General features: G+C 40.8%; 4 protein-coding genes across 4 annotated transcripts; 2 read left to right on the forward strand and 2 right to left on the reverse strand.

Moving 5' to 3' along the window:
* Nucleotides 1–185: 185 nt before the first annotated feature.
* Nucleotides 186–2,307, reverse strand: LOC131022927 (uncharacterized). Its single transcript, XM_057952468.1, has 5 exons — nucleotides 2,241–2,307; nucleotides 1,829–1,983; nucleotides 1,391–1,738; nucleotides 822–1,301; nucleotides 186–374 (listed from the first exon to the last, which is right to left on the reverse strand). Exons 1-5 carry the CDS (start codon nucleotides 2,305–2,307, stop codon nucleotides 186–188), a joined length of 1,239 nt encoding a protein of 412 aa, XP_057808451.1.
* Nucleotides 2,308–17,627: 15,320 nt separating this feature from the next.
* Nucleotides 17,628–22,576, reverse strand: LOC131022544 (glycerol-3-phosphate acyltransferase 1-like). The gene is made up of 2 exons (XM_057952051.1): nucleotides 21,606–22,576; nucleotides 17,628–18,618 (listed from the first exon to the last, which is right to left on the reverse strand). The coding sequence occupies exons 1-2, from the start codon at nucleotides 22,230–22,232 to the stop codon at nucleotides 17,737–17,739; spliced, it is 1,509 nt and encodes a 502-aa protein (XP_057808034.1). The 5' UTR covers nucleotides 22,233–22,576; the 3' UTR covers nucleotides 17,628–17,736.
* Nucleotides 22,577–28,913: 6,337 nt separating this feature from the next.
* LOC131022928 (uncharacterized) lies at nucleotides 28,914–29,507 on the forward strand. Its single transcript, XM_057952469.1, has one exon. It carries the CDS (start codon nucleotides 28,914–28,916, stop codon nucleotides 29,505–29,507), a length of 594 nt encoding a protein of 197 aa, XP_057808452.1.
* An 18,737-nt stretch (nucleotides 29,508–48,244) lies between these two features.
* On the forward strand, nucleotides 48,245–52,061 carry LOC131022930 (uncharacterized). The gene is made up of 2 exons (XM_057952470.1): nucleotides 48,245–50,395; nucleotides 50,505–52,061. The coding sequence occupies exons 1-2, from the start codon at nucleotides 48,245–48,247 to the stop codon at nucleotides 52,059–52,061; spliced, it is 3,708 nt and encodes a 1,235-aa protein (XP_057808453.1).
* The last annotated feature ends 20,028 nt before the right edge of the window (nucleotides 52,062–72,089 follow it).

The following is a 72,089-nucleotide window of genomic DNA, read 5'->3' on the forward strand; positions in this document are numbered from 1 at the left end:
CAACAAGCAACGAAAACAAATATAGGCAATAAAGATAAAAGGAGCAAGGAAGGGAAGGAAATTTCACTAAAACATGCCCGGAGGGCATAGCTATACACCAAAATTTGAAGGTAAATATTCAGCTTATACAAATCAAAGAGTTACAAAAATTTCTTTCGGTAAAGACAGGAAAGGGATAAGGAGCGTCAAGAGGGAGGAACAGAGACAGCTGGGGCAACAGCAGAGGAGACAGGGGCAGAAGCAGATGGAATTGGGGAAGGGGCACCACTTGCAGAGGCATGGCCAGAAACGGTCTTCTCTGTGAACACGGGCAACGGACCAGTCTCCACCGGTTGGGGAAGACGCACTCCCAAATCCAACAACTTGGCAGCTTCCTGCACATATAGATCCTCATCTTGATACAGGTCGAACAGCTGTTCCACCGCAGCAGAGGAAGAGACAGAGTCGGTGAAGGCAGAAGCCGCTAAGTCAGAGGGCAGAGGGGGCTCTAGGCCGAACTGAGAGAATGTTCGGGTGCTCTCGCCAGAGGGATCCCATAGCCGGTTCACAAAGTTCATCAGGGAAGCAGAGAACGCAGGCGCATATATGGGAGCAGAGGGCAGCGAGTCAGATCCAATCCCAAGAGAAAAGTAGGGAATGGCTTTCTCTAGCACTGGATACCACCACTCTGGCTTCTCTGGAGAGTGTTCAGAAATGCCCATCCGTTTGTTTATCTCCTCGTCTTGGAGGTTATCCATCAGGGCTCTGAAATTCAAAGTGGCAAGTTGTTCTGGGGTGGCCCCCGCCATCTCCAATGCCTTGGAAGCTGTTTGCTCTATCACATAAGCAAAAAGAGGTCCGAAATCTTCCAAGTATTCGGGAGTCTTTTTGAAAGACTCCAGAGTGCCTTCCAGCATCATCCCCAGGAAGTGTTGGCCTCGTGGAGACAAGAAGTACTCCAGGCGTTGATCTCGAGCCCCCAGGACGTACGCACGGTTCTGAGCTTCCACAAGTATCCTTTTCCAGCCCCGCCTGGCTTCTTCGTAGTCTCTTTCATAACCAGCTTTAAACCTGGCCAGGCATTCATGGCCCTCTTTTGTGGCCCTCGACAATTCGGAGGCCAAGGACGCCTTCTCCACCTCCATCTGAGCTAATTTAGCTTTCAACTCAATAACCTCCGCTTCAGCCTTGCTTAGGCGCTCCACAACTCCAGCAACATCATCATCGCGTTTAGCGACGTCCGCTTGCTCTTTCTCTCTCTCTTTTTCAGACACATCATAATCATGAATACACTTGACAGCTCCCCAGATCCCGGATTCCATCTGCAAGGAAAACAAAATGGGTAATGACAGAGCAATCAAAAGGTTAGTAACTTAAATTTTCTATAACAAAAATACAAGAGGCAGGATACCTGAAGAGCCAGCTGGCACAACTTAGTAGCCAAAGCCCCGCGCGTCAGCGCCTCCATCTTTTCCTGATCCTGAGAATGGACACGAGCTATCAAAGCATCAATTAATTTCTGCCCCGTCAGACTCGAAATCGGCCCAGGAACAAGATCCTCTGGTTCGTCAGCCGAGGGCACCACAGCTTTGCCCTTACCCTTTCCACCGGCAGAGGGGAGAGCCTTGGAACTACCAGCTGACTTCTTCGCTGGCCCTTTGCCCTTGTCCCCAGTAGGAGGGAGAATCTTCACACCACCAGCAGACCTCCTCGCTGGCTCTGAGAACTTGCCAACCTTTTTTAGGCCCTCCTGCCTCTCCTTCTCACCCACAGAGATCAGGGAACCTCTCTTCCTCTTCTTCGTAAGGTCGGCAAGGGTAGCATCGGGAGCCGAATCAGGCGAAGGAACCTCATCAGTAATATCCACGACTTGGATATCTTCTTCACGGGTGCCAGTGACATCACCAACGCTGGAGTGTCTACCCCTGCGAACAAGGGCCCCCGCATCAACTTCCTCCGCATCAAAGGGGCGCGAAGCTTCCACATTTCTCTCTGGGATCTCAACTACAGGGGGAATAGGGATCAGTTCGGACCCAGCAGGTTGCTCCGAGGGACTTGTTCCGGAAGCAGAACCGCCCGAGCCATGTGCTCCATGGCCAGCAAGAGAAGGGGTGTCAGGCAAATTGTCCCCACATTTTGATCTCCAAGACATATCTGCAAACCAAAATTTCACAACATTAAAAGCAGGGTAACAAAAGCTAATGTGTTTTCTAATGTATATTTTTTACCTATTGATCTCGCTGGATACAGGGGAAACAGACCATTATATGCCAGAGAGGAGTTGTTCTCGGCCAGATACCTACAGTCTAGAGGTTGGGCCTTATTCATAGCATTAAGATGAGCTATAATACTCAGGTCGCGAGTGGAGGGGACTTCGGGAGAGGCTGGCTTATAAGTAGTGCGACTTGTATGCCATTCTAGTTCCGAAACGTGATAGTCGCGCCAGGTGCCGAAAAGGGTGCGCACATAACAATAATGCTTCAGGAAACCCTTATCGAAAGAATTCAGAGAGGAAAGGAAGGTGGTAGGATATTTCGGGTGAGCAGCAAAGCTATACAGGGGATTGCCCTGCATGCGGAGGGTCTGGGTCTGACAGAACAATTTGGCGGTGTCCCCAACACCGTGAGCTCGGCACAAAACATGAAAGGCATATAATCTCCGAATGGCAGAAGGAGCGACTTGAAAAAAGGGGATGTGAAAATAGTTACAAACATCAACCAGCAGAGTAGGAGGAGGGAGTCTCAAACCAGCATCTATTTGAGCTTTCCAAACAACTATCACCTTGGGATGACGAAGGCTTTCAGGAGGCGTTGAATCCTTACAAAAGGCCTCGAATTTTAAACCATCAGGACGCCTACATTTGTTTCTCAACTTCCCCACCTCTGCGACATTAAGACGGGAATGAGGAATACGTTTGGGGGGTAGGCGGGGCTTTTTCCCTTTTCTCCTAGGTGGAGAAGGAGGGGGTGCAGTTTGAGATTCGTCAGAAGTAGAGGGGGAAGGAAGATTTTCAGGATCTGGCCGCGATGGGGAGGAAGATGAAGGGTCTTGGGCAGAAGGAGAGGGCGAGCGAGAGGGTTGAGGGGCGGAGGTGCAGGCCATGATGGGAGATACCAACCCTAGGGTTTCTAGCACGCTCAATCAGAGCACCAACAGTTATACCACTACACTACGATTAAATATAAAATTGCAGCGAAGAAGATACGCGAGTTACCTAGACCGGAAAAAGATGGACGGTAAAACCTGGAGCGGAAGGGTCGTAGGAGAATGCCGGAACAGTGAGGAAATCGCCGGAAAATGCAGAAAATTCGCTCGGTAAACTTGGAGAAGAAGAATAGCGAAAAAAGGGGAGTTCGAATCGCCTAAGTAAGATTGTACGCGGGTAACCACCAGCACGCGGGATGAACGGCACGTGGCATACGGAAGAAATCAACGGATGGGAATTTATACGGAAAGGCGAAAGGACGCAAAGGTTAAAAAGTAACCTCGGGTACGGGGAAAATACTGTAGACTGGGCAGACATTTAATGCGGATGACGTCATCCACGCGGGCGAGTCCTCTGACTAGTTGCATCTCTCCAGAGTGAACTAGCCAGACCAGGGGGTGGGAGTAACAAAAACGCCAGAGAACAATTTACAGGGCTTCTTTTTATTCTCTCATAATGTCAAAATGCTTATGTCTTTATGATTTACAGGGGCCAAGGAAAATAACAAAGCTTTGATGCTGATAACACACCACTGGTTGAACGCGAAGAATACCCGGTTCAACCAGACTAGAGGGGGGAGTGGTTGGTGAGGAGCAATACATGCAGAGTAGGGAGAGAGTACAAATCAGAGGAACCACTCTCATCAGAGGAGCCGTATGGGTCAGAAGAACCATTTATACCAGAAGGATTTCATCCATCAGAGGAATGACTCTAGCCAGATGAGTCATCCGCACCAGAGAAGTCATTCTTGACAGAGGAGCCCTCTCCTCCAGAGAAATCATCCGCGCCAGAAAAGTCAAACTCCATCAGGGAAGTCATTACCGCCAGAGGAGACGCCCTTGCCAGAGAAGACGTGTTTTCCAGGGAAGTTCTTCATGCCAGAGATGTCAATATCACCAGAGAAGACGCCTTCGCCAGAGAAGACACTTCCATCAGAGGAGCCAATAAACGCGCGGGAAGGTCTCCCGCGTATTATCGAAATTACCAACGTACCCTTCCACCACGCAGGACGCATGCACCGAAGATGTTTTTACTATTTTACCCCTCCGCTTGTAAATCTATAAATAGGGCCCGAGCTCGTGTATTATTTTTTACGCTATCTCATATTTTCAAATACAACAGTCAGTTTTTCTCTTGGGCTCCAGTTTTCCGATTGCTTTACTTCACTCTTTCCGATCATCTCTAGGTATAGCTTTTACTTTTCATATTATAGTTTAGGTGTTGGTTCCGTAAACACCAGTAATTAAATATTGGTTGATTAAATCCACTGAAATCTGGGATCACGTTGAATAAATCCAGGAATTTTCGAAACTTCCTGTTCTGGGACCTAATCCGTCAATGAACATAATATGTGAACATTATTATGTTCATTTATTTTCCTACGAAAATATCGACGAACATTAGTATGTCCATTTATTTTTTTATGAAAATATCGACGAACATTAGTATGTTCATTTATTTTTTACGAACATATCAACGAAAATTAGTATGTTCATTTATTTTTTTACGAACATATCAACGAACATTAGTATGTTCATTAGTATTTTCTACGAACATATTAATGAACATAATATGTGGATGCATTATTCACGTAACAGACTCTTCATCAAATTAATATTCCATAAATAAAAGATTTGATTGCCTATATCTATGACAATTAAAGAAAATATCAAATCTTCACCAGATGAATCATCACCCTTGGATATACCAAGATCGACGCACAGGATTTGGTCTTCGTTCTTCGATTTTTTTATGGTCTCCATAGAACTCTATCCTATATATGTGTGTGTGTGTGTGTGTGTGTGTGTGCATGAGTTATATTAATAATGCTATTTTTTGTAAGAAATAAGAATAGTGCATAAGTTAGCATATAGTGTTGCATAAGCTGCTTATATATATATATATGGGTGGGTGACGAGCCTGATTTTCGTGCTCTTTTTATGCATCGTTTAGGCCTAGATCGAGTCTTCTTTTTTGTGTGTTTTGTGACTTTTATGTTTGGGAGGACATATTTTGGGCAAAGCAGCCTGCATTCCGCAAAAGAGACAAGGTCTTGAGATCATTCATGGGCACTTTTGCCCAGACCAAGTATCGTGCGGGATCTAGTTGCGTTCCAAGGCAAAGCGGCTACCCAAACTTTGAGCAGAAACTGAGCACAGACTTGATGTAGAGCGACAAAAACTGGTGTTCAACGGCAAAGCGGCAAGTCAGAGCTCGAGCAAAAACTGAGCAGAAATATGATGTTGACTTTGGGGTAAAACTTGGCGTACAAGGGCAAAGCACGCGCCCATCAGTAGTAGGAAAGAAGGAGGCGGAGATCCACTTACCTTATATAGAGGGATCTGACCTGATTTACTTGTCAAAGTATGGGATGCATATCTAATTGAGCTAAACACATATGGAAATAAATCTAAGCAAACTTGGCTGCGCCCAGAAACCCTAGCCGTCGTACCTAGAAACCCTAGTTGCTGCGCCCAAAAACCCTAATCTTCATGGACCTGGCCCAAGGCCATCTACCATTCTCTATATAAAGATGCATACCTCTACGCCTAGAAGAAGGTGATCACTATTTTATTAGCGACAAAACTGCAACTAAAATAGTATAGTTGTAGCACATAAATAGCAAGTCGAGTATCGTATCCACGAGGACTGATAAACGAAAGTACTTTAAATAATCCTATCAAGACTCTAGCAATATACAGGCAAAACGCTATTTTGAACGAATGAATAATAAAACAGAACAAATAAGAATTTAATAAACAATCAGATAATAAAATACTGATCCTAGGAATGTAAAGTCGTCAATCAAAATCACATAATTAACCTATTAATCCAATTTACCATTTTAATCCAAAATCGCATCAATAACAGTAGATTAGTAAATTATATATATCTGTTAGGTCTCAAGAAAATCTACTAACTCCCCAATAGCACATAAGAGATAGGTCTCAAGGTTAAAATCATATCATACATTCCTGAATCCACTAAATAGTTATCTCCGTTAGGACTCAAAGCGAATAGCTACACATGCAAATTATTGGTCAGATAATCCACAAAAAATTAAGCACCGGGAATTATGAATCATAAATTGGAAGGCAAAAAGATATTAACAAGTTAATCACATAAATTTAATTGGCTATTTACAAACCCTAGAATCAGATAAAGAACTAGCTAGGCATAATTAAATAAGTCAAAGACATAATGAAGAAGAAAGCAATAAAAGAATTTAAATTGATAAAACCCGAAAATAATAATAGCTTGAATGTTGAAATCTTCAACCTTGCAGGAAAATAAACCTAGTCTATGAAAGCTATAAATTCTAAATGTAAAACTGAAAAATAAGAAAAGTGGGAGAGAAGAGATGTCTAATAGGTAAACTAAAGGACCTATATTTAGTCACAAGAGGAAAATACAGTACAGAGCTCAGAAAAACGCATAAAATAAGGGCAGTCGAACGCGCAGCGGTCCAGCGAGCAGCGGCCGGCTGCAGAACAAATTTTCTTCTCCTGGCGGCGGTCGTCGGACCGCTCGCCGCTGACACCGAGTTTCCGGCGATCCAGGCGATGGGCGTCGGATGGATCGCCGCCATCTTCGCACAAATACTCTTATGCGCGCCGATCGTCGGCGGCCTCTGCTTCGTCCCGTTTCCTCTTTTTTTGAGTTCTTGAGCTTGTTTCTTCGATTCTTGCACCCGAAACACTTGAAACTCGATTCTTGGATCTTTATTACCCATATTTAGCTTCTAAAACACTCAAATCTATAACAAAATAGTTAAAATTATACCCAAACATAATATCACAAAAGAATATACAACTCAAACCAAAATGTATCACAAATAGGTATAATCCTAACACTTTAAGTACTAGAAAACAATATAAATGAGTGTTTATCACTAATTAAAGAAGAATACAATAAAATATTAAATTGGTTATATAGTCTTCTTTGTATGCGACACGATAATGATAAACGTAAGTAAATCGAACAAGAAGACTAAAATTAGTTAATTAGTTTGTCTCATTTATAATGTCATTTTCTAAAAATAATAGTATGTGATTTCTATTCAATTTATCAAATAAATAATTTATATCCATATTTTATATTTTTAACACCTTATTCTTAATCTTCGTGTTTATTTCTATTATACCTTTATACATGGTACATAGAATGTATAAAATATCTGAATAGAAACTACAACTAACCATTTTCCTTTTAAGTTATAGATATTTAATGTTAATACGCGCTTAAGAACACCTACAGTGGATGGCTCGATCGCACCCACTTGAGTCACCCACTGATCGTGTCCTCCACTATGGCCATGAAGGACTCGAGGGAGACCCGATTTATCGGGTGAGACTCGTTCTCTTTTTTCCTCCATGCGTGTAGTACATGCACAGAAAATAAAAATCAAACTAAAAATAAAAAATCTGAACTTACCTGGTTTACGGCGCCATTGAAGGAGGAAGAAGAAATGAAGTGGAGCGCAACATTGAAGAAAGGAAGAAGAAAGTAGTTTAGGGTTTTACTATAATTGGGCTTTCAATATTTGGGCTTTTAACTTTAATTAATTTTAATTTAAAATTATAATTAGGTTAAAAATATTTGGACTTCTATTTTAAATGAGTAGTAAAGAAAAACTGAAAATGTTTGGGCTTGTATTTTTATTGTAATTTTTTTTAATTTTTAAATTTATACTATTTAAATTTTAGTAATTTAAATTAATGCAATTTTAATTTGAAGTAATTTGTGTTATGTAAATTTGTGCAATTAAAATTTAAATAAAAAAAATATAAAAATTAAAACTAAAAAAATCAAATCAGCTATCAAGTCACCCCAATGTAACTTTCTTAATCCAATATGGTTCCCATTCTATCAGATCAGTTATCAAGTTATTTCCATTGTGAATGTTCTGATGAGACAAATATTCCATGTTTAAGTTGACGCGGACAGAAAAGGACAACTTGGCCGGCTATATCGAAAAAAATTAATGGGCGTTGAATAATTTGAAACCACACTTGATTGCATAAAAGATTCAATTTACAATATTACAATTAATTTGACTTCAATCTGAATTTTGAAGGTTCGATGATTATATCCACTCGTTGAAAGCATGGGAATCTCTTTAGTGAAGTCATTTCTTGCATCACCTATTAACTAAAGTTGGATTAGAATACTAACTACATTTGATCTACATTAAATGCTAATTTGGAATTTGAATAATCAAAGCTAAAAATGAAGTTAGATATATTCTAATGAGTAACGCTAAACAGCCACATTGTGGCTACCCACAATTTACTTAAGTAGAAAATAATTTAATTTATTTAACTTAGTTTTTTAAAATAAAAATAAGATTTAGTTATTTTATCATATTCTCTACATTATAGTTATTTTTTTGCAATTTTTTGGTAACCTTTTTATTTTAATTAAAAAATAAATAAAAAATAAAAAATGCAAAATTTTTTTAGAAAAATAAGTATAATGTAAAGAATATAATAAAATAACTAAATCCTATTTTTATTTAAAAAAATAAATTAAATAAATCAAGATTATTCTTATTATATTAGTGTGTGGGTGGCCACAATATTGCTGCATAGATTTATACTATTCTAATATATATAGAAAGGTTCCACGGAAAATACTAAATATTTAGAGAATAGAGAATTCGTTAGAAAATAGTGAATAAGAATTTTTATGAACAAATCCATATACCATATGAACAAGTATTTTTGTTTGAGTTCGAATACTGAAATGAGCAAGATTTTCACCATATTTACTAGATACGTCTATTCGTAGGATTTATTGATTTATTCATTATTCTCCATTATGTCGAAAGATATAATTCTCCATGAAATCTAATCCTACATATGGGGGGGGGGGGAGGTTCATTAGAGAACGCTATATTGAGATAATGAAGAATGAATTTGTGACCTTCCGTATAAGTCAATAATTTTTCCGAATAAATTAAGGTTTCACATGAACAGACATTTCCATCTAGGTTCAAATCCTTGAGGGGACATGTTTTTAACATATTAAATAGATACGTCTGTTTATGAGTTTTATTGATTTAGTCAAAAAAATTATTGATTTATTCGCCATTCTCCATTCTCTAAATATATAGTAGCATTTTTCATAGAACAACACCATATATATATATATAAAAGAAGAAGAACAATTGACTACATTTAAAACACAATTTTCAATTAAATCAAAACAATGACTTGTACCTTAAAAAAAGGAAAAAGGCACAGTTTTGTAGGAAGTAGTAGTCGCCAGTTTGTTAAGTTGTTTTATAATTTTTTTACTCAATTTCCAATTATATCCTTGCAATTGAATTAAATTATATTTACTTTGCTTTATATATATATAAAGATAAAGATTATAGTAATAATCCTATAACTTATTTAATAAATTAGTGATCATATTACCCATTGAATTTGATCTTTTTCTCAAACGTACAACAATAAGAACATCTTCATTTAAGAGCCCCTTTAGGGGCTATATGGAAAGGGTCCTCACTTAAGAACTGTTGGGAACCTTGTGGAATATCCTAATCCTTGTTTTGATGATACCAAAATTCATAGGACTTAACTGTAATAGACTAGAATCGTTTTTGAACTCAAGTGTTAGAGTTCGTTTCTAGTTTAGCTTGTAGTGTCGAAGACTGAAGACTGAAGAACGAAGGACTGAAGACTGAAGACTGCAGATACCAACTGAAGTATCAGTTGAAGACTGATTACTTAATGCGCGCAATGGACTGATACTAAAGTCAAGTATCAGTTGAACATTCCTTCTCGGACTGATCTTCCAACGTTCAGAGTAAGCCACGTACTCACAAAGTACAACCGCATTAAATGCAGAGATCTCAGGATCTTATCTCTGCAGAGGTCATTCCTATCTGGTGGTTACTTTTCAGAGACGTCACATCTCCTATCCATCAAAGAGAGCCGTTTCCACCCAGACAAGGAACCTCGAAGATTGAAGCTTCAGCCCAAATTCGAATTGCTCTCCAACGGAAGAAATCTTGAGGACGATCTACGCCAACGGATCTATTCAAGAGTTCTCCTACAAATAGCGCTCGAGGATCACTCAACCTTCACCGATTCAACGACATAAGCTGAAGCTCTGCCGAAATTGCTACTCAGCCTAAAGCTTAATCTCCCCAAAGCTTGAATCGAAGAAGAGAATTCCAAAGCCAAAATCAGTCACTGCTGATTACACACATTCTCTTAAACCTTAGGCAAACCTCTGTTTACCCAGAAGCCAAAGGTCAAACTTGCTTCATAGAACTTGTTCTTTGTAATTATAGTTGGCACTCGTTCAAACCTCCTCCCCAAAAGAGTGTTTGAGTGATTCGGAGTTCAGGAAGGTACTCTGACTCTGAGTGAGAAGTCTTAGCACGGGTTATGTTGAGCAGAGAAATCCGACGCGAGTGAAGCGTGGGTCCTGAAGAAGGATTTTCTTCAGTGGTACGGTTGTGTGCACCCGGCAAGCACATGGTTTGGTTTGCAGTGCACCTGTTAAGCACTTGCGGAGTGGATTGTTGGTCTGATCAACCAACCGTGGATGTAGGAAAGGGTTTTTCCGAACCACGTAAAAGTCTCTGTGTTGTTTACAGTTTTCAGCTTTACGTTCTTACTTGTGTTATTTCAATTGATAAACTTAATACTGATTAACTGCAAAGAGAAACCGAATAACCAACAACGTGCTCCACCGAGACTATTGCGAAACTAAGTTTAATTTCCGTTGCGTATGATATCAGTCTGACTGATCTATCTTCTGATAGTCAGGAAGAGTGTTATCATCTCTGTTTTAGCAAACTCGACTGAAGCCCTTACTTGCATCAGTTAAGTTCCAGCAACTTAACTGATAACTCTTTACTGAAGAGCTTTTAGTATCAGTCGTCAACCCTGTTTGGTCAAAACTGATTTCAGTAAAACAAGCATCTTTGTTTGCATGTAAAGTTTCGTTTTGATCTCTGACTGAGATCCCTCTGATTGAGGATTTGCTAAATATAGCCCATAGGTGTATTCCCCCCCCCCATACACCTATTCGAGACCCTCAGGACCTAACAAGAACCTCATCCTTCACGGTGGGAGTTCTTAAATTCATTTTTATTTTTTCAAAATAAATGTATTTTAAAATTAAAACAAATATTAGATTTTGAAATTGTGATTTTATTAAATTTATATTTCAACATTACATTAATTTTAAAAAATTATAATAATTAAAAAATAAAATTGTATTTATTTAATATTTTTTACAATATGCGTGTGCACAACATACGCTTCATATAAATTGCCCCAATCCGGCTCGCGTTAAAGAACCCCTTCTTGAGCATTATAGACGCGGGAGCAATAGCAAGCTCGTTGGGGTGCAGCTCGAGCCGGCCGAACGAGCTGCATTGGAATTGTCCTAAATGCGGTCACGATATATTTATATATTATCACAATTTAAAAAGAGAAAACATTAAAAGAAGTCGAGATAGTATATATTAAAATTGTGAATAATTGATATAGGGTAATAAATGATGCAACACTTTTTTTTTCAGAAATAGTTATATGAACATGGTTTTGACGAGTGTTCGTCCATGTTTTTGTACCTAACTTGATATGTATAAGTAAATATACGTACACACAACTCCTCTCATTGACTGCCCCTTCACCTCAATGTTTTCTTGTTTTGACTTTCTCCATTTATATTTCTGCCATTAATTCGTTACTCTTCGTTTCACTTTATCATCTTGAAAATTAACACCCACATTAAATCCTGCGCCCCAGTTAAGGGTTAATTGCATATAATATCACGAACTTTGCCCGAAATTTATTTTTCCCACGATCTTTAGAAATTCTATTTTTTATCAAATACTTTGACACTTGTTTAATCTCCCCACGATTTTTTTTCCGATGACCGGAAAAATGAGATAACAGTGACGTGAATTTAATTTTACACATAACACTGACGTGGAATATATATGAATTTTAAATTACACATATAATATTAAATCATAATAGAAAGCCCTAATTTCTTTTAATTTCTCATTTTTATTGGGCAAAAGGAAATTAAATTAAGATTGCTTTTGGCGCTGGAAAAAACGATTGCTTTCCTTTCCACTACCTCTGTTGAAGGGTTACTCTCCAGACCAGTGTGGAAGTCTTCATGTCGAGGTCTTTCAAACCAGTGGCGCCGATTACTCGCTGATTGTTGGCGCCGATTGCTTCGTGTTTCCAGTCTTCCAAATCAGTGCGCCGATTGCTGAAACGAAGGTTTTAATGTTTAAACTTAAACACATCGTTTAATTTATCGGAATAGCGTGTGCCGGTGAGCCACATCAGCGTCACGACGATTCCAATTTGAGGGTAAAAAAAATCGTAGGGAAATTGAACAAATGTCAAAGTATTTGATAAAAAATGAAATTTTTAAAGATCGTGGGGAAAATGGATTTCGGGTAAAAGTTCGTGATATTATATGCAATTAACCTTAGTTTTAAATACCATTTATTAATTAGTATTTCAAATTGATCTTATTTCTTTATTCATAGCAACATAAGTATGCCTGAAAAAACTCCACGACTACTTTCCTTTTACAAGAGAAGCACGATGACTCAAAATTAAAGTGACATCATTTGGCTCACCACATCACAATTCAGTCGTCGAAAAAGAGATTAGAATATTGACACAAATGGAAAATATTGGATAGATTTAATAAATTTTAAATATTCGTATATAATTAATAAAATGTGACGTGGTGATTTCCTTTAGGTTTGACACGTTGAGGTAGTAAACAACCAACTCTGACGTTAAGGTGTTAAAGGCGATAGGGGTGTCAACGTTGGGGCATTGGTACTTAACTCGCTAATAAAATTAAAATTTGATATCAAATTTATTATTTAGAAAGTGGTCTAATTTTTTAATATAACATGTGTCTAAACATAGATATAATATCACTTGTATAAGGAGTAACTATAATTATATAAATCAGATTTATTGTATAAAATAGTTTTCTATTAATTTGGTATGGAAAATAATGAATTTAAAAAAAATGAATTTGTGAAAATTATGAGATTCGAATCCTGACTAATTATCTCAACACATATTTTTTAAATATTAATAGACATGTAAAGATATCTGAAATTAATTTAATACAAATAAAAAATAATTGTATGTAAACATAAAAATACATACATTAATTCAAAATAAAAAATTATTATATTTAGAAAGCAACAATAATTTTGAACAAATTCAGTCATATATAATTTTCTTTATCTATTATAACTTTTGATTCAATAAAAATAGATAATTTTATTTATAAATATAAATTATTTTATGTATTACAACTTTAAATTTTCATAACTTGTTTATGTTAAATTTATTTTTTATATATTATATATCAAATTAAAGTTCATTTCATAAGCTTTAATTTAATATGTACATTACATATTTTATCTAGCACATAATTACTTTGATATCTCTCTTGGGATAAGACACGATAGATAAAATGTGAGATGTGTATCGTATATAAAGTGAGACTAATAATATATCTCAATGTTTGGTAGATCAAGATTAAAATATAGATATTATGAATTAGTTGTTTGGTATCCTAGATTAAATAAGTAAATTACAATTATATCCTTTTACAAATTTAAATCTTTTATAAATTTAAATAAATAAAAATTGAAAACATTTTTAAAAAATCGGTCAACAGTCAACACCCACCACCCCTTCACCATTTTCTCTCTCCACCCCCATTTCACAATTTTTCTCACCATCCCATTGTCGCTCTTCACATTTTTCTTTCTCTGATTTCTAATTTTTTAGCTCAATACTTCTTTACACTCTCTCCCAAATCTTGATCCCACAAAAACCCAAACACCTCCCTCCAATTCTCGCCGATCCCACCAAAAACCATAATTCTTTAACGTGATTTCTGCAACCAATTTTTCTTACAAAATCCACTCATTCGTAAAAATCGGTTCTTGAGAAAAAACTGTGTCAATGTCGGCAAAATTCTTCCCGCTGAGATGGGAGAGCACCGGCGATAGGTTTGGGTGCGCATTCGAAACAGGTGTCAAATTGGGATCGAAATGAAGCAGATCTGATCTGCATTGGTTTGAGATTTTGGGGTATTATTTTTTAGTTTCAATCGCCGGGAGTTTCTTCTGCAAAAGCTTGCCAAATTGTCGGCGGGACATAGTAGAAATGGGTAGCTGAATTTCTTGGGTGAATTTTGAAGGAAAAATTAGAGGGCAATTAAGGCAGAATTTAGCTTTTGATAAATGCTAGTATTATGCTAGCAACGGTATCGGCGGGGAGGGGGGGGGGGGGGGGGGGGGGGATCGGTTGGGTAATATAGATGGAACAGCGAAAAGTCACCGGGCCAAGCCTTTCTTCCGGGCTTCGTGGGATGTGTATCCAGACACCAAACACCCGTATAAGTCCGTTTACCTTTGCTCATATGGCTTCAACCAATGCACCAAACACAATATATTGAATTTGTTTTGTAACTACTCATTTTTTTTTCAATTTCAATTATATCCTTGCAATTGAATTAAATTATATTTACTTTGCTTTATATATATATATAAAGATAAAGATTATACTAATACTCCTATAACTTATTAATAAATTAGTGATCATATTACCCATTGAATTTGATCTTTTTCTCAAACGTACAATAATAAGAGCATCTCCATTTAAGAGCCACTTTAGGGGTTCTATGGAAAGGGTCCTCACTTAAGAACCTCATCCTTCACGGTGGGAGTTCTTAAATCGGGCTCTATTAAATTTATTTTTATTTTTTCAAAATAAATGTATTTTAAAATTAAAACAAATATTAGATTTTGAAATAATGATTTTATTAAATTTATATTTCAACATTACATTAATTTAAAAAAATTATAATAATTAAAAAATAAAATTTTATTTATTTAATATTTTTTACAATATGCATGTGCACAACATACGCTTCATATAAATTACCCTAATCCGGCTCGCGTTAAAGAACCTCTTCTTGAGCATTCTAGACGCGGGAGCAATAGCAAGCTCGCTGGAGCGCAGCTCGAGCCGGCCAAACGAGCTGCATTGGAATTGTCCTAAATGTGGTCACAATATATTTATATATTATCACAATTTAAAAAGAGAAAACATTAAAAGAAGTCGAGATAGTATATATTAAAATTGTGAATAATTCATATAGGGTAATAAATGATGCAACACAATTTTTTTCAAAAATAGTTGTATGAACATGGTTTTGACGAGTGTTCGCCCATGTTTTTGTACCTAACTTGATATGTATAAGTAAATATACGTACACACAACTCCTCTCATTGGCTGCCCGTTTACCTCAATGTTTTCTTGTTTTGACTTTCTCCATTTATATTTCTGCCATTAATTCCTTACTCTTCGTTTCACTTTATCATCTTGAAAATTATGCTCACTACATCCACATTAAATCCTGCAACATTAGTATGCCTGAAAAAACTCCACGACTACTTTCCTTTTACAAGAGAGGCACGATGACTCAAAATTAAAGTGACATCATTTGGCTCACCACGTCACAATTCATTCGTCGAAAAAGAGATTAGAATATTGACACAAATGGAAAAGATTGGATAGATTTAATAAATTTTAAATATTCGTATATAATTAATAAAATGTATAAAGTTTAGGATATATATGATTTTTTTTAATGTAGCCATTTGCTAGGTCCTATTACGGGTTGGGTCATTCATGCGACCTAACCCAAACTAACATTGACCGAAATTCAACTCGAACCTGATTCAACCTACAATCTAGTGGGCTGATGACTCTAGTTCAATCTAACCTTGATCCAAATTCGTATTCGAGTCAAGTTCGAGTCGAGGTGACCCGCGGGCCGCAGACACGCAAGTGCGCCTCTACAACATATATATCCAAAAAAAAAAAAAAACTAGAAAACTTCCACCAGTCGGGCTATTCTTAATTATAACCATAATATTTTTTTTTTGAGTTTGCTCAACTTTGCTGAAAAATGTTGCCATCAAGATGCACAAACAACATCGTGTGTGTGTGTATATATATATATATATATATATATATATATATATATATATATATATATACACTAGTGTGTTACCCGTCGAAATTCGACGGGACATCACTTTAAAATATAATTTTTGAGTATTTTGTTTGTTAATTATCGTGATGATATATAGATACACTGTACGTTTTATGTGATTTCATCCGTTGTCCAACTTCTAGTGGGACATTGATTTCTTTATCATATTCTCGAACAATAACTGATACAATTGTTAGTGGTATGTAAAACATATTAGATACAACGTTAAGCAATATAATTGCATAAATTGGCTTTTAAAAAACGAAAAAAACTAAAATAAAACTGAAAAAATTTCCTTACTCGTTGACCATTAATCCGTAATTAGTTTCTGGACCATTAATCCGTAATTTACTTAGGAAAACCAAAAGCAAAAATACTCAAAAGGACTAACTACACAACAACTTGCTAACGAGGCAATTGACAACATCTTCAAAAGCAAGCAACACAACACTCCTTTCCAACTCTTCTAGAAAGCCTTGCTATAAATTCGAATAAAGCCATTTGATATACTTATAATGAGTTAAAGCCTGTTTCAGAAATGAAAGGCATGGCATAGACATCTTTTAGCAATTCAGTTTAATTAAAGCTAGAATCTACAATACCCCTCAAAAGCTCTGGCTCAAAACGGTGGGGTGGTATTAGGTATTGAAATGAAACTTCCATTTAATGATCGCATTTTTCGTTCCAAGAACTGTGGAAACCTATTCAACTTCCTTGTTCTATGAAACTTTTCATCATTCTGATGTGCAACCTTAGTTCTAACATGGTACAATTGACATGAGGCCCATAATGCTTAGTTATCCGTGAATCACCTTGGCAACTATATGCAAATCAAAGATATTTGCCTTTTTTCATGCTCCCAACGAACAGCTTTAGTGGTAGATATAAGATTATGCTGAGAAAAGGCAGAAAGAGGAGTTTGAATGTTCTTATGCTGAGATTCGTAATGATGTTTATAAGATTATCCAATACTCATGCAAGAAAGTGGCTCAACAAAAGAACATATCAATAAAGTTTTGAGATTTTGGACAACTTTTCTTGAGCCAATGCTGGGAATTCACTCCAGGCCACATTGCTCTTTGGCATGCTGCCACCAAGCATCAAATGAAATGATGAAGAATACCGTCACATGCACAATTGAAGGTGAAGATAGTCCCCATGCCGATGTTCCTATCACAAGCTTGAAGCAATGCACAAGCTGGAGAAAATCTCTGAGATTCGTGAGATCAACTGAGATTGGAATTGGAATGTAGACCGATTCGTGAATCTGTAGATGGACAGGAGAGGGAGATTGTTTCCTAATTTGAATGCTGAGATGAAGGGCGAGTAAAATTAGCAAGGAGATCTGCGGAGATTGAAGAATTTGCGGAGCGAGAGAATATAATTGCTGATAAACTACCAACAACATTAGTCTATTCCAACCAAAAAAAGAAAAAAAAATGATTAATACAATATTGCATGATCTATGAATTCTTGGTCTCCTTCTTCTTGACCACCCCATCGTTCCCAACCAGCATCAAATACTTATCCTTCCTCGTCAAATTGGTGCACTCAAACCCTAGCGATGCCCCCAACTCCCTTTGTATATAATTCGCCACCTCGTGCGCCGTCCTCCCCCCGGCGCACGTCAGCTGCCTCGGCACCTTCTCCAGGATCCGAATGCCGTACACCGGCCTCGGATTCATGAGGAAGAAGATCGGGTCCAACCACTTCATTCCGCCGGCCGTCGTGCCATAGAACATCCCCACCTCCGTGTCCACCGCCACCGGCACGATCTCGTCGGCGACATCCGTGAACAGCGAGCTGAACCGGAGCAGGTACGGCTCCCGACACGTCGTCCCCTCGGGGCACACCACCAAGTCGCCCTCCGCCAGCAGCCGCTGCATCGTCGCGCCGTCGCGCCACCGATCGCGCGTCAGCCGCACCGTACGGATTGGCGCCATGATCTCCGACATCTTGCTCAGGCTGTAGGTCACGGCGGTGAGGGGCTTGCGGAGGGCAGTGCTAAGAAAGACCGGATCGAGGAGGGTGCGGTGGCTGCACACGTAGAGGACGCCCCCGCCGTCGGCGGACGGTGGTGGCGCGGCACCGAAGACACGGAGGTCGATGCCGGTGGCGGTGCCGAGGAGGATGGAGAGGTGGTAGGGGAGGCAGATGCCAATGAAGAGGCGGAAGACGGCAAGGAGGATCCCAAACGGGAGCCACAAGAACATCGCGAGCGACGCCGCCGGCGTCGGAAGGAACGCCAGCCGGCCGTCGTGGAAGACTAGGGGTTTTGGGTATCGGCTTCTTGGCATTATTGCGCTGCTTTTGGCGTTGTCTTCTCTTGTTATGACATATGATTCCTTTTCAAATTAGACCACGTAAACAGTGAGGTTTAGGGTTCAATTCTCTTAATTAATTTTTTATATATATAAAAATAAAACCAAGATTCCTTGTATTAGAATATCTAAGGTACAAATATCATTGGACTTTAATTCATTAATTTGATTTTGTTAATGAAAGTTAATTGATTTCGAAACCTTTGTCCGGATGTGGCAGGTCTAGGGTTTAATTCTCGATTACTTTTATATTTTCTTTATCCTCATATTATATGCATATTTTTCATTTTTAGTTTAATTACCAAATTAATTCATACTCTATTTTTGAATAGAGTAGTGCTATTCATACATATTATGTATGTACATAATAAGATATTTTAGTAATTTTACATAATTAGTTATTAAGACAACATTAATGTGGATTAAGTGAATTGGTATTTTACATTTATAGCCTTAGGCGAGAAATAAGATTAGATTATCAAAAATAGAAATTCAAATGTCAAAAGTTCAATTCAATATCTTTCCCTAATGATTAAACATTTCTTTCCCATAATTAAATTAACGTAACAAATTACGCCAATTTAACCCACTAAATTTTACTCCATATTTTAACTTAGTTTTATATTCTGTACTTAGAAAAAAATTCCAACTTAATTCTATCTTTCAAACATCCAATTACATATTGATATAGTATGTGATATTTATCAATTTAAATTCCCATATATCAAAGAATATTCATTGTTTGTTGTTGACCTATCTCCATAAATTAATTTAACTAATTACACTAATATGTTTATTTAGCATTTTTTGTAAACTATATTTTTTGAATAAAAAATGTACAATATTATATCACAATTAATTTGATAGAGAAAATTTATCATAATTTATATTTGGCAGACTTAATATGATGAATTATTATTTTATGTAATATAGTTTGGTTTCTTATGGTAACACTAGTAATTAGGTGGTCTTCTGTAAAACCGACTTCACAATGACACTACTTCAACATACAATGACACTTAAAGTAGTGTCATTGTATGTTTCATTGTGAAGCCAATTTCACGGTGAAACCGATTTCACATGAGTTTTGTGTTAAGACTTTTGATTAATTTCTTATGCTTTTATACACTTTAGTATAAAATAATAAATTTAATCTATCTATACTATATTAAAAAGGTAGTTTCCAATTTAAAATCAATTTCAAAATTGAGTGGCAATTTTGTAGTTGCAATAAAATTGAAGGTTTATGTTTAAACTATATATTTTTATTTTCATTTTCATTTTCTTTAACTTCTTATTTATTACATTTCTTTCCAAAATTGTGAAATTCGATTAATTATAAAATATTAAATATGCATATCAAATTCGATTAATTTTATGAAAATATTTGATTTAAAATGTAAAAATTAAATTTGTTTAAATATTAAAGTTTTATAAATTTCTCTCTCATCTCTCATCTTTTTTTGAATAAATATATTTTAAATTTTTTAACTTTTTTGTGCCTTTCGTAAAATTAATTTTTATAATTGTAAATTCTTCTTTATTTTTTTATTTCTTTAATATTTAATTCAAATATATTCAGTTAAAATTCATTTTATATAAATATAAAACTATAAAATAGTTTCTGTGCATTGCACGGGGTGCAAATGCTAGTACTAATATATATACTACAGTGAAATATTTATCAAAATTGTACTATTTTATAATTATATTCATTTTTTCTATAACTCTATGTATCTAATTATTTTGTGCACTATACTCTATATTTTAAATAAATTATAATATAGTACTAAGGTGACATAATTCTCAAAACTTAGTATTTCTTTTCTAGCTATAATATTTTTAAAATTTTAACTTTCATATATCTTTCTATAAACTATGGATATATAGGGTATTGAGCCCTCAGCGATAGCCGGTGAGTGTCGGATGCCACGTGCGGTTGAGTGCCCCCTATTATTTTATTTATGTAATATAGTGCATAAATAAAAGTTTGAAAATATTCAAACAATTATAGTGTTTAATTTTCCTATAATTTTATAAGTTTATGCAATATAGTTCAGAATTAAGAAATTAATAATAACATATGATACTAGCTAGGTGATATAATTCGTGAGACCACATTATTAATTATATTATTATATTTTAAAATCTTATCATTTTATGCACTAAAGATACATTGTTATACCCTTGAAGGATGAACGTCGAGCCACGGGTCACAGACCACGAGTACGGTGTGGGACCACATGTACCCCCTATTATCTTATTATTTTATAAAATTTATATAGTGTATAATTATAAAATAATTGGACCATATAATGAAGGTGTGACAATATTCACAAAATTATTGTGGTAAATTTTACAATTATAATTTCAATTACATTTCTAGGTGATGATATGATTTCAGTTTCCCTAATACCTTACAAAGTATTGCACCACACTATAGTTTATATATATATATATATATATATATATAATTAAACAATGTTGTGAATGTATGACAATATTCTTACTATTACATCCAATTCAATTTTTTTTATTCTTTGTTTTCAATTTCAATAATACCTTATAGTTTTTTGTTTTTGGCGCTAGCTATACTATATTTTTATAAATTAACCAGACAACGTAACCAATCTATTATATTACAATAAATTATTATCTTAGTTATATTCCTTTCAATTTCATAACTTATAGTGTTAATTTCATTATTATATTATAGTTTTGGATACCCTAGCTAATATATTACAGACTAAATTTTCACAAATTAATAATTAATTAGTTTTAACTTAAAAATTAGATAGTATAATTAATTAATAATATCCATCATCCAAAAATTATAACGATTAGTTCATAAAAGAAATTGTTGCATATCTGTTAATGTTAGTTAGATTTTTAAGGAATATATATCTATTATTTAGATAATTTTACCCTTATAACTTATATTTATTTACATTAATATCATCGCAAATGCACCAAAACCAGTAATAAAGGAGCGAAATTTGATTTACGCGTACCTTGCAGAGAGAGATCATGAAATGATCATGAAGCGTGGAGGCTCCGATGCCGACATCGGGCCTCTTGTCGCCGAACATCTCCTTCACAGCTCTGTGCTTCACGACCAAGCCGGCGGGCGAGACCAAGCCGGTGAAGAATTCTCCGGCGCAGCGGAGCTCGGTCCCGACGACCGAATCGACGGCAAGATACTCCTTTAGGAAGTGCTCCACCATGACCCTGGGCACGGCGGTGAAGACGGCCCTATATCCGGCGGAATCCAGGGCCGCGAAGGCGTGGAGGTTGAGGTTCTCGAGGTAGAATTTCGGCAGCACCGCTCTCGAGACGCTCTCGGCGTCGCGCTGCCGCATGCCGCAGAACGTGATGAAGATCATGGCGCGCATCTTGGTCTCGTAGTCGAGGAGGAGGAGGAGCGGGCACGAGAGGAGGAGGAGGAGGGCGCGGAGGGGGCCGCCGCCCTCGAAGGCGACGAGCATGAAGTAGGGGAAGAAGGAGGGCGATCGCAGGAGGCAGCGGTGGATGTCGCAGACGAGCGACACCCGGCCCCCGCGGGGGCTGAATTTGGAGAGGCTGGGGTGCGGCGGCGGAGGGGGGCGGATTTCTTGAGCTTCATAGTGGCTTTGTAGCATCGGTCGGTTCGGCCGGCCGACCAACCGAGACTGGAGGCCGCGCAGCAGCAGCAGTAAGGTTACAGGTGAGGCGGCGGTAAAGGAGAGTGTGTACAGGTGGCTGTGTGAGGCGTCTCCCTGGTCTGGAATTGGGTTGGGGGCGATTAGAGGCGCGCATGAGAGGGAGATAATTATGAATTGGGTTAGGTTTTGGGAATTGGGGTGGCTCAAGAATTCTCCGCCACAGACTGTATGCAATATCGATTCTGTAGAATGAGCAATTACTACTTTACTTATTAATCTTTGTTTCCCAAGAATACCTTAGTCCAAAGCATGGGAATGAAAAGCATTGTCTTAAACGAAGGAAAGAGAAAAAATTACATTTAATTTTTTGGAAGAAATAATATCGCTTCTTATTAGCTCAGGATTAATTTTATTTAGCTCATGATATTGGAAATTCGTGAAACTATCTTCATTCTTATTTTCTTTGAAAAGTTTAGGCAAAACTAAATGAAATTATAGGTAAAGAAAAACAGTAGATCATTGAGCATGACATAGCGAGAAATCAAAAGGTCAAAAACTAATGAATCCATGGAATCATGAATTAATATTAAATAAAATATACATGCATTAATACATTGGATTGGAGAGATTAATTGCATCCACAACTTATGTCTGCATTGAGAAATTAAATATTCGGGCTTTTGGTGTCATCTAGAGCTATAAATGAGGACTATAACTATTTTTTTTTTTTTTAACATTTACAATTCTATTTTAGGCCCAAAATCAAATATTCGAGCTTTTGGTGTCATCTAGAGCCCGTTGCTAACGTGGTTGTGCCATCAAAATTTGAAGCCCCTTTAAATGGCATCAAAACTAGGGGTGTAATCGAGCCGAGCCGAGCCGAATAGTGTCTTGTTCAAGCTTGGCTCGTTTAGCTAATCGAGCTGTTTAATTAATTATCGATCGAGCTTTAATCGAGTCGAATACAGTGCCGAGCCTAATCGAGCTTTTTAAATTTAAATATTTATTTAAAATTTTAGTTATTTTCCTAATACATAAGTTAATTTTTAAATATATAAGTTATTTTATTCACAAAAATATAATATATTTACTATTTTCTTGTAAATAAATTATATTAGTTAGATACTTAATCCAAATATTACTACATATAGTGTTTTTAAGATAAATCACTTCACGAGCTTGTTCACGAGCTAACGAGCCGAGCATCGTCATGTTCAAGCTTGGCTTGTTTAGCTAAACGAGCTGTTCATTAAATTATCGAACGAGCTTTTATCGAGTCGAACGTCGAATAGCTCACGAGTAGCTTGACTCGTTTACAGCCCTAATCAAAACAAATATATAGTCTTTCAAATATGCTATCATCATGCTCGTCATCTCCAACCCTTAAAAAAAATACAAAAAAGAAAGAACAAAAAAATTGCCAAAAAATTGACATGGCATGGCCACATCAGCAATAGGCTCTAGGTGGCACCAAAAACCCGAATAATTGATTTTGGACTCGAATAGGAGTGTAAATGTTAAAAAAAATTATAGTGTTCATTTTTAAGTTTCATAACATATAGTCATTTTTTGAAAATTACGGTCTTATATTAACCCTTAGGTCCACTTTATGCTAGTATAATAAAAGCACTTATCGTGATATACTCCATAGAGTTTTTTTAAAAAAAAACATTGATGAAATTGTTTCTTTTTACTTATTTTTAGTTTTTAGAGGATATCTTAGTGAAAAATATTGTGATTTTTTAGCCGTGAAACATTTGGGAACATATAGCTATAATTCAAGCAAATTCCTATTATAAATGTTGAGATAACTAAAAAAACTGGCAAATTTTATTTTCTTATTTATTTTAAGGGTGTAAAATTATTTAATAAAATAAATTTTAAGACATACTCCATATAATAAGTTATTTGACTTGACTCGTTCATCCATGTATCATCAGCATAGTAGTAGGAGTATATCATATATAGATTCTATAAAAATTAACAATACATATGTTGGAAATATGGTTTTGACCATATGTGAATTTAATTATTTAATTAAATATTTGTTATTTAATTGAGATAATTGTTGGATGTTAATCTACGTTTCGAGTAGATGAACGTGGTATACTTGAAGTCTCAAAACCGATTTCCGGTGAGTGAGATATTGTATATCGAAGTTTGGATGTTGAGTAGTGGAATAACACTTGGAAGTGTTGGGCGAACTGGGCTCTTGTTGACCCAACTGAGCTTGTCTCCAGCCCAACCATCGAAGCCCACCAAGGTCAGCCCAGGGCTGCAAAGAGTGGCAATGGCAGTTTCAAAACTGCACAACACTTTGAATGATGAAATTGAAGGAAAATCAATTTGCAGCTTACAATTCAAATAGATTTGAATTGTGTAACATCCATAACAACTCTTTGCTATTGATTGTGCTTTAATCCTCCATATGTGTGAGAGTTGCCTATAAATAGGCATCTAGAGCAACGCATTAAGAAGTAGGAGAGATACTAGAATACACTGCATACTTCCCTCACATCATTTGCATAAACACTCAGTTCTTGATCCTATTCCGTTCGCCGGAGCTCGTCGGATTGTGGTGCTACATCCAACGAGACGTCGCCGTTTTACCTTTGGGGAAGATTCGCCAACACCGTGAGCACTACCGGGGCGATAATCTTCTTGCGGGAAGAGATTCATCTCGACTCGGCGTTCCCTGTTCACCCTTTCTCATTCCAGTGCAGAGCAGCGAAGTCACTCTAGAGCAGAACCGTTTTTCAGAGCAGAGAAGTCCCTCCAGAGCAGCGAGTTCCTACAGGCCAGAACAGCGAGTTCCTCCAGGCCAGAGCAGCGAGTTCCTCCAGACTTCCAGAGCAACGAGTTCTCCCAGAGCAGAGAAGTTCTTCCAGAGAGCCGACTCTTTCCAGAGCAGAACCGACTTCCTCCCAGAGCAGCGAGTTCAGATCAGACCCGTTCCAAACTCCGAGCCCCAGTCTCTAACAATATTGTTGGAAATATGGTTTTGACCATATGTGAATTTAATTATTTAATTAAATATTTGTTATTTAATTGAAATAATTGTTGGATGTTAATCTACGTTTCGAGTAGATGAACGTGGTATATTTGAAGTCTCAAAACCGATTTCCGGTGAGTGAGATATTGTATATCGAAGTTTAGATGTTGAGTAGTGGAATAACACTTGGAAGTGTTGGGCGAACTGGGCTCTTGTTGACCCAACTGAGCTTGTCTCCAGCCCAACCATCGAAGCCCACCAAGGTCAGCCCAGGGCTGCAATGAGTGGCAATGGCAGTTTCAAAACTGCACAACACTTTGAATGATGAAATTGAAGGAAAATCAATTTGCAGCTTACAATTCAAATAGATTTGAATTGTGTAACATCCATAACAGCTCTTTGCTATTGATTGTGCTTTAATCCTCCATATGTGTGAGAGTTGCCTATAAATAGGCATCTAGAGCAACGCATTAAGAAGTAGGAGAGATACTAGAATACACTACATACTTCCCTCACGTCATTTGCATAAACACTCAGTTCTTGATCCTATTCCGTTCGCCGGAGCTCGTCGGATTGTGGTGCTACATCCAACGAGACGTCGCCATTTTACCTTTGGGGAAGATTCGCCAACACCGTGAGCACTACCGGGGCGATAATCTTCTTGCGGGAAGAGATTCATCTCGACTCGGCGTTCCCTGTTCACCTTTTCTCTTTCCAGTGCAGAGCAGCGAAGTCACTCCAGAGCAGAACCGTTTTTCAGAGCAGAGAAGTCCCTCCAGAGCAGCGAGTTCCTACAGGCCAGAACAGCGAGTTCCTCCAGGCCAGAGCAACGAGTTCCTCCTGGCCAGAGCAGCGAGTTCCTCCAGACTTCCAGAGCAACGAGTTCTCCCAGAGCAGAGAAGTTCTTCCAGAGAGCCTACTCTTTCCGGAGCAGAACCGACTTCCTCCCAGAGCAGCGAGTTCAGATCAGACCCGTTCCAAACTCCGAGCCCCAGTCTCTAACAATCGCAAGAAGATTATTCGCTTCTGCCGCACGTTCGAGTTTGGATTTTTAATTTACATTAAAATTTCAAAACTTAAAACCTTTGCTTGGAGAAATGGCGTCCACCATCCCTGCTGCCGGCACCGCCACCAACGGCTCCACCGCCTCTGCCACCATTGGCTCAACCTCATCCGCCACCATTGGCTCCACTGCCTCCGCTACTATCGGCTCCGCCTCGTCCACCTTCTTCGGCTCATCCTTTGGCTCAACGGGTGGTTCCACTTCCACCATGGCCCCGTTGCAAACGTCGAGGACGTTGGGTCTTGCCGAGAAACCCTCCATTTTCTCGGGTAAGAACTTCAAGTACTGGCAAGAAAAGATGTTGTTCTACCTCACAACCGTGGGGTTTGCCGGTTTATTGACGGAGGATGCGCCTCCAACCCCGAGTGAAGAGGAGACGAGCTTCGAGGTTCGTGCCGGGTATGCGAATTGGTGCCAAGGCGACTACTTGTGCCGCAACACCGTTCTCATGTCCTTGGATGAGCGGCTCTACAACGTCTTCAAGGTCCATAAGACCGCGAAAGAGGTGTGGGGGGCACTTGATCTCAAATATCAAGTGGAAACGACGAATACTACAAAGTATGTCGTCGCCAAGTGATTGGACTACAAGATGGTCGACTCCCGCTCCGTGATGGACCAAGTGGAAGAGTTCCAAACTCTCTCACATGAAGTTCAAGCCGAAGGAATGCCCTTGGCGGATGCGCTACTTGTAGCGATCATCATCGAGAAGTTGCCTCCAAGTTGGAGGAGCTTTCAAAACCTTTTGAAGCATGAGCGCTCGGAGATGTCCGTGGCAAATTTGGTGTCAAAGCTTCAAATGGAGGATCACGTGAGGAGTCGTGATCAAAAGGGCAAAGCGCCGATGGATGCAAAGGCCAATCTCACCGAGAAAGGCGGTCCTTCCAACAAGCGTGGTCGCCCTAACCCCAACAACAAGGGCAAAGGGAAACAAGGTGGAGGCCAACCATCAAAGTTTGATGGTGTATGTTACAATTGTGACAAACATGGTCACATGGCTAAGGTTTTCCGTAAGCCCAAGCGGAAGAAGACGAAGAACAACGTCAACAATGTCGAGAAGGATTTCGACGATTGGGACCAAGATGACCTTGCGGCGATGATTTCCGAGGTGAATCATGTTGATAGCCCAAATGCTTGGTTCGTGGATACCGGCGCTACCGTCCACATTTGCATCAATCGTGAGTTGTTCCACAACTACAAAGAAGTGGAAAACAAGACGATCATGGAGGCTAGCGAGCGGACTTCTCAAGTCCTTGGCATGGGAGATGTGGTACTTCAACTCACTTCAGGCGTGGAGATCACCTTGAAGGACGTGCTACATGTTCCCACCATCCGAAAGAATTTGATTTCGGGCATTAAGCTCACTAAGAAAGATTTTGAATTGTTTTTCAAAGCTGATTGTGTTGTAATTCGCAAGTGGGGAAAGTTCCTTGGGAAAGGCTATGCCTCCGAAGGGCTTTTCAAACTTGGCGTGAGAGCTTGTAAGCCTGCCAAGGCAACTATCAATAAGAAAGAATCTACTTCTTCTGCTTACTTGATTGAGTGTTCCGATTTATGGCATTGTAGACTTGGACATGTTAATCTAAATGCTATAAAAAGACTAGTAAAAATGAATTTACTAAAAATTGATGAATATAACTCACAAGAGAAATGTGAAGTTTGTGTTGAAGCCAAAATGGCTAAGTTGCTATTTAAATCGGTTGAAAGGAGCACTAAACCATTAGAACTAATTCACACTGACGTTTGTGATTTAAAGTTTGTGCAAACTAGAGGCGGTAAGAAGTACTTTATCACCTTTATAGACGATTGCACAAGGTATTGTTACCTTTACTTACTGAAAAGTAAAGATGAGGCTATTGAAGCTTTTAAGAACTTCAAAAATGAAGCCGAGAATCAACTTGGATGTCGAATTAAGATGGTTCGAAGTGATAGAGGTGGAGAATATGTAGCTCCGTTTGTCAGGCTTTGTACTTATCTATAGTACCATCAGATTTGTACTTCTTCTTTAGGATCCATTTGCATCCTAAAGCTTTACTTCCAGGTGGTAGATCCACTAACACCCAAGTATGATTCTGCATAATGGAATCAATTTCAATATCTATGGCTTCTTTCCATAGAGCTGCATCAGAGCCAGACAAAGCTTCTTTGATCGTCACCGGTTCGCCGTCTAACATTAAGACAACATAATCCCGTCCATAGACCTTAGCTTTTCTAACTCGTTCCCCACGTCTTGGTTCTACATCCACAGGGTTAGACCTTGGTCTTTTCCTATTAGGTGGTACAGGATTAGAACTTGTGGCATCATCTACTTGTGTAGAACTACTAGCTACGTCTAGAGGTTTAGAACTCGTAGCTTCACACTCAACTCCATTGTTTGAGTTAGATACAACCTTATCCTTATTGGGATAGATATTTTCAAAGAATATAGCATTCCTTGATTCTATCGTTGTCCCTACATGCATATCGGGTATCTCCGATTTGTGTACTATGAAACGATAGGCGGTAAGAAGTACTTTATCACCACAAAAGGGCCAAGACGTCAAGGTTCCACCCCATCAACAACCGCAGTCCTTTCTCCGATGACATCCTGGCGAATACTCTGCCAAGAAGCTACAAACCCATTTCTATGGACTACGATGGTACTACTGATCCGGAAGTACACCTCAACCGGTTCGAGGGACTGGTTACTCTTCACATGTATACTGAGGGCATCAAGTGTTGTATATTCTCCACCACACTGACTGGACCTGCTCAGCTGTGGTTTGGGACGCTCGCCCCAAATTCCATCCGTTCGTTTGAAGAATTACAAATGCGTTTCCTAAGGCAGTTTGCATGCTCGCGAAGAGTTGGAAAGTCAGCCCTTTCCCTGATGGATATCAAACAAGACGAGAATGAAACATTGCGGGAGTATACTTCCAGGTTTAATCTCGCTGCTCTGGAGGTGCCAGAGGCGGAATCTCAAATCAAAAATTGTGCCTACGTCAGAGGGCTCAAGCCGGGGCTCTTCTTTGATGAGCTGCAAATCAGACCGGCCAGGGACTTCGACGATATCATGTCTAGACTACCAGGGTATTTACAGTTGGAGGATGCCAGGATGGCAAGGAAAGCTGAACATGACAAACACAAGGCTAAAAGAGCCGAGGAAGCACCAAAGAGGCAGCGACACCAGGATAGGGCCCCTTTCAGAGGGTTACCCCCGAGGGTACTGAAGGAATATTAAATTGAATTAACGTTCCACTTTACCCGATGATCGTTTCTTGGTTATTATTAATTTATCATACAACGATTAAATCCTAACATGCTCCTATGAATTTAACAGCTGCACACAGATGTTAGGAAAAAACTTACTTGAGAATCGGATGCACAAACTGTTGATGATCGTGTCGAAAGAATCTGACTCCAGCTCTGATCTTCTCGACTGTATCCCGCTCAATTCCCAACGTTGGATGGACAACGAGCTATGGAAATTCCCAAGGCAGAAAGATCACTCACGTTTCTGCGCCTCCCTCTGCTATCAAAAACCCTAATTTTTATCAGTGTATTTTTCTGAGAGCTGACAGCTGTATTTAATAGAGAATTAAATACGTATGGGGCGCTCCTTTCTTGTGAGGGACGATTTCTGGCTCTTCTAGGGCTAGGAGACATTGGGCCAGCCCAGGGACCAGATACAAGGAATAAAGATGGGCCTCAAATAAATTAATTTATCTATGGTCAGCCCAGACCATAATTAATTTATAAATATCAGTTCATTCCACTAGAGAACCGATACTGACTTACCCCTTTATTGCCGGTGATGAGTCGGGGCTTGTATTTAGACTTATTAAATCTCCGTATTTAAAATATCCGACATCCATTAATTAATTAGAGCTCTGACAGCTTAAATTAATTAATCTCTTAATAATTCCTTAAGCAGTACCACTCAAACTTTATTATTACACCTGAACTTAATCAACCTGCAGGGTTTAGCGTAATAAACCTTATTGAGCTCCTTAAGGGGATGTCATTATCCTATACCGGATACAGGTACTAATACAGATAATCAAATATCATATATTAACCGCTATCACCCAAGATACAGAGTACTCGAGTTAGTATATAACTTTCACCCATAGTAAGTCAAAGTGATATACGAATTAATATATATATCTGAATACTTATTAGTATTAAGATTTATCAATCACCGAGATCTTGATTCTTCACTTAAGTCAGATAGAAGAATACATCTCAAACTGTGGTCCTATCAATACGTAATGACGTACCAGTATAGACAAGTAGCCAAGACAAACTACTTCCATCTATACTGCAGCCTAAACCAATAACTTGTCCTTGAGTTATTTCGGCTGTGATCATATTATATCTCTTAAGGTTATTCCAATTGTATGGTCTTCTGTGATCTACAACACACCATATAATCTACTTATACAGAGATAAAGAACATACATATGCAATCATGAACACAATCAGATAGGAGATAGGAATAGTGAAAACAGGAATCATTGTATACAAGCATAAAGTTCTTGCTTTCAGTATACAAATCCAACAATCTCCCACTTATACTAAAGCAAAACTTTTAGTATACAATGTGTCTAAATACTAGCTATTACAAAAACTTCACTTCATCTCTCCCACTTATACTGAAAGTTTTTCTCTAAGTGGGTGGCATCAACCGCAATCCCATCCCTCGAGCATGCTTCTCATAGGTCTTTTGCGGTAAGCTTTTCGTGAAAGGATCAGCTAGGTTCTCCAATGTATCAATCTTTTCTACTAGCACATCTCCTCTGTTTACGATTTCTCGTATGATGTGGTACTTTCTCTCTATGTGTTTTGACGCCTTGTGGCTCCTGGGTTCCTTAGAATTTGCCACTGCACCCGAGTTATCACAATAAATTATGATACTCTTAGGCAAATTAGGGACCACTCCTAGATCCAAGAGGTAGTTCCGGAACCATACAGCCTCTTTAGCAGCTTCCGAAGCAGCTACATACTCGGCTTCCATGGTGGAGTCTGCAATGCACTTCTGCTTTGCACTCCGCCACGATACGGCTCCACCTCCCAAGGTAAACACATAACCAGAGGTAGATCTCTTCTCATCCCGGTCAGCCTGGAAATCCGAATCGGTGTAACCCAAAGGAAATAGACTGTCTGACTGGTAAACTAGCCTATAATCTCGAGTCCGTTTCAGGTACTTGAGAATATGCTTTACCGCAGTCCAGTGTCCTGGTCCAGGGTTCGACTGATATCTTGCAACCATGCCAACGACATAGCAAATATCAGGTCTCGTGCATAACATCGCATACATGAGGCTACCTACGGCGGAAGCATAGGGTATCTTCCTCATCTCCTCAACCTCACTAGGCGTCTTAGGACACATGTCCTTAGACAGAGGAATGCCATGTCTAAAAGGTAGCAAGCCTTTCTTGGCATTTTGCATGCTAAAACGAGCAATCACAGTATCAATGTAAGACGCTTGAGATAAGCTCAACATCATTTTCTGGCGATCACGAACGACCTTGATCCCCAGGATGTACGCTGCATCTCCTAAGTCTTTCATTTGAAACTGTTCGGATAACCACTTCTTTATGTCCGATAATAGCTCAACATTGTTGCCAATGAGGAGGATATCATCTACATAAAGTGCAAGGAAAACCACGTCACCATTGGCATCTAAACGGTACACGCAACTTTCGTTTTCACAACGAGTAAATCCATAGGATTTAATGACCTCGTCAAAACGTTTGTTCCATGACCTCGAAGCTTGCTTAAGTCCATAAATGGACTTCTTAAGCTTCCACACAAGATGCTCTTCGCCCTTCTTCACAAACCCTTCAGGTTGCTGCATATAGATGTCCATTCCTTCTTCAAGGAAACCGTTTAGGAAAGCGGTCTTGACATCCATTTGCCAAATCTCAAGGTTCATGTGGGCTGCTATGGCAAGGAGTATTCGGATAGACTTGAGCATGGCAACCGGCGAGAAGGTCTCATCATAATCTATACCATGTTCCTGGGTATAACCTTTCGCCACCAGTCTAGCTTTGAATGTTGCGACTTCGCCATCCGAATCTCTCTTTCTCTTGTATACCCACCTACTACCTATAGCTAAAAAGCCATCTGGTAGTTCGGTCTTCTCGTATACATCCATAGCACCCATGGATTCTATCTCAGAAACCATGGCCTCGTACCAAGAATCTGCATCTTGATCTTTCATCGCTTGTCTATAGTTATCAGGGTCGACATCCTTTTGTTCATCAACAGGGAGTAGATCCGAAGATTCTCCCAAGAACATAAATCGATCGGGTTGAACTATAACCCTCCCACTACGACGAAGCGGTGGTGGTACAGCTGTGACAATGGTTCATGCAGTGTCTTGTGGTGCATTCACTTGCACACTTGGCTGGGGTGATGGAATCGCCTGCCCATTGCCTTCGATTTCTTGAAGGACAATCTCGGACCTAGACTTGTGGTTATCTATATAATCCTGTTCCAAGAATCGTGCGTTGGTGCTAACAACCACTTTCTGATCCTTAGGATTATAAAAATAACCACCTCTCGTTCCCTTAGGGTATCCTATAAACAGCATTAATTCGCATCTAGGTTCCAATTTCTTCGCTTCCTTGTCTAGCACGTATGCAGGACAACCCCATACCTTTATATGGTGCAGGCTGGGCTGACGCCCTGACCATAACTCGATAGGAGTTTTAGGAACCGATTTGGACGGTACCTGATTCAGCAAATAAACCGCTGTTTCCAAGGCATATCCCCAAAACGAGATAGGCAAAGATGCATAGCTCATCATAGATCGTACCATTTCCATAAGAGTTCTATTTCTTCTCTCCGCCACACCATTCTGTTGGGGAGTACCCGGTGCAGTCAATTGGGATGTAATCCCTGAATCTGACAAGTACTGCAAGAACTCATTCCCGAGGTATTCGCCACCGCGATCAGACCGCAATGACTTGATAGATTTACCCAATCTCTTCTCCACTTCCGCCTTGAATTCTTTGAATTTCTCAAAGCATTCAGACTTGCGTTGAAGTAGGTAAATATACCCATATCTTGAGTAATCGTCAATGAAAGTGACGAAATACTCATACCCTCCACGAGCCTTTGTGGACATTGGTCCACACAAGTCAGAGTGAATCAATTCTAACACATGCGAGGCCCTATTCCCCTTGGCCTTAAAAGGCCTTGCCGTCATCTTTCCTTCTATACAGGATTCGTAGGTTCTAAATGGAACAGCTTGAAAGTCTTTCAAGACTCCATTTGAAACGAGCCTTTGGATCCTATTTAGATTGATGTGGCCTAATCTTAGGTGCCACGCATGTGTATATTGTTCATGAGAATAATACTTCATCTTATTTGGATTTGGAAGAATTTGTGATGTAGATGCAACATGGACAGAGTTATTCATTGGACATGTAATAGTATAGAGAGAGTTGTTCAAAATTCCAGAACAAATAATCTTGTTATCTCTCATGATAGAGACACCCCCATCAAAAGTAACAGAATGTCCATTCAAAAACAACTTTGAAACAGAAATTATGTTCCGCCGAAAATCCGGCACATATAAAATATCTCTCAAAACTAAAATGTCATCACCAAAACATAAAGATAAATCTCCAATAGCAACAGCTGCGACCTTCGACGCATTGCCCATGGAGATGGTGATCTCATCACTTGCTAGCTCCCTTGTTGGGTTGAACCCCTGCAAGGTGTAACAAACATGGTCAGTTGCCCCCGTATCCACTACCCACGAATGAGTAGAAAACGAAGCTAAACATGTTTCTGTTACCAAAACTTGTGACGTACCTTGTCCCTTTGTCTTGAGCACTGGACAATCTTTCTTCCAATGCCCAACCTTGCCGCACTTGAAGCACTTTCCCTTGGCCGTTGGCTTGTTCACGCCGCCGGTAGGGCCATCAACTTTGGCTTTACCGCTCCCACTAGCCTCATTGTCATGCTTGCCCTTTGGACCTTTCCACTTCTTTTTCCCGCCTTTCGACGAAGAAGTAGATCCCTTGGCAGCAACAAGGACCTCTTTTCCACGGCCCATCACTCCCTCTGCCGCAACTAGAGCATTCAACAACTCATTAAGAGTGTAGTTGACTTTGCTCATAACGACATTGAGACGGAAGTGCTCAAAAGTTTTGGGGAGAGTATTGAGGATGATATCGACCTTGGCTTCGCCTTCGATACCCCCTCCTAGCAGATCAAGCCTGTCAAACAAATTTGTCATATGCATGACATGATCGTGCACAGGACTGCCCTCGCTCATCCTACAAGATAAGATTTCTCTCATCAAGTTAAAGCGAGCAGACCTCTCGGACTCCCCATAAACCTCCTTGAGGTTTAACATGATGGTCGCTGCGTCATCCATGACCTGATGCTGGAGTTGCAAAGTTTGCGACATAGTCATCATAATATAGCACTTGGCCATATTATTCGACTTGTGCCACCTTTTATGCGCCTCACGTTCCGCATCAGTCGACTCATCAGTTAAGGCCACGGGACGTGGAGTGGTAAGCACAAAACTGTGCTCATCAGCGTCAAGTATGTACATAATATGGCGTTTCCATTCGGTATAATTAGGACCGATGAGAGGATTGTTTGCTAGAATGTTAATTATCGGAGACATAGACATATCTGAAAGTAAACAAATAAACATGTAAGAACATGAAACTCATATAGTTTGTAACAATAATATTGTAACCTTTTGATAAAACAATATTAATGAAACCTCCAACGGCTCAAAGAATTCTATGTGCAAGCCACGATGGGTGGACGTTTACACATAAACTCCTCAACCAGACTATTAACCTAGTCGTTTAATTTCCATACATGTCAACTTAACCTTTTGACAAAGGAAATTAATAGTTGGCACCTTAACTAGACCATATCATTATCAAGAAGGGACTCCGATGGGGAGTTGTACATTGTACTTGAAATGATATCTAAGCAATGACCACAATTTAACCTTGAAAATTAAATTCTCGAAATTAACATACTCACGCGGACCATGTCGCTTTCAATTTAATTTTCTTGGTTATCTTATTTAATTCCATTCTCCAAAGTACTTGTGAAAACTATACAAGTAAGCCACGATGGGTGGACGTTTACTGCATAACTCCCACTACTTTAATGGTTTAAATATTTTTATAGAAACCTCTTCTGACAAACTTATGAAAAACAAATGTGAAGTAAGCCACGATGGGTGGACGTTTACTCACATTGCTAATCACTTTGTCTAGAGACCGCATGTGGAGGTCTAAAAATAATTTTAATTGCTTAAAATTATTAAAACTGCTTAGTCTTTTTAACTTCAAAAGGTTTGTACATGCTCAAGCACATAATCCTAATCATGCTTTTCTAGAACGCAACATGTAAAACATGCTCGCAGAATTCTAAAAAATGCTTAGGAAAACGATAAACCTACTAGCATGCTCGTCTAAGCGCAATTAATAAACAAAGACGTGCAAAAGCAGGTAAAGAGCATAAGGGATTAACAACCACGAAATGCAAAGAACATAATTAAAGAATTAAAAATTCTTCGTGACCCATTCGTGGAAACCCAACATCTATTCTATTTTAAAAGAAAATAAAATAAATAAAAAATGGACAAAAAATGCCCAAAAACGCCTAAAAAAGGCTGAAAAACTGATCCAGCCCTTGTTTGGGCCCAAAAGCCACGACCCAGCCGCCCAAGCCCATTCAGCAGCCCAAATTCGCAGACACTGTTCATCTGCTAGGGCTTGCAGAGAACCAGGCGCCGCCTAGGGTTGCGCGCCGCGGCGCTGCATAGCCTCTTCCCCGCCGCGCTGCACAAACGTCGAGCAGCACCAGCACACGCCGATATCAGGCGCCGCCCCGCCGTCTCTGATCCTGCTGTGCCATCTTTTTTTTTCAACCGCCTAGACCACCCCTGCCCCTGTCACCGTCGACACCCCTGCACAGCATGCCGGAGCGGCTGCTGCTGTGGCGACGCGCCGCCGCAAAAACAGCAGCACAAAACGACGCCACATTTCAGGGCCTTTCCGCTGCCGATTTTTCACCATACGTCGTGCCTGTGCCGACCACCGTTGCACGACAGTCAAGCAAGGAGAGATTGCCGGAGCAACCTCAGCCCTTGACGTCGACGAATGGCACAGCAACAGACGACATATCAGACAGCAGAAAAAAAAGAGAGTCGCGAGTCCAGTGGGTCTGTGCGCGTCCAGCGCGGTGGTGCTCGCCGGAGGTGCGGTGACACTTGCTGGAATCCGGTGCCGGGCGACCAGCGGGAGCCCGGAAAGTCAAGAGCAGCATCCGTTCCTAAAACTCTTGTTCTCCGCCTCGTTCTTCGCAGTTACAGATTACATTCGAAAACAAAATACAGAATTCAAAAATCTAGTCTAACCACGGATTTTCTCGTGGTGAAAAACAATTACAACGTCAAAACGACGTATCCCACGAATCAACAAGCCACGAAGAACAACAGCAGTAAAAACAACGCACATTATTAATCGTACATAAATTAATAATAGAGCCAAGAAATTAATCCTGGGCTCTGATACCAATTGAAGGAATATTAAATTGAATTAACGTTCCACTTTGCCCGATGATCGTTTCTTGGTTATTATTAATTTATCATACAACGATTAAATCCTAACATGCTCCTATGAATTTAACAGCTGCACACAGGTGTTAGGAAAAAACTTACTTGAGAATCGGATGCACAAACTGTTGATGATCGTGTCGAAAGAATCTGACTCCAGCTCTGATCTTCTCGACTGTATCCCGCTCAATTCCCAACGTTGGATGGACAACGAGCTATGGAAATTCCCAAGGCAGAAAGATCACTCACGTTTCTGCGCCTCCCTCTGCTCGCAAAAACCCTAATTTTTATCAGTGTATTTTCCTGAGAGCTGACAGCTGTATTTAATAGAGAATTAAATACGTATGGGGCGCTCCTTTCTTGTGAGGGACGATTTCTGGCTCTTCTAGGGCTAGGAGACATTGGGCCAGCCCAGGGACCAGATACAAGGAATAAAGATGGGCCTCAAATAAATTAATTTATCTATGGTCAGCCCAGACCATAATTAATTTATAAATATCAGTTCATTCCACTAGAGAACCGATACTGACTTACCCCTTTATTGCCGATGATGAGTCGGGGCTTGTATTTAGACTTATTAAATCTCCGTATTTAAAATATCCGACATCCATTAATTAATTAGAGCTCTGACAGCTTAAATTAATTAATCTCTTAATAATTCCTTAAGCAGTACCACTCAAACTTTATTATTACGCCTGAACTTAATCAACCTGCAGGGTTTAGCGTAATAAACCTTATTGAGCTCCTTAAGGGGATGTCATTATCCTATACCGGATACGGGTACTAATACAGATAATCAAATATCATATATTAACCGCTATCACCCAAGATACAGAGTACTCGAGTTAGTATATAACTTTCACCCATAGTAAGTCAAAGTGATATACGAATTAATATATATATCTGAATACTTATTAGTATTAAGATTTATCAATCACCGAGATCTTGATTCTTCACTTAAGTCAGATAGAAGAATACATCTCAAACTGTGGTCCTATCAATACGTAATGACGTACCAGTATAGACAAGTAGCCAAGACAAACTACTTCCATCTATACTGCAGCCTAAACCAATAACTTGTCCTTGAGTTATTTCGGCTGTGATCATATTATATCTCTTAAGGTTATTCCAATTATATGGTCTTCTGTGATCTACAACACACCATATAATCTACTTATACAGAGATAAAGAACATACATATGCAATCATGAACACAATCAGATAGGAGATAGGAATAGTGAAAACAGGAATCATTGTATACAAGCATAAAGTTCTTGCTTTCAGTATACAAATCCAACAGGTACCTCCCCCCAAGCAGAGGGACCACCCCGCCAACAGCGCACTGTGAATGAAGTTACTCGTTTCGACGAGTACACCCCTTTGAACAAGCCACAAGAGGAGATCTTCCATCTGATCAAGAATCAACCGTTTTTCAGGGCGCCTGGGACTTACAGAGATGGACAGCCCCAACAGGGACCCAACAACAAACTGTGCGAGTATCACAATGCCTATGGGCATTTTACCAAACATTGCGGGCATCTGAAGCATCAGTTGGAGTTTTTGGTGCGAGCAGGTAACTTGGATCAATTTATAGCTCGAGGGAACGAAGCCCAGGCACAGAGGCCAGAACAGAGAAATGAACAGCGACAAGAGCAGGGGAATAATCGGGACCGTAGGCAAGAGGATAACCACGATAACAGGAGAGGAGCAGTACAGGGACGGGAACCCCCTTTCCCGTTCAGAAGGGAGGTCCATATGATCTGCAGGGGAAATGGGATACCCACATCTAACAGGGCCAAGAAACAAGTTGTACGTGCAGTAAAATCCGGGTATTATCCCAAGCAAGTGATGGAGATTACGGGCGCGGCAGAGGAACCAGTCATCAGCTTCGGGGCAGAGGACCTGCGAACGCTCATGTATCCACATGACGATGCGCTGGTAATCATGGCAGACATAGCCGGTTGCATTATTCATCGTGTCTTCGTAGACTCGGGCAGTGCAGTAAATATCTTATATCTGGAGTGCCTCCAGAATATGGGGGTCGAAGCCCACATTGAACCAACAAACGCCCCTTTATTCGGATTCGGGGGAGAAATGGTCATGCCAATAGGTTTCGTGGAATTGTCGTTAAGTCTCGGCAATGCAGATGCTAGCAAAACCAGGGTAATACGATTCTTGGTAGTGGATATGCCAAAACCATCCTACAATGTGATACTCGGCCGTCCCGCCTTGAAGGCGTTCAGGGCAATAATCTCAATGTTCCACCTAAAAATGAAATTCCCCATCGGAGGGGGAAGAGTGGGCGAGGTATGGGGTGGCCAAAAAACATCGAAAGCATGCCTTGTACAAATGCTTACACACTCCTCGGGGCAAAAAAGGGAGATAATAACAGAGGGACCGGATACCTGAAAAAAGGGAAAAGTGGGCAAAGTAAATGCCCCGGCAGAGGAACGTCAGGAGCTGGCAGGATTATTGAAAGACCGGGACAGTGCAGAGAAGACCGCCCTAGTTTCCACCAGTGACGTGTGCAATATGATAGAATTGTTCCCGGGGCAAGAGGGCTTTCAGACCAAGATAAGGTCTTCCATGGATGAACAAACCACAGAAGAGCTAATTAGCTGCTTGCGAAGAAACGCGAATGTATTTGCCTTTAGTACGGCTGATCTGAAGGGAATAGACAGAGGGTTGGCGGAACATTGCCTTAATGTGGATCCGAAAGTTAAGCCAGTGAAACAGAGAACAAGGCATTTCGGTGCCGAGAAGGACGCCGCAATTAGGGAACAGGTTCAAGGGCTGTTGGATGCCGGGCATATTGAGGAAGTACAGTACCCAGAGTGGATTTCGAATGCCGTAATGGTGGCTAAGAAGACAAACACCTGGCGGATGTGTGTGGACTACAGAGATTTGAATGCTGCCTGTCCAAAAGACCACTATCCTCTGCCGAGGATTGATCAGCTAGTTGACTCTACCTCTGGTTGCGCGCTCTTGTCAATGATGGATGCATACCAAGGTTATCACCAAGTGAAAATGCATAGAGGGGACATTGCTAAAACGGCTTTCGCCATCTATTGTGGAGTTTATGGTTGGAAGAGCATGCCATTTGGTTTAAAGAACGCAGGGGCCACGTACCAAAGAATGATGGAGAAAATCTTTAAAGAGCAACTTTCAAAGAACATATCAGTGTATGTTGACGACATGTTGGTGCACAGTGTCAGAGTGGAGGATCATGTCTCTGACCTGGAGGAGGTCTTCACAGTCATCAGAAACAACCGGCTTATGCTCAACCCAGCGAAGTGCACTTTTGGGGTCACCACAGGGAAATTCTTGGGATACAAAGTTACTCCCGCAGGGATTGAAGTCAATACGGAAAAAGTCAAAGCTATCATGGAAATGACACCACCCAGAGGGATCAAGGAAGTACAGACTCTGAATGGGCGTATCACTGCTCTGAGCAGGTTCATCTCGCGGTCAGCAGAGCGCAGCATGCCATTCTTCAAAATCTTGAGGAAGGGAACCAAGTTTCAATGGACAGCGGAATGTCGGACGGCATTTGAAGATCTCAAGGCCTATCTAGCAGAGCTCCCAACTCTGACCAAGCCAATCCCGGGTGAAACACTATATTTATACATAGCAGTGGGCGACGAGTCAGTTAGCTCTGTGCTTATCAGAGAAGAGGGAAGTCACCAGAGGCCAATCTATTTTGTTAGCAGAATCATCCAGGGTCCTGAGTTGAACTACACAGAAATCGAAAAGGCTGCTCTGGCGATCATGGTCACGGCAAGAAAGTTGAGGCCCTATTTCTTGTCAAGTGAGCCGTGGAGTTGGGGAAGTATGACGTGGAGTATGAGCCGAGAACGGCAATCAAAGCACAAGCTCTGGCGGACTTTATCCAAGAAACTACTCGCCGACCCATGCAAGAATTTTGGATTGCTTTTGTGGATGGGTCAGTAACAAAGGAAGGGTGCGGGATTGGGGTGTACATCATCTCACCAGGTTATGAGATATATCAATTTGCCATCAAATTCACCTGCCGGATGTCCAACAACGAAGCCGAATATGAGGCTATGGTCAGAGGCGAGCACATTCTGTCAGAGCTGAAGGCTGAATGCGTTATCATCAAGACCGATTCCCAACTAGTGGCTCAACAACTGTCGGGGGCTTATCATGTCAAGGACCAGCGGATGAAGGCATATCATTGCAAAATCAATGAAATGAAGCAAAAATTCATGGAATTCAAAATCGAACAAATTTCCCAAGAAGAAAACACCAAGGCAGACTTACTGGCACGCATGGCCAGCGCAGTGTAGCAAACGTGGAATGATGAGATCATATTACTCTGTGATACCAGAGAAATGGGGACTTCACAAGTTTTTTCAGTAGAAATCAGGGATGACTAGAGGGCCCCAATTATACATTTTCTCAAGACAGGGGAACGGCTGAGCAAGGAATCTAACCAGAGGGCCCGATATGAGAATTATTGTTTAATCAATGATCAACTCTACAAGCGATCTTTTACCCAACCCTTGTTAAAATGCTTATCTCCCGAAGAGGCTAAGTTTGCTTTGAAAGAAATTAATGCAGGTTGCTGTGGTGGTCACATGGGATTTCATGATCTCGTACGCAAAATCATTCGGGCAGGGTTCTATTGGCCTAACATCAACAAGGATGCTAGGGAGTTCGTCCGCAAATGCGAGGCTTTCCAGAGACATGCTGGGAGAATCAACGTCCCGGGGGAAACCATGGGAGTCATGTATGCTGCATGCCCATTTGACAAGTGGGGCATAGATATCGTTGGGAAGTTGCCCACGGCACCAGGGGCAAGTGTTTCCTCATAGTGGCAGTGGATTACTTCTCTAAATGGGTTGAGGCCGAGGCCGTGGGGAAGATCAACGAGGTGACAGTGAAGCGATTCATTTGGCGGAACATATGTTGTAGATTTGGCGTCCCAAGGATCATTGTGTCAGACAATGGAACCCAATTTACAGGGCAGAGAATCGCCGACTTCTGTGACCGAATGGACATCACTCAGCGGTTCGTATCTGTGGCTCATCCCCAAGCAAATGGGCAAGTGGAGCTGGCAAATAGATCAATCTACGAGGGAATCAAAAAGCGGTTGAATCAGAGCAGAGGGAAGTGGGTCGAGGAGTTGGACATCGTCCTTTGGGCCTACCGAACTAGCCCAAAGATGACAACCGGAGAGGCGTCTTTCACCCTGGTATACGGATCCAATGCAGTGATACCAGCGGATGCCAGATTGGAGTCATATCGCATAACTACCTACGACACAGAGCACAATGCCGAACTTCGAAGAACAGAGCTCGATCTTGTTTAGGCACAGAGGGAAGAAGCTCAAGTTAGAGCAGCGAAATACAAAAGCATCATCAAGGCGGGATACGACAAGAGGGTCAGAGCAAGGAAGCTAGCCAAGGGCGACCTAGTCCTCAAAAGAGCCGATGCACTGAAGCCAGTGGGCAAATTTGAACCCAATTGGGAGGGCCCCTTCATCATCACCGAGGTCCTGGGTGACGGAGCGTACACTCTGTCGGATCCAGACGGCAGTCCTCTCCCCAGACCGTGGAACATCAATACTTTGAAAAAGTTCTATGTGTAATGTTGCTTAGATGACACGACAACTTGTAGACCGAATACTCTTTTTCCCCACAGGCGTTTTAACGAGGTTCGGGGCCATGATATCAATAAAATCGGATACGTGGTTCTGGGGAATCCCTGATGTTGACTCATTTATTTTAATTATCGCTTTCCAAATTGCATATTGTACTTAACATGTTCATGCAGAGCATTGCACATGTCACCAGAGGGGGGAGTAGGGTGTATACCCATAGTCCACAATTTACAAATTCAAAATTGCTGCTTAGCAAGAAAAGGGAAAACAAAGGCAAAATTGCTTCTCAACAAATCAAGGGAAAGGCAAACATCGAGGGCAGATCAGAGGAACCATTTTAACCGTAAGCCACGAAAGTTGGTTGCACCCCCAGGGTCTTCCATGCTCTGTGCTGGGGGTTACTGTTGAACCGTAAGCCACGAAAGTTGGTTGCACCCCCAGGGTCTTCCATGCTCCGTGCAGCGTGTTACTGTTGAACCGTAAGCCACGAAAGTTGGTTGCACCCCCAGGGTCTTCCATGCTCCGTGCAGGGTGTTACTGTTCAATCGTAAGCCGCGAAAGTTGGTTGCACCCCCCGAGTCGTCCATGCTCCGCGCAGAGTGTTACTGTTCAATCGTAAGCCGCGAAAGTTGGTTGCACCCCCAGATCTTCCATGCTCCGCGCAGAGTGTTACTGTTCAATCGTAAGCCGCGAAAGTTGGTTGCACCCCCCGAGTCTTCCATGCTCCGCGCAGAGTGTTACTGTTCAATCGTAAGCCGCAAAAATTGGTTGCACCCCCCGGATCTTCCATGCTCCGCGCAGAGGGTTACTGTTCAATCGTAAGCCGCGAAAGTTGGTTGCACCCCCCGGGTCTTCCATGCTCCCGGCAGAGGGTTACTGTTCAATCGTAAGCCGCGAAAGTTGGTTGCACCCCCTGGGTCTTCCATGCTCCGCGCAGAGTGTTCCAGCTGGCAGCAAAGGAAAACGATGGAGGGAAGCAGCAAAGGGATGGCCTAGAAGGAGTCAGAGAAACGCTCAAAGCAGGAGTCAGAGAAATCCTCAAAGCAGGAGTCAGAGAAATACCCGAAGAAGGAATAAGAGAAATCCTCAAAGAAGGAGTCAGAGAAATCCCAGAAGGAAAGATCAGAGAAACGCTTGGAGTAGTCACAAAGGGCCGAACCAAAGACGTTCCCGGTAGAGAAAATCAGAAGAATCATTCAGAAGCATCAAACAGAAAGCACACTCAAGAAAGCTACTCAGAGGAAAACTCGACCAGAGGAATCACAAACACTTCAACAAAAAATAAAAATCTTACCCTACCTCACAAAAACGTACATCACAACTCGAAGTCCGGGAATGCAAGCTCAACATCAACAAGCAACAAAATAACATGAAGGATGAATGAAGGCAGAGCCAGTACAGAAATTAAAAGAAGAGATGAGTTATGAACAAATTCTATTCATAGCACCGAAGCGGCAAGATTGTACATTACAAATCAAAATAGATACTAAATATTTACAAGTTCAAAATCACAAAAAATATTGATCAAGTCAGAAAAGGGGGATAGCAGGGCCGTCAGGAAGGAGGGGCAGAGGAGACCGGAGCAGGGATAGAGGAGACCGGAGCGGGGATAGAGGAGACCGGAGCAGGGACAGCAGATGCAGGGGCCTGGCTAGAGGAGGCTCCCTCTGGAAGCACCGGCAACGTGCCAGTGTCCTTCACCTCGGGAAGACGCGCTTCCACGTCCAGCAGCTTCAAAGCTTCTTGCACATATGTTGTTTCATCTCTGTACAGGGCAAAAAGCTGATCCACCGCGGAGGAGGAAGAAGCAGGATCCTCGAAGGGTGAAGCCTTGAAGTCGGAGGGCAAGGGAGGCTCCATGCTGAACTGCGAAAACCCCAAGGTGTTTCCATCAGCTGAACCCCGCAGCTGGTTCACGAAGTTCACCAAGGAGGCGCAGAAGCGAGGCTTGTACATCGGAGCAGCAGGTACCGATTCAGAGCCGACCCCAAAAGCAAAATAGGGAAGGGCCTTCTCCAAAACCGGATACCACCACTCCGGCTTCTGGGGGGAATCAGCAGTGATCCCCAGCAGCTGGTTCAGGTCTTCATCCTTGATGTTCTCCATCAAGGCCGGCATGTCTAAAGCTGCAACTTGCTCCGGGGGCACACCCGCCATCTCCAACGCCTTTGTTGCGGTCTGCTTTATCACGTAGGCGAAGATGAACCCGAAGCCTTCCAAGTAATCCGAAGTCCGCTGGAAAGCTGCCAGGGTACCCTCCTGCATCATACCCAGGAAATGCTGGCCTTGAGGAGACAGAAAGAACTCCAGGCGCTGGTCCCGGGCCCCCAGAGCGTAGCCACGGTTCTGGGCACCAGCACAGGCCTTCTTCCAGCCACGCTTGGCTTCCTTGTATTCTTCATCGTATTTCGCCCTGAGGTGGAGGATGCTGTCGTGACCTTCTTTCTTAACCCTCTGCAGCTCAGAGGCTAGAGAGGCCTTCTCCACCACCGCCTGAGCTAATTTGGCCTGCAGCTCCGCCACGTCTGCCTCGGCTTTGCTAAGCCGCTCCACGGTACCGGCGATCTCGTCGTCGCGTTGTGTCGTCCGCTGCTTTTCTGTCTCCAGATCATTCTCCAGTGCGCCGTAGTCATCAACGCACTAGACCACCTCCCCGACCTGGGACTCCAGCTGCAGAGAAAGGCAAGGGAAATGTCAAGGCAGAGAAATGGAAAGGTTAGTAATAAAGTCATTTAAACGTGTTGAATGATGTAGGGTACCTGAAGCACCAAGCAGCTGAGTGAGTTAGCCAACGCAAACTTCTTTATCTTCTGCGCGGCCTCCATGTCTTGGGGATGAATGTGGGAGGGTAAGGTGCAGACAAAATCACGCCCCCTTAGGGACGAGATCGGCTTGGGGCCCGGGGCCTCCGATTCCTCTGCAGGCAATGCTAATGCCTTGCCCCTTTCAGCATCCACGGAGATCGCCTCCGCTTCACCTGTTGACCCAGCCTCTGGGTCCACAAATTTGCTAGCCTTTTGCAGGCTCTCTTTACGACGCTTCTCTGCAAGGGCCTGCGTCGCGGCCTTTCTCTTTCTTTGGACTAAGCGGGATTCGGGAGTGGGAATGTTGCGGAGTGCTTGGGAGAGGGGCACATCGTCCTCAAAATCCACCACAAGAATGGTGGATTGCCCCCCACTTTGGCCCGAGCCAGAGCCCCTCGCCCTCTGGCTGTCCGGACTGAAGGCGAGCAACACATCCATATCCTTCCCCTTGCCAAAGGGAAAGTGTTGTACGGGAGTGGTCCCTTCGGGGGCAGTAGGTATCAACCCAGAGACATCCACCCCGGAGTCCAAGGGCTGCCCAGAGCCATGTCCCTCTTCGCCAGAGGGACGGTCAGATGAGAGCTCGGCCCTGCACTTGTTTCTCCACGACATCCCTGCAAACAAATAAAGCTTTATCAACAAAAGTAAGGTAATAAATAATTCTTACATAACTACTAATGCCTATCTTTACCTATGGATCCAGGAGGGTACATGGGAAATAGTCCATTGGCAGCTAAGGCCGAGTTATCCTCGGTTAGCTTCTTACAGGGGAAGGTGGCATCTTCGTTGAGGGAATTAAGAAAATTTATTATATTTAGATCAGAACCGGAGGGTTTTTCGGGAGCAGGGGGCTTGTACGTGGTTCGGGACTCATGCCACAGCAACTCTTGGGCATCATACTGATGCCAGGAGCCCTGGTTAGTTTTCACGTAGCAATAGCGGGATATGAATCCCTTATCATGGGAGTTGAGGGAGTTGAGGAAGGAGGTAGGGTAGGTCTTGCGGGCGGCAAAGCTGTATAAGGGGTGACCCTGCCACCTGATGGTTTGGGTTTGAATAAACAGTTTAGCAGTGTCTTGGACACCATGAGCTGTGCAGAGGATGTGAAAAGCAAACAACCTCCGAATAGCGGAGGGGAGTACTTGGAAGAAGGGGATATGGAAATGGATGCAGATTTCCACTAAGAGGGGAGGAGGGGGAAGCCTCAAGCCAGCGTCCACCTGGGCTTGGAAGAGGGGAATTTTGTTCGCATGGAGTTTAGTGAAAGGCACCAAGGCCTTGGAATAAGGTTCGAAGGTCAAGCCCTCCGGGCGCTTACATCTATCATACAACTTATGCATCGCCGCCACACCCAGGCGGGACGGAGGAATAGTCTTGGGGGATCTGGGAGCGGAGGGTTGGGGCTCAGTCGAGGCCGGGGAATCATGGGGTGAACCAGGGTTGGAAGGAGGGGGAGAGTTGGTCGGAGAGGCTACGGGAGAGGGAGAAGGGGAGGGAGAGAAGTCAGGCTGAGCAATAGAGGAGGAGGCCATGATCGTAAAAATTAAAAAAAAATTAGGGTTCACGCTCAGTCAGAGCACCAACACAACAAATAACTAATCTACGCCAAACACAAGCACCAGGAGAGGGATACGCGAGTTACCTAAAGCAAGAAAGAGCGACGGGAAAGACTGGAACGGAAGGGTTGCAGGAAATACGCCGGAACAGGGAGAGGATCGCTGGAAATTGAGAGAGAAGCGCGAAGAAGTAAAATGGAAGAAGATGAATAGTGAGGATTTGAATCGCCTAAGTATAACGTACGCGGGCAACTACCAACACGCGGGATGAGCGATACGTGGCCTCATGGAAATAATCAACGGTCAAGAATTTCTACGGAGAGACGAAAGGACGCGAAGGGTAAAAAGTAACCTCGAAATACGGGAAGGTACACTGTGAAGGGACGGGCAGTTAATGCGAATGACGTAAGCCACGCAGAGCGAACTAGTCAGACCAGAGGGGGGAGTAGCTGATGAGGAGTAATATATGCATAACAAAGGAATCGTATTTATCAGAGGATCAGACCTCACCAGATGAGCGGATATGTCAGAGAAGTCACTCCCGGTCTGAGAAATGGCTCTTGCCAGAAAAGTCATTCATGCCAGAGAAGCCGTTTATGCCAGAGAAGTCGCTGAAGAGCGGAGGAACCGCCCGCCTTGAGGGCAATTTTACTAATATGCCCCTGACCACGCAAGGCGCATGCTCCAGCAGTGAATTTACTCTTTTACCCTTTACGTGTAATCTATAAATAGCCACCAACGTGCACCTTGTAAAAAAAAAGACGTTATCTCTCTTAGCAATACAACAGTAATCAATCTTCGTCCTCTCAACTTTACTTTCCTCTCTCGATTTTCAGCAACGCTAGATATAATTCATAATTTTACAATATTTCACCGATAAAATCCATAGCCATTCAATCATACTTCACCACAACCATTTCGTAAATCTGAGTCTTTGACACACCGTCTCTTTAATTAAAACAAATATTGTAGTAAACTTTGAATGCGGTCTCAAAAATATAAAATGACTAGTTTGTAATCAATTAATCATTTTTATTTTTATTTTATTTTTATACTCACAACCACGATATGTTTGCGCCTTAATTAACTAACGAAGCCCAATTTAACCTGACAAGTTTCATTTATTTATGTTTTATATGCAAATTAATTACCGTCATTAATCGTTATCTATAATTAAAAATCATTTAGTAAATTTTCTAATAAATATAGAGATCCTGCATGTTATCCCAAGAGTGAGATTGGCCGGCTCGGCGGCTCTTAACATTCATTTCAATCATAGTAAATAACTATTATTATAGTATTAATGAAAATACGCATCATATTTAAGAAAGAGGTCTTTTATGCAACAGCGGCGGAGATTGCTTCGGAGCAATCCCGCCGAGCACAATGAATTGCTTACTATGGAATTGTCGGGGGCTTGGGAACCCTTCGACAATTCGTCAGTTGGCTTGGATGACCAAGCAAAAGCGCCCAGACGTGGTTTTTCTGATGGAGACAAAACTTGCTACTAATGAATGGTCGAATGTTTTGTTACAGATTGGTTTTGATAATTTGGCAGTTGTGGATTGTGATTTGTCGGATGGTGGTCGTCGGGGGGGTCTTGCTTTGATTTGGGCAGATGATATTATACTTACTGTTCACTCCTCCTCTTCTCATCATATCCATGCTTCTATTGAAGATCCTTGTCATCTTCAGTGGGACTTTTGTGGTGTTTATGGATGGTCTAATACGGACGACCATCACTTCACTTGGGAGCTTATGAGAAACCTTAAATGTCAGATAGCGGGGAGATGGTTATGCGGTGGAGACTTCAACGAAACTATGTACCATTTCGAGAAGATTGGAGGGCAGCCCAAGTCTGACTCTAGACTCGTCTCGTTCAGGGAGACAGTAGAGGATTGCGGCCTTAATGATCTTGGCTTTTCTGGTGACCCCTTCACCTGGACTAACAATCAAAATGGGGATTCTCGTATTATGGAGCATTTGGACAGGTGCTTTGGCAGTGAAGAATGGATGTTGGCCTTCCCGGGTTATGAAGTTACACATTTGGGGCGGAAATCAAGTGATCACTGCCCGATTTTTCTTGCTCTTGATAAATCGGATGAAGAGGCTCAGCAGAGACCACGGCCATTTCGTTTTGAGGCAATGTGGTTGATGTGGAAACAAAGATCTCGGGCGGACTGGATGGCAGAAGGGGATCGAAATACAGGTTTTTTCCACAGAGTGGCCGAGGGACGGAAAAAGAGAAACCATATTAAGGAGATCAGACGGGAGGATGGTAGGATGGTGAGAAAACATGATGAGATGGATGATGTCTTTAGGAACCACTTCCAGTCGCTCTTCAAGGCCAGTACGACTCATAACCCTGCGGATGTCCTCCGTTCCATTGAAACAGTTGTGACTGAGGACATGAACAAGATTCTCACTGTGCCCTACTCTCAAGACGAGATCGTGTATTCTCTTAAGCAAATGCATCCCTTTAAGGCTCCCGGGTCGGACGGTATGCCTACTATTTTCTATTCTGCTTGTTGGTCGTCTGCCAAGTATGATATTATTCCTCTGCTTTTGAGTATTCTTAATGATGGGGATTGCCCTAGGTCTTTAAATTCCACTTTCATTTATCTTATCCCAAAAAAAAGAAAGTGTTATATTCCTACTGATTATAGACCGATTAGCTTGTGTAATGTTGTCTATAAGTTGATTTCTAAAGTCATCACTGATCGTCTGAAACTTGTTCTTCCTTCTATTATTCATGAGAGTCAATCAGCGTTTGTTCCTGGTCGTCATATTACGGATAATGCTCTCTTAGCTTTTGAGATTTTCCATATGATGAGAATTAATAAGGCTAAGAAGCATGGGATTTTCACTTTCAAACTTGATATGGCTAAAGCTTATGATAGAGTTGAGTGGGGTTTTTTGGAGTCTATGTTACTGCAGCTTGGTTTTCATGTTTCTGTGGTGGATCTTATTATGCGATGTGTGTCTTCTGTGTTTTTTCGGGTTCTTGTTAATGGTTTCCCTGGAGATATGTTTGTCCCGGGCAGGGGGCTTCGCCAAGGCGACCCTCTGTCGCCTTTTCTCTTTCTTTTTTGTGCAGAAGCTCTCTCTGGTCTTCTACGAAAAGCTGAGTCTCAAAACTTGATCCATGGGGCTCGCCTCTGCCGCTCTGCCCCCAGGATTAGTCACTTACTATTTGCGGATGATTGCATTATTTTTGGGAGAGCAAACGTGAATGAAGTTGGGATTATTCGACATACTCTGGAATTGTATGAGGGAGTTTCTGGGCAGAAGGTGAATCTAGACAAGTCGTCAATTTCTTTCAGTGGTGGCGTTGTGGAGGAGGTGAAAAATGAGATGGCTGGTTTGCTTGGAGTTTCTCATCAAGACCAACAGGGTGTGTATCTTGGTATTCCTAGCACCATTGGTAGATCGAAAAATGAGATTTTCCAGATGCTCGTTGATCGCACAAGGAAAAAGTCTAAAGATTGGAAGAGGCGGTTTTTGTCGGGAGCAGGGAAAATGGTTCTAATCAAAGCTGTACTTCAGTTGATTCCGTCATATTTTAATGAGTTGCTTTGCTATTCCGACATAGATTTGTCAACAGCTGAATAGTATTGCGGCAAGATTCTTTTGGGGCCAAAAATAGGAGGAACGTCGGATCCACTGGAAAAGCTGGAAGAATCTGTGCAAGCCTAAATATGAGGGTGGTCTGGGGTTTTGGGATTTATGTCGGTTCAACCAAGCTTTATTGGCTAAGCAGGTTTGGCGTATTATCCAAAACGAGTCTTCTTTACTAACTCACTCTCTAAAAGCTAGATATTTCCCAAGAACGAATATCTTACTCGCAGGTAAAGCCCATAATCCTTCTTTTGCTTGGACTAGCTTACTTGTTGGAAGAGATCTGTTAGAAAATGGAATAGCTTGGAGATTGGGTGATGGTGCTCGGATTAGGGTGGGAAAGGATGTTTGGCTGCCGGATGGTAGAGGTTTTTATCGGACTGCCCAGGTTCCGTTGGGGAGAGAGGATACTCGGGTTCAGGAGATGCTAGATGCGAATGCTTATGAATGGGACATGCTGAAAGTCAATAATCTTTTGCAGGATAGGGATGCTTGGAAGATGACTGTCCAAATGAACATTGATACTGAAAGGAGAGATATGGTGTTTTGGCCTTATGATAAGAGCAACATATATACGATCAAGTCAGGGTACTTCTTGGAGGATGCTATTAATAAACAAAAGGAAGCCTCTTCATCTTCTTCTCCTGATAGGTCTCTATGGAAGTGGATTTGGGGATTGGATGTTATCCCAAAAGTGAAACTCTTCCTCTGGCGCTGCATTACTAGTGCCCTGCCAACTGCCGAGGGGTTGCGTCGTCGCTCGATTGATGTGGATCCTCTTTGTCGTAGGTGCGGGGAAGTTGCCGAGACAGATGAGCATGCTTTTAGAGACTGTAAATGGGTAGCTTTCCTCTGGGAAGTGTTGTCTTTTCGCCTTGTTACGACGACAACGACTAATCTCTCTTCTATTCCTCAATGGGTTAATGAGTTTAGAGAACATAATTCTAGAGAGGGCCATAATATCTTCGCTACAATTTTGTGGTCTATTTGGTACTCTAGAAACCAGCTTGTCTTCAATGGAAAGAATATTGAGCATGTTGATTGCTTAAGGATCACCTCACGCGCTGTTTGGACCAGTCCAGTGAGCTCGCAAACAACAAGGATGTTGCCTTCGGCGAGTGCGTGCAGCAGAGCTGGACAAGTGAAGCTCTGGTGTGATGCAGCAGTTAAGGAGCAGGAGGGGTTGGGGTTTGGAGTGATTATGCAGGATACAGAAGGTGGCCTGGTGGGAAGTAGATTTGGCTTCATCCCGGGAGTTTTCACGGCGATTGAAGCAGAAGCCATGGCAGTCCAGGAGGGTATCCGTTTTTGTGAAGAACGGTTGATACAAGATGCAATCTTGGTAATGGATTGTCAACCTTTGTATTGGAAGTTGTTGAAGAAAGTGCAAGATAATTCATACTTGGGCCAAACGTTGAGTGAGATCCACAGAAAGGCCGCTGCTCTCTACCATCTTGAGTTCGGTTGGACACCCAGAGAAGGAAACGACAATGTCGATAGATTAGCTAAGTTTGCTATTTTTCATCGTTCTGAACCCCAGTCTGATGAGGGTTGCCCTGTGTTATTAAACTCTTCCTCGGTTTAATTTAAATCTCTCATTTCCTTCTCAAAAAAAATGTAACATACTCTTTCCTTCCGCTGAAAATAGTCACATGTTTTAATAAAAATAATTAAATTTATTATTAATGAAGAAAAGATTTCACATAAATATAATTATGTGATGCTGTCTAGCTTGAGTTTTTCCTTATCCATTTATCAAGTATTTTTACAGTTGGGATTATGATGGACTGCTATTAAAGCTGTGAAAAGAAGTTTGAATGATCCTTTCAATAATCTTGTCTGGTGGGATCCGTGCATTTCGAATTGGACAGGGGTTATATGCTATAACACAACACTTGGTGATGGTCAATTTCATGTTAGCCAAGTGTATGATCTCGTTCCCTTTGGAATTCTCTCGACTTATTGCTCTAGTTATGGGATGTAAAAGTAGTAGGTACAAAATTTGATATAGTGTCATGGCATGCTTCTTCCACTATTTTAAGATGAGTAGTGTTATTTGGACAAAATTTGTCCGGACAAAAAATGTTAAAAACTTTTAAAAATTAATTTATTTAAAAATTTTGGTTCAAGTTTAAAAAGGATTTAGTTAATTTTATTATTTTCTTCATATTGTTGTTCTTTTTGTAATTTTTTAACATTTTTTGTTATTTTTTTTATAGTTTTTATACTTTAAAAATAATAAAAATTAAAAAGGTTACTAAAAAATTATGAAAAAAATACAATGTGGAGAAAACAATAGAATTATTGAAATTTTTGTGGGACTCCCAAGTAAGACATTAATTAATAAGTAATGCATCTGCAAGACAATTCTCGACCCATTTTTAATTAGTGTCATACTTTTGTGAGTCCAATAATTTAATTTTCTGCCTATTTTAGTTTCGAGTTTATAAACTCCAAAGTCTTAAAATGGAATTGTCATGTGGATACATTACTTATTAATTGATGTCCTACTTTTGTAAGCCCGTAAATTTTGTCATAACTTTCAAATCCATCTAAGTTATTGTCCTTAAAAAACCTTCTAACTCTAGGATTTCAGATGAACACTTCAGTAATAAGTTTGGTCGGAAAATGAGCGAGTTAGCAAAATATTAAGAAATTAATAGTTAAATGATTTTAAAGTAAGAATTGTCTAAAACTTCAATATATTATACTCCCTCCGTCCCACGAATCTTGACACATTTCTATTTTGAGTAATAAATTGGTAAATCCTAATAGCATGTATAATAAAATAAATAAATAAATATTTATAGATGTACCAAAATAGCCTTTATCTTTATTATTGTGGAGAGAGAAACCTACAATAAATACGTTTGAATAGCTTTATTGTAAAGTTATGGCTGCAATATTTTTTATTCGAAGAGTGTGTTTGCAGCGTGTAGTTTCCCATGCAGCAACCTTTCACTCCATAATAATAGAGGTTTTCATGCAAATTATGCTGAAACAACTTTGAAACACTATGGAAATAAAATCTGGAAAATATATAAAGAAGTTTTATGTGGTTTTTGAAGGAAACGAAAATTGTGGAAGTTGTTTAATTTGTATAATTATTGAAAATTATGGAAGTCGTTATGAGCTCTGGTCTCTAAGATCAGGAAACAGCTGCACCTTTTTATATTTTCCTGCTAATATTATATGCTTTTAGTTATATGTTATTTGGCACCTGCTAATAATATCCATGTTATAAATGTGAATACAATGACAGAATTTTAAGAGTGAGGATTTTTTGAAGAAAGCTTCCAGTAGACCTGTAGTCATGTATTTCTCTGTTGACATATTTAAGTTTATTAAATTTTCGGATATGTGTCACAAAGGATTTGATTATTTTTTGAAAAGATTCAAAATTTCTAGGTTTGAAACGAGTCTCCAATTATGGCCAAAAACTTGATGTAACTGCCAGAGATCACAAACGCCCTTCTTTGTGCCATTTTTTGATTTATTTTCCAGATGTTCCGTATGGACTTATATTTTTTTAGTTTGGATTCTGAAGTTTAGTATAACATAATGTAAAAATGAAGAAATGAGATTTGGGATACTCTGTATCAAATAATATAAAAACTGAGGATAATTTTTAGCCAAAAAGTGCCTTCATTAAGTAGACCATATTGTGGGAAAATTTGGCCTTAAATAGGCAATACAAAATGACTTTTAACAAAGTCATGAAATCACTAGCAAAAACAGAAAAGATGGAAAAACTTAAATCATAACTATAAAACTCAACCGAGTTAGATAGAAATAGACTTAAACCATAATAATACTAAGCATCGGTGGAACTAGAAACAGTGGTTACTACCACGGGCTTTGAACTGCCTTTTTCATCCCCAACATTATCTCCAACAATAGGCTTCTCCATCTCCACAAACACATCATACAATTTCAGTAGCGGTCCCTTCTCCAACAATAAATTTGTAACATATTGCTTGCTACCACAAGCCGATAACAAACGACTCAATAGCTCTTCAACCTCAAGCTTGATATCATTATTATCATCCCTTGCTTTTTGGTACATCAAAGCCAAACTTTTTGGAGAAGGGGGTACTTTCCATTCCACCATTCGCATCGCCTTAAACGGTTGTGGACTAGTTGGTAATTTAGGAGTTGTATTCATGTTATTTGGTGAAGAGACTCGTTTTTTGGGGGTGATATTCTTTTTTTCTGGTGTAGGTGTTTTTCTAAGTTTTTTTGTAGGAGTGTTTTTTTTGAGTGGGTAATTTCTTTTCTGACCAAACTCCATGGAAGATGAACTGTAAAAATTGGAGAATAAACGGAAGGGAGTGGATAAATTTTTTGATTCAGTGGACATATATATTAATTAAATATCGATTGTATATAAAAAGAAAAAACCAAGAACCCTTGAATGCACAGAAAAGCAAGCTAAGGGCCGAGCCTCATTAAAACCTATATAGGAAAAAGAGTACTCGTAAAAATAGACCAAAACAAGAAAAGCAAAAGAGAGAGCGGAAAGCAGCTTCAGGAGCTCCGGCCTAACCATCGCCCCCAAGCCGCCGTGCTCGAAAGGAACGAAGACAAAACGTAACAGGGACAGGCGAGAGTAGTAAAGATCCCGCCAAACCCCACAAACGGCAAACAACAGACAACCAAAGTCCGAACAAAGACACCTAAACTCGACGGGTATGACTGTGAGAAAACATATCCAATCTAACAGCATCCTTAATTTCCGCAATTTCCTGAGACCACCAACCTTCTTGGCGCGACAGATGAGCCATGATATCTGCAGCTGCATTCCCTTCCCGATAAATGTGCGAAACCTTGAACAAGAGCTCCTCAAGACGAATAAGAGTATTTGTCCAGTAATTCCGAAAACGCCAAGGGACATCGATGCTTTGTTTTTGGAGAAGCTCCACTACGTAAGTCGAATCAGCTTCAAGCCAAATCCGGCGCCAACAACGGTTATGCGCAATGGCAATCGCTGTAATGACAGCAAGGAGCTCAGCCTCAAAGGCAAACCCAGAACCACCTTTAATATGAAAGCATCCACACACAATAGCTCTATGATCTCTAAAGACTCCCCCAGCCGAGATAAGACCCGGTGCCGCAGAAGCGGATCCATCGGTGTTTATCTTGATCCAATCAATGTCCGGCGACCACCAATAAACCGATAAGTAATCCGGAGGTGGAGCGGGCCTAGATTTCACCCCGAGGCTGCGGAGTGTGAGATAATCGTTCCAAACATTATTCATGAAGCCAAGCCTCCGAGAGTTATCTATCTCTTTATAAACCGTCTTGACAACCTTCAGCACTTTTACCGCACAGAACGCCTGATCCTCAAAGATCTAGTTGTTCTTGCTTGTCCAGATCATCCAGACCAAAGTAATGATTCCAATCTTCCAAAGTTTCTGCAAGAGAGTGCTGAACGTGGAGTACCAAGCAAGGACCAAGAAAGAGATAATGTCCGGGCAGTTCAGGAGCTCTTCTTTCCCAAACCAAGAGAGGAGGCTTTGCCAAATTGGAGCCACCATCCGACATTGCCAAAAAAGATGGTCGATGGATTCATCCGCGTTCCAGCAGAGAGGACAGATGTTAGGCGTAATGAGACCTTGGCGCCGTAAGCAATCAACCGTAGGCAGTCTCCCGTGAATGAGACGCCAACAGACCAGAGATCTGCGCACTGGGATGGCCGAATCCCAAAGCCAAGAACCCCAAGAGACTTGCGAGTAACGGTGAGATATGTTCGCAAATGCCAGGGACGAAGTAACGTTACCGCGAATAGAATGTTGCCATAAACGAGTATCTGAGTCGTTGTGCATCTGAAGATGAAGAATGTCACAAATGATATCCGGAAAGTTCAGCACAAAATTCTCCGTGAAGTGCCAAACACCCTCAAAGTAATAATCCGAAATCGAGTGAGTGAGCGAATCCAACAGAAAGCCCGGAATTCCCATTTCATCACAAAGCTTGTACCCAAGCCAGTTGTCCGTCCAGAAGTAAGTCGATCGGCCATCACCAACCGCAGTGTAAGAGCTGCTCACCAGTTCCTTAATCTCCTGCTTTAATCCGAGCCAAATGGAGGTGTTAGCAACATTTTTCCTGGCATGGCCATGGGGAGTTAAATATCTTGAGCGAAGAAGATTCGAGGCAAGGTCGCCGCCTTTGATCACGTTCCACGCCATTTTCATCAAATAGCTTTTGTTCATGAGGGTGAAGGATCTCAAGCCTAGACCTCCCTCTTCAAGAGAAGCGCAACAACGGTCCCACTTCACCGCACAAGACGATTTCTGATCAGTGTTACCTGTCCAAATAAAATTTCTGCATTTCCAATCCAACTCATGGAGTAACGATTTTGGCCATCTAAACACCATCATGGTGTGAGTGATTGAACTCTCAATAACAGATTTAGCAAGACAGAGTCGTCCCGCCATGGAGAGATTAAGACCTGCCCAACGCGAGAATTTTTGCACAATCCTGTCCTTGATCCCCATAAAATGGGCAGCTCTGGGCCGTCCCACAAAGAGGGGGGCCCCTAAATAGGTCACCTGATCACCACCCTGCATAAACCCTAAAACACGGTTGATACCTCTCTTCATCGGAGTAGCGACCCCTTTCGCAAAATAGATGCGAGATTTTTCAAGACTACACACCTGCCCCGACAATCTGCCATAGTGCTCAAGAATATGTTTAATCTTCTTGGCATTATGAACCGAGGCTCTGCAAAAGACCAAAATATCATCCGCATAAAGGAGATGCGTCGGAAAGTCCATATGCCGACTGTAACTCATAGGAACAAGGTACCGCGAGGCCACACTGTTGGTGAACAAGAGACTGAGCATATCCTCAGCGATGCCAAACAAAATGGGAGAGAGGGGGTCCCCTTGACGAACCCCTCTAGTGCAGGCGAAATAGCCGCTAAGTCGCCCATTATAAAGTATGGAGATGTGGGCGGAACGGAAAATAATACCAATCCAGGGGATGAAGGTGTCATGGTAACCCAAAGCTTTGAGCATTTTAAGAATGAAATCCCATCTCATAGTATCAAACGCCTTCTTGATATCAATCTTACAGGCCATGTTGGATTTGCGGTTAGTGCGATTCATACAATTAAACCCTTCGGAACCCAGCATAATGCAATCATGAATGGAACGACCACTGATAAATCCAAACTGATTAGGAGAGACCATGGCAACCGTGACTCTATTCAATCTAACCGCCAGGATCTTGGAGATGATCTTAAAGAAAAAGTTAGAAAGGATAATCGGGCGCAAATTCGACACCGTGGAAACCGACTCCGGTTTAGGGATCAAAATCAGAGTATTAGCATTGCATCCGTTCGGAAGATACGAGTTAAGGAAGAAATAGCAGACCGCTCTGATAATATCCTCCTGAATAATGTCCCAACACTTATGATAAAACATTCCCGAAAAACCATCCGGGCCAGGAGCACTCTGGGTATCCATGCTACGAACGGAAGCCGAAATCTCCAAGTCCGAAGGGATCTCGGTCAGCTCTCTATTCTGCTCCATAGTAACCTTCATCTCAAGATTAGCCTCCAAATCAACAATATCCACATCCTCCGCTGTCCCTTGAGAGAATAAATTAGTGAAGTGGTCCACAATATGCCTCTCAATACTAACTTGATCATAAACAGGCACCCCACCAATAATAAGATGACCAATAAGCAAACCAGACTTACGGTACTTCAACATTCTGTGGAAAAAAGCAGTGTTTCGATCGCCATCCTGAAGCCAAGATATCTTGCTTAGCTGCTGCATATGAGTATTCTTTCTAGAAAGCAAAGTATTAATCTCCGCCTGCTTCGCGACCTCTTCATCAAAAAAATCATCAGTATATCCCTCCCTAGAAATGCGGGCTTGAATGTCCAGTAAGCCGTGCTGGAGCTCCACAATCTTCTTATCCACATTACCAAAGCCCGTTTTGTTCCAGACTCGGAGCGCCCCCTTGAGGCGCTTAAGCTTCAACATCACAGTGAGAATAGGACAAGGAGTGTTGACAACGTCCCTCCAGGAAGACCCCACCACCTCCAAGAAATTCGGGTGGGTAGTCCACATGTTAAGGAAGCGAAAAGACCTTTTCCCAGGAGTGATGGACGGGGTGCATTGAAGCACGATGGGGGAATGATCGGAAGTAAGTCTGGGTAGCACATGCGTAGTAACAGAGCTCCAGAGATCCGAAAAAGAGGGGGAAATCAAAGCCCTATCCAACAAAGATTCAACATGTGAAGGGAGAAATCTTCGACCAGACCAACAAAGATTCAGTGGACATATATATATTTATAGACATGATGCGTTAATTAGTTATAGACATGATGTGTTAATTAGTCTAGGATGAGGAGAAGATCAATTAGTGATATTAATATTTGCCGGCCGAAAAATGAGGGAGTGCATAGAAACACTAATCACGCGTATCATTAAGATAGCATGACCGTTGGAATTAATAATCTGTTTGTGGTGATTGGAATTTAGAATTAAGGATAAAATATTGAGAATCAAATAATCACTTCAAATAAGTTGGAATACTTTACTTCAAATAATAGTAATATTGAGACTGAATGCATAATATTTGTTTTATTTTTCATACAAAATTTCTCATTTTATACTAAGAAAAGAAACTTGCATAAGAGAATGAGTTGGAATATTTTACTTCAAATAATAGTAATATTGATGTCAATATAAATATCAATCTTACAATAATAATATATTTTTTATTTTTTCTGTTTAATATATAAAATTGTCTTGTGAATTATAATATATGATATTAAATATATTCAAAATGAGAAACAATAAACTTATTAGCAATTACGTAGTAAAAAGACTAGAAGCAAATATTGATAGTTATTTTTATTAGATATATTTTAAAAAAGAATTCGTAAAAAAGCCATGTTTCGTTACTTGCCAAAACCCCAAAACTGTTGAGCCATCTTTTAAAATTGTTTAGAAAATATCCCCTACCGCTACTAGATCACTATAATTTTCATCAAGTAATTAAATAATAATTATGCGACCCATATTCAAATATTCATAATAGTAATTACTTATTCGAGTTGGTCCAATAACATCACAAGTGAAACCCCGATTCGATTTGATCAAATTGAGATTGGGGTTTCACTTGTGACGCTTGATTGGACCAATTTGAATTGGGGATTTCAAAATTGATAATCAATTTGATGAATTCGAATCGGGGATTTGATAATTGAGATTCAATTTGAACAAATTGAATCTCAATTTGATCAAATCGAATTGGAGGGTTCACTTGTGATGCTCGATTGGACCAATTCGAATTGGGGTTTCAAAATTAATAATCAATTTGATGAATTCGAATTTGGGATTTCATAATTGAGATTCAATTTGATCAAATCGAATTGGGGGTTTCACTTGTGATGCTCAATTGGACTAACTCGAATTGGGAGTTTCAATTGTGATGCTCGATTTGACCAATTTGAATATGGGGTTTCATAACTGAGATTCAATTTGTTTTGAAATTGAATATCAATTTGATCAAATCGAATTGGGGGATTCACTTGTAATGCTCGATTGGACCAATTCAAATTGGGGGTTTCAAAATTGATAATCAATTTAATGAATTAAAATTGGGAATTTTATAATTGAGATTCAATTTGAACAAATTGAATCTCAATTTGATAAAATCGAAATGAGGGTTTCACTTGTGATGCTCGATTGGACCAATTCGAATTGAGGGTTTCAAAATTGATAATCAATTTGATGAATTCGAATTGGGGATTTCATGATTGAATTCAATTTGAACAAATTGAATCTCAATTTGATCAAATCGAATTGAGTGTTTCACTTGTGATGCTCGATTTGACCAATTCGAATTAGGGGTTTCACTTCTGATGCTCGATTGGAATAATTCGAATTGGGGGTTTCACTTCTGATGCTCGATTGGAACAATTCGAATTGGGAGTTTCATTTGTGATGCTCGATTTGATCAATTCGAATTGGGGATTTCACTTGTGATGCTCGATTGGAAGAATTCGAATTGGGGGTTTCACGTGTGATGCTCGATTTGACCAATTCGAATTGGGGGTTTCACTTGTGATGCTCGATTGGACCAATTCGAATTGGGGGTTTTAAAATTGATAATCAATTTGATGAATTCGAATTGGGGATTTCATGATTGAGATCCAATTTGAACAAATTGAATCTCAATTTGATCAAATCGAATTGAGTGTTTCACTTGTGATGCTCGATTTGACTAATTCGAATTGGGGGTTTCACTTGTGATGCTCGATTTGATCAATTGGAATTGGGGGTTTCACTTGTGATGCTCGATTTGAATAATTCGAATTGGGGGTTTCACTTGTGATGCTCGATTTGACCAATTCGAATTGGGAGTTTCACTTGTGATGCTCGATTGGAATAATTCGAATTGGGGGTTTCACTTGTGATGCTCGATTGGAACAATTCGAATTGGGGGTTTCATTTGTGATGCTCGATTTGACCAATTCGAATTGGGGATTTCACTTGTGATGCTCGATTGGAAGAATTCGAATTGGGGGTTTCACGTGTGATGCTCGATTTGGCCAATTTGAATTGGGGGTTTCACTTGTGATGCTCGATTGGACCAATTCGAATTGGGGGTTTTAAAATTGATAATCAATTTGATGAATTCGAATTGGGGATTTCATGATTGAGATCCAATTTGAACAAATTGAATCTCAATTTGATCAAATCGAATTGAGTGTTTCACTTGTGATGCTCGATTTGACCAATTCGAATTGGGGATTTCACATGTGATGCTTGATTTGATCAATTGGAATTGGGGGTTTCACTTGTTATGCTCGATTTAAATAATTGGAATTGGGGGTTCTCGATTGGAACAATTCGAATTGGGGGTTTCATTTGTGATGCTCGATCGGAATAATTCGAATTTGGGGTTTCACTTATGATGCTCGATTGGAACAATTCGAATTGGGGGTTTCATTTGTGATGCTCGATTTGACCAATTGGAATTGGGGGTTTCACTTGTGATGCTCAATTTGACCAATTCGAATTGGGGGTTTCACTTGTGATGCTCGATTGGAATAATTCGAATTGGGGGTTTCACTTGTGATGCTCGATTGGACTAACTCGAATTGAGGGTTTCACTTGTGATGCTCGATTGGACCAATTCGAATAGGGGCTTTCATTGTTCTATTTTTATATAGAGTAAAATAATAACAAATTTTTAATAATTATAATATGGAAGTATTTTTAAAATATGTGACATTTTTATAATTACTTCCATATTTGAAATTATTATTAGTAATAAAATATACTAATATATATATATATATATATATATCTATATATAGATAATTTAATTATAAAAATCCAATTATGCATTTTATTAATTACAAACTTTCGATTATATCCTTTAATTTTATTTTCTTTTAATTAAAAAATTAAGTTAAAAGATTTATAGATTTGGGGCACACCCCTATTATTTAATTGAGTTAGGCAAATCAAGAATGATGAAAGTAACTCTACGAAAGTATAATACTTAATTAAGATGTGTTGAATTTAGTATATGCTTTTCGTTAATAGTGACTAAATGCAACAATTTATTTCTGAATTGTACTGTTATTAAGCTTTCCGGAAATTTTAACATTAACAATCCAAAAAATAGGCTTTTTTCGCCAGCGCTCTAGAGTTTCTCTCTAGGGTTTCTGAGTGAATAGTTTTTTGCCGCTCTTGGCGAGCGATTGTTCTTCCCTCCGCCGAGGGACAGTCTGTGGGTTCCTTCCCCTCTGGTTTCTCTATGGATCCGGAGGAAATCCAACGCATGGTTACTCAATTGAAATTAACCGAGGAAGCAGAGGAATCAACGGTTCCGCTGGACTCTTCGCTGACGAAAAATCTAAGAGACTATACTAAACTATGTCTGGTGGGAAAGATTTTCGCTCCCAAACAAGTTAACCGCGATCTTCTGCTGTCTCATCTTCCAAATATATTACAGTCCAAACAACGCATTGAGGTGGAGGTTGTGGGAGCCAATATTTTTGTTGTTAACTTTACCCTTGGTGCGGATAAAAATCATGCGTTGCATGGGGGGCCGTGACACTTTTTTCAGGACCTTCTTTTGTTTGTGGAGATTCAGGGTTTTCAGAACCCAACAGATGTAAAGTTTACGGATTTTACCGGTTGGATTCAATGCCATAATCTTCCGGTCGCGTGTATGCACCCCGACGTGATCCGGAAGATTGGAGAGGAGGTTGGTAGAGTGGTGGAAGTGGATATGGGGACGAGTGGCCATTGTATGGGAAGGTTTGCGAGGGTTAGGGTTTGTTGGTCGTTAGACAAACCCCTGAAAAGATGTGTCTGCATACTTCCAGATGGAGAGAAGCAAGGCGTTATTGTTTTACTCACGTATGAAAAGCTTCCAAATTTCTGCTTTAACTGTGGGCGAATAGGACATGTATTCCGGTTTTGTAACGATGCGAGGACCTGTGTTGAAAGTGACTTTAAGTATGGGGTTTGGTTGAATGCTTCCAAAGTCAATGATTCTCGCAGAAGGCTGTATATGGGAGGTAAAGGGAATAATGACACTCACTCCACGTCATCAACCAATCAGGAAAAAGACAGAAACGCAGCTTTGCAAATCACAGGACCGATAGGTAATAAAAGTAGTAAGAAGGCTAGTGTGGAGCTGGATGACAATAATGGGGGAAATCCAACACTTTTTGATATACCTATCCTCATGCGAGAGGAGGTCTCTACTGTTGGTATGGAGATACAAGGCGGGACTGAGGGAAAGGGAATGGTGGAGGCTGAGAGGACTGAAGAGGGGGACCAGGAGGGTGGGATGCAAGTAAGTAGGACAGGAGCCAGGTGGAAGAGACAGGCGAGGGTGAATAAGGTGGTGTGGGGTGGGCGTGGTCGCGGAGGAAGAGGTGGGAGAGGGGAGGGTCGGGTTGTGGGAGGGGCTGGAGAGAGGGCTGCTACCCGAGGAAGGAGTACTTCCACTGATGATGGAAGAGGTAGCAAAGAACGACAACTCAGTGATGAGAACATGGATGTTGAAGTTACATCAGGGAAAAAAAGATGTGGGAGCCCTATGAATACAGCGGACATGGAGGTTCCCCTGTGTAAGAAGTTCCGCTTGATTGATGAGGAGGAGGATGGTAATGTTGAGTTGGTTTTAACGGCGGAGGCTGCGAGGCAGCCCCGCCGAGCATTATGAATTGTGTAGTCTGGAATGCACGAGGGTTGGGCCACCCTCGTGCATTCCATGAGCTGCGCCGGTTGGTGACCGGTGAGAGGCCGAGTCTTTTGTTCATTTCTGAAACAAAGACTATTGCTAATAAGTGTAACAGGTGGAAGTTTATTCTTGAGTTTGATGGTCATTTTGTGGTGAATCCTAGTGGGGCGAGTGGAGGCCTCATGCTTTTTTGGAAAGATCCTCTGGAAGTGGTTATATCTAGTTATTCTCCAGGACATATTGATTGTCGGGTTTCTAATGAAGGCTTGATGTGGCGTTTTACTGGTTTTTATGGGCATCCTGACTCGGCCCAAAGGCATCACTCTTGGGAGATTGTAACACCCCATACTTTTCCCTTATATTGAGAGATAGTGTTTTAACATTATTGAGAATACTGAGATGTCGAGATGCGAGATGATTTTCTTTTATGACCAGAGAAGACAGATTTCCTTTTAATAGAGTTATGAGTGGACAAGCCAATGATGGAATTGGAATGATGAGATTTGAGAAACGAGTCGAGTTAAAGATGCTGATTGAATTGAGTCGAGATTCTATTTTATTTCTGACCACCGGGAATAGAATTTCCGGATACCGAGTTATCAGAGATTGACTGTCCTATTAAGAAAAATAGGAATAATGAGTTTGACATAGAGTCGAGGAAGAGAGGGAGAGAACCCTTGATGATGTAACACCCTGTATTTTTGGTTACCTTGAAATAGTATTGAAACACTATTGAGGGCTTTGAGAGTTAAAGACTAGCTTACCAAAATCGAGGGGGAGTTATCGATGGATGGTAATATGAGTAGAATAAAGATGTTGATAGAATTGAGAATGATGTGCGAGTTGAGATGGAGATGATAATTGATTTAGAGTTGAGAGGAAAGACGAGAGATAGAGTCGAGGTAGTGATTGAGAATCACTATAAAGAGGATTAAACTAGAGTGACGATTAGAGTGATGGTGAGTGATGATCCGTTAATGTGATAACTTTGTGAGTTATTTGTTTGACGTTATGTGATTTATTTGTTACGTGTGCACTTATTTTTGAGTCAGTGTGATTTTCGAAAATTAGCATACATGATTAGAATTACCACCGCACACATTCCTACACTCACCACCAATATTTTTTATAATCTCTTTTCCCACATGTGGATAATTGGCGGATGAGACTTGCTGCTAAGGAGGAGACAAGATACTATTTGAGCATTTAATGCTTCCTATCTTAAGGAATAAGAATTTTGTTAAAACAAAAGAGTTTCTCTCTCTTTCCGTCATTCTCATCATTTTCGGCCCTTCACCTTCTTCTCTCCCCCTCACGCCATTCTTTCTCTCCTCCATTGGAGACCAAGTTCGAGCTTCTAAAGATATAACTATGATGAAATCCTCCACTAAATCTAGTCCTTAAACACTTTCTACTCTTGATTCAAGAAGATTAGTGGAGTTTGATGCTTGAAGAATAGAGAGAAGATTTCCTCTTTCTCGAAACTACTTGAGTAAGTGTTTAAATCTTTTGGATCTAGACTTTATTGTGTGATATAGGTGCAAAGAAGGATGATTGAAGCATGAGAAACTCCCCCTCCACCTATTTCGTCATTTTCGAAAATTTGGGTTCATGCCCTTTTAAAAATCTTTCTGGTTCTTTTCTAAATTGGGGTGAGAAATATGTTATATGTGTTGATTTGAGGTGTTTAAGATGTATTTTGCAAAGCTGAGTCTTGAAACATGATTTTTACAAAACCAGTTTGATATAAGAATTTGGGAAATTCCCTAAGGTTATGCCTTGAATGACGATTTGATGATGAGCATGAATATATGAAAGGATTAACGTGTTGTTGATGAATTAGTGTTTAAAATGAGTTTTTGAGAGGGTCATGATGTAGAGTGTTAGTATTTTTGATGTTTGAGAGTGTTTGATGATTTCTGGGAATGAAAAAGTTGATGAGTTTCTCGAGTTGCTCTTGACTGCGTCGTTCTGTCTTGAGTCTTGCTCTACTCAGCCGAGAAGTCATTCCCCGGATATGCCAGAGAAATCGTTTCCCCGCGGGCATGCCAGAGAGTTCTTTTTCCCGCTGCCCTGCCAACGAGTTCATTTCTCTGCTGACGATCGATTCCTCTGAGTTCGATTCCTCTGAGATCGATTCCTCTGAATTCGATTCCTCTGAGTTCGATTCTTCTGAATTCGATTCCTCTGATGATCGATTCCTCTGACGATCGATTCCTCTGATGTCTGATTCCTCTGATGTCGAATCCTCTAACGATCGAGTCCTCTGATGTTTGATTCCTCTGACGTTCGCCATTCCTCTGGCGACAGAGAGTTCGTCATTCCTCTGGCATTTCTCTGCTGCTATGCCAGAGAGTTCATGATTTCGCTGCCTTGGCAAGTTGATTCCTCTGCCCTGGCGAGTATTTTCCGCAGTTCCGCCGAGCTGCTCCGCTCCGCTCTACTGATTTTTTCCACCTTGACCACCGAGCATTTCTCTGCTCTGGTCTCCGAGTCAAACTTATGTTTGTTTGTTGTGATGTTATGTGAAGTTGTGTGCTTATGTGTTTATGCATACCTATGTGCTTGACTGCTATGAGTATGGTCCGAGTTGAGAGTTAAATCGAGAGTAAGACGTGGGAATCCTTAGAAGTCGAGTATGCCTAGGGATTTAGTTTTACTGGATAAATAGACGTTGAGTGAGAAGTTATTATTGAGATGAGGTTGGATTTCAGTATTGAGTACTAACTAAGGTTGTTTTATCACATGAACCTTCGTGATGATGTTGATGATTTATGAAGATCCGAGCGAGACGAAGAAGTAAGTCACCTATTCCTATCCGAGTTTAAGCGAAGGACTACAGGTGGGCAATATTTTGAGTATACGTTTATCGTATGAGCTTTCTAAAATAATTGATGACGATATTTATGAGTTTATCAAATGATTTGAAATAAATGATGTTTAAGAACTGTTTGACTTGCCAATTTTTGATGTTGAGCTTGTATGTTACCCTCTACTGATGAGACGAATTCGGTCCTGCCACAAGCGGGATTTTGTGCACAGAGGTGACTGTGAGCCGTCTTCGGGTCGGCCAATCACGGTACTTGAGAGGGAGGCCTACTTCTCAGTACCGATAATGATGAGTTGTAGATGTGGTACATGCATGATGAATATTTTGATAGCGCTATCGTTTCTTTATGATGTTATGATTATGAAAAAAACTGCATGCACAGATTCTTTGATGCTAACTTATTTCTGTGTATTGCTGATGAAGTGGCAAGCTTCAAACATATAGCTCTAAGAGCGCCTTTGATGTTTTTCCGGCGTTTGCCCACTGAGTATTATTACTCACGCCCTGCATATATTTCTAAATGTGCAGGCTAAGCAATGGAGCGAGATTGGACTGGTGCTGGTGGGGATGGTTTCATTGATGAAGTTCTTTGCTACTTTCCTTCGATGTTAGAGTCTTAAGGACGATGTACTTTGCTTTCCTTCTGATGTTAATAAAACCTTAGTGAGATGATGTCTTATTCCTTTCTAATCAAGCAATATACTCGCGGTTATATGTCTTCATACATATAATTGTTACGCCTTTGCTGTGAGACTCCTGATATTATACTTCCTTATGGGAAATAAGCTGTACCTGCTTTGCTTTTCTTCTTGAAATTTCTAATATTCAAGAAGTTATAACGATGTCGACGTATATACCTTTTAGCCGAGTTATAATGCTTTGCCTTAGTATGTTTTGATGTAAGCTTCCGCCCGATGTTCAGTTTAGATCTATTGTTCGTTATTCATTTATATTAGTCGTATCGATACTCATACCCCGCTATCACTAGCGTTTGGGAATCAGGCTGCGACAGAGATGCTACGCCGTCTTGGCGAAAATGTTGGGGACCTCCCGTGGTTGGTAGGGGGGATTTCAACGAGATTCTCTCTCAACATGAAAAAAATGGAGGGCCTAAGCGTGCGTGGGCTAGCATGGAGAGGTTCAGAACAGTTCTTGAAGCGTGTGGTTTAAAGAGTGTGAAAACTAATGCGGATTTCTCTTGGACAAACCGGCGAAAGGGTGAGGCAGCTATTTGGGAGCTCATTGATCGTTTCCTGATCAATGCAAAGTGGGCGAACTCTTTTGGTGTTAATGATTCTCAAATGCTCGACTTTTATGGCTCTGACCACAGGGCTGTTATGTATGTTTTGGATAAACCGGAAGTTGGCTCGTCTCAAGGGGGTTTTAAGAGATTTTTCTTTGAGCAGAAGTGGATGTTGGCAGAGAATTTTACGGCTGATCTCCTTATGGAGTGGCGATTCAGCGGGGGCCTACCTGTTCATCAACGATTGGAATGGTGTTAGAGATACCTTGAAAAGTGGAAAAACTCAGAGTTCGATAATCCGTCCAAGAAGATTGAGGAGCTGAGGAAAAAACGGATTAAACTCCTAAATACAGGTGCTTCTAAAAGTACGTCGACTGATTTGAAGGCGTTGGAGGCTGATTTAGAGAGGATGTTGGAGGCAGAGGAAGTACATTGGAAACAAAGATCGAGGGCAAATTGGTTGGGTTTTGGTGATAGAAATACTTCCTATTTCCACGCTTTTGCTTCGGCCAGGAAAAAGAAAAATGACATTTTGGCTTTGTTTGATAATCAAGGTGTGCTGCAGAAAGATGATAAAATGAAGGCGTTAATTGTCCAGAATTACTTTTCCGAGCTGTTCCAATCGGATTTTCCACAACCGAGAAAAGTGCAGGTTGTTACGGATCGAGTCTCGTCCTGTTTTGGAGAGGATGAGGTTAGAAGACTTGATGAACCTTTTACCAAGAATGAAGTTCGGAAGGCTGTTTTTCAGATGAGCCCTCACAAGGCTCCTGGCCCAGATGGCTTTCATCCGGTTTTCTTTCAGAAGTATTGGGGAGAAATTGGGGGTGCGATTACTAAGGAGGTCTTGCAGGTGCTGAATGGTGGAGAGAAAGTTCAGGAGTGGAATAAAACTCTTATTGTTTTGATTCCAAAGATCACGAAACCCACACGAGTGAGTGATTTCCGTCCTATAAGTTTATGTAATACTCTTTATAAGATTGTTACCAAAGCTCTGGTGAACCATATTCGGAATGTTCTGGGCAGTGTGATCAACTATTCTCAAAGTGCGTTTGTACCGGGTCGTATGATTTCTGATAATATCTTGGTCGGATACGAATGTATGCACTGGCTCAGGAATCAAAAACAAGGGAAGGTTGGTTTTGCTGCGGCTAAGTTGGATATGAGAAAGGCGTATGACAGAGTTGAGTGGCCTTTCCTGAGGGCAATGTTGATCCGGTTGGGGTTTCTAAGAAATATGGTCGAGATTATAATGGACTGCGTTACTTCTGTCTCTTTCTCTTTTGTCATTAATCGAAAAGTTTATGGTTCTTTAGTCCCTACACGTGGTATCCGACAAGGTTGTCTTTTGTCCCCGTTCCTCTTTGTGATTTGTGCTCAAGGTCTGTCAGCTGGCCTTTATCACTTTGAGAGACGACAACTGATTGAAGGGATTAAGGTGGCTAAGATGAGCCCGGCTATATCCCATCTTTTTTCCGCTGACGACAGTCTCTTGTTCTTCAAAGCTTCGGTGACAGGTGTTAAAACAATCAAGAGCCTATTGGAGGAGTATTCTAGTGCCTCGAGACAGCTTGTTAATCTGGAAAAGTCGGCGGTCTTATAAGAACCTGCTATTCTAGTGCCTCGGGACAGCTTGTTAATCGGGTCATTCTATGTATCTTAGACTTCCAACTTTTATTGTTCGCAAGAAAAAAGTTCAGTTTGATTATCTCAGGGAGAGGGTTTATAAGAAGCTTAGCTCTTGGAAAAATAAGTTTTTCTCTGCTGGTGGGAAGGAGATTCTTATTAAATCTGTTATTCAAGCAATCCCAACATATACTATGAGTTGTTTCGAAGTTCCAATGGCGGTTTGTGCGGATATTGAGCGGGCATGCTCGAATTTCTGGTGGGGAGAAACAGATTCGGGTAAGCAAATGCATTGGGCTTCGTGGGAGAAATTATGACTGCAAAAATCTAAAAGGGGCTTGGGCTTCCGAAGATTAGGTGCTTTTAATCAATCTTTGTTAGCAAAGCAAGCTTGGCGGCTGCTAAAGTTTCCTAACTCGCTGGTGGCGAGAGTTTTGAAAGGGCGGTATTATAAGGATGGGGATCTTCTTAATGCGCAGCCTTCGTCCAACGCTTCGTCTTCTTGGAGATCTATTACTTGGGGGCGTGATTTATTGAAAGGTGGCTTGCGGCGGCGGTTGGGAATGGGAATTCCATTAAAGCTTTTCATGATCCTTGGATTCCTGTGGCGGGCAGTGGGATTGTTGCATGTTCGGCTGGGGCTCAGAATGATGCTTTGGTCAAGGATTTCATGGATGGCAGCACGTGGGATAAGACTAAACTTGCGGCTGCCTTTCTCCCCTTTGAGGCGTGTGCTATTGAAACAATTCCACTATCGAGGCTTGGGGTGGATGATGATTGGTATTGGATCTATGACGAGAAGGGGTGATTCTCGGTTAAATCAGGATATCTCTTTGCCACTGATTTTTACACTCCGCATCCAGCAACGTCGTCCGAGGAACAGATGAACTGGTGCAGACTGTTTTGGTCGACTAATATACCTCCTAAAGTTAAGATTTTTATTTGGAGAGCTACTAATAATCTTATAGCTACTGACTCGAACTTAGTTCGTCATCATATCCCTACCACGGAGGTGTGTTCTTAGTGTAATCGAGATTGGGGGTCGACAGTTCATTGCCTCTTGTTTTGTGAGAGGGTGTCTGAATCATGGAAGAAGTCACCTTGGTGGTCTCTTATTAAGAAATGTAAGAGGTTGACGTTAGAAGAGATATGCAAGTTGTTCATTGAAAATTTTAACGTTGCTTCCTTCGAGTTATTTTGCGTGGGACTTTGGAGTAGTTGGCGTTGGTTGTGTGCTGCTAAGCATGGGACTGCTCCTTCCCCTTTCTTCGATGATTTGTCTTGGGGAGAACAGCATCTGGAGGTGTTCCAGCAGACCAAGCTGCAGATTCATGGCAGTCTCCGGTTGCTGCCGAGGGAGGGAGACGGCCGTTGGAGTCTGCCTCGCCGCGGTCTCCTCCGACTGGATGTCGACTTCTCCTTCCATGATATTAATGGAGCTGCTGGTGTTGGGTTCCTAGTGCGCGACTGGACAGGCTCGTTGATTGCTGCAGCGGCGCACCGTGTTGGGAGAACGGAGACCATTTTGATGGGGGAGCTGCAGGCTATGCTTTTGGGTATTGGATTTTGCCTCGAACAAGACCTTGGTCCGATTGTGCTATATTCTGATTCTATGTTGGCTATTCACGTGGTCCATGAAGACTATAAGGGTATGGATTCTTTAAGTGATGAGTTGTATGAGGCTTTTGTGGCTGCTAAAGATAGGATTGTTGTGGATTTCCGGCATGTTCGTCGTGAGGCGAATAGAGCCGCTCATAGTCTAGCGAATTTCGCTGCTTGGTCTGATGGTGTAATGATCTGGAAGCAAGGTTTCCCCGCCTGGCTTACAGATATTGTTCATCGTGACTTGGAATAAGATCTCTTCGTGGTTTTCTCTTCAAAAAAAAAAACTTTCCGGAAATTTTATGCATACTAAATTATTAGTATACTAGTATTATTTTATTAAGTATCTAGATTTCTCTTCTTAACTATTTTATAAGAAGAAACTGTTATTATCGAATAAAAATGCTTATATATAGATAGATAATTTAATTGTAAAAATGCCTTATAAAACACACTATCTAATAAAATATAAACGGTCCAATGATATTGTGTATAGCATTGAGAGACTCGGAGTTGATGAAAATGATCTACGCGTGATCATTAATTGTGTTAGCGCGTGTAAATATTTTGTTACATTGCATAGTTAACGGTCCAATGAAAAATTACAGCAATTAATAGTTAACGCGTCCAATAAACACATGTAATAGTGCCTTCTGATTTTGTATTTTATTTTTTCCATTTCATATTAGTTTCAATAATATTATATCTATAATAATAGAATATTTTCATAGGTTGACATATTAATATACGACACTTTTCTTCCATAACACATATTTACAAATTGATGAGCTAATTATTTGATGTTCCTTTAATTTGTAAAGTGAAATAGTTAGATAAAATTCAAACACCACAAAAATAATATTACGATAAATTTCATAATTAAAAGATCAATATCAATTCATACAATTTAACGACTGTAAATTCATAACAATTCAAACACCACTAGCTTGAGAATTTTGTCGACCTCGACCCCTGTTAGTCGAACCTCTACCTCTCGACTTTGTGCCACGAAATGTTCTCTTTTCAGCTGAACTTTTGAATCGAAGTTCTCTTGGCCTTCCTTTGCGACGCTTCATCTCTGG

Source organism: Salvia miltiorrhiza, chromosome 4, assembly GCF_028751815.1.
Source record: "Salvia miltiorrhiza cultivar Shanhuang (shh) chromosome 4, IMPLAD_Smil_shh, whole genome shotgun sequence".
Lineage (NCBI taxonomy): Eukaryota > Viridiplantae > Streptophyta > Magnoliopsida > Lamiales > Lamiaceae > Salvia > Salvia miltiorrhiza.

Bases quoted from the DNA above. Each gene is read 5' to 3' on its own strand.
- LOC131022544 (XM_057952051.1), bottom strand. From the start codon at position 22,232: ATGCTACAAAGCCACTATGAAGCTCAAGAAATCCGCCCCCCTCCGCCG. The intron at 18,619-21,605 runs GTACGCGTAAAT...TAATTTGAAAAG, and splicing joins TCATGATCTCTCTCTGCAAG to GAATCATATGTCATAACAAG.
- LOC131022927 (XM_057952468.1), bottom strand. From the start codon at position 2,307: ATGAATAAGGCCCAACCTCTAGACTGTAGGTATCTGGCCGAGAACAAC. The intron at 1,739-1,828 runs GTTCCTTCGCCT...GTGGGTGAGAAG, and splicing joins TCGTGGATATTACTGATGAG to GAGAGGCAGGAGGGCCTAAA. The intron at 1,302-1,390 runs GTATCCTGCCTC...TTTTCCTTGCAG, and splicing joins TGTGCCAGCTGGCTCTTCAG to ATGGAATCCGGGATCTGGGG.
- LOC131022930 (XM_057952470.1), top strand. From the start codon at position 48,245: ATGAATTGCTTACTATGGAATTGTCGGGGGCTTGGGAACCCTTCGACA. The intron at 50,396-50,504 runs GTACTTCAGTTG...GGCCAAAAATAG, and splicing joins AAATGGTTCTAATCAAAGCT to GAGGAACGTCGGATCCACTG.
- LOC131022928 (XM_057952469.1), top strand. From the start codon at position 28,914: ATGGACTACGATGGTACTACTGATCCGGAAGTACACCTCAACCGGTTC.